General features: G+C 36.8%; 1 protein-coding gene and 1 pseudogene across 3 annotated transcripts; both read left to right on the top strand.

The window, feature by feature from the left end:
• The first annotated feature begins 15,053 nt into the window (after window positions 1-15,053).
• LOC132341520 (DNA excision repair protein ERCC-6-like 2) lies at window positions 15,054-65,412 on the top strand. 3 transcript variants are annotated; one of them, XM_059873132.1, is made up of 18 exons: window positions 15,058-15,327; window positions 17,861-18,282; window positions 23,034-23,153; window positions 24,597-24,790; window positions 27,354-27,515; window positions 28,681-28,888; window positions 30,291-30,431; window positions 31,964-32,077; window positions 33,497-33,616; window positions 39,683-39,754; window positions 40,897-41,042; window positions 45,820-45,915; window positions 47,322-47,421; window positions 48,385-48,537; window positions 49,200-49,280; window positions 50,610-51,756; window positions 52,458-52,612; window positions 65,250-65,412. In XM_059873132.1, exons 1-18 carry the CDS (start codon window positions 15,306-15,308, stop codon window positions 65,298-65,300), a joined length of 3,504 nt encoding a protein of 1,167 aa, XP_059729115.1. In that variant the 5' UTR covers window positions 15,058-15,305; the 3' UTR covers window positions 65,301-65,412. The 3 variants fall into 3 exon arrangements, with proteins under 3 accessions (XP_059729117.1, XP_059729115.1, XP_059729116.1); XM_059873133.1 differs by lacking the exon at window positions 65,250-65,412 and adding an exon at window positions 55,429-55,570; XM_059873134.1 differs by lacking the exons at window positions 49,200-49,280; window positions 50,610-51,756; window positions 52,458-52,612; window positions 65,250-65,412 and having other exon boundaries at window positions 15,054-15,327; window positions 48,385-48,543.
• Window positions 55,439-68,719, top strand: LOC132341521 (DNA excision repair protein ERCC-6-like 2; annotated as a pseudogene).
• The last annotated feature ends 3,370 nt before the right edge of the window (window positions 68,720-72,089 follow it).

Raw genomic sequence — 72,089 nt, 5'->3', positions numbered from 1 at the left:
TGGAGGTCTACCTCACCAGACAAGGAGCACTGTCATTCTTTGAAGGGTGCCAGATGAATAGATATGGGTCACAAATAGATCATATTTTTCAGCAAGACAAACATTAACCATAAAACAAAATACAGGTGTGGGAGGAGACCATAGGGACAATGAGGTGGAGATGCCTTGGGAGGGCACTCCCCCATAGGTGTCAGTCAACTATGGCTCCCTCCTAAAGATCCAGAAAGTTCTGTGGTTCCCCCTTCCCCATTGGCTTGTATGTTGTCGCCACCCTCTTCCCCTCATTTCATTTGTACATCCCCAATCACTCCAATCCTGCTCCTCCCCTGGTCCCCTATCCCATTGGTTCCTTGTGCCCTAGCCCCTCCTACCCGCTACAATGTTATAAACCCTGTTCCCGCCCAGCTTCTTGCTTTTTGCCACCTGCTTCCCTTCACCTCGGTTGTGTCCCTGCTTCTCTCCTGCCTACCCTGCCTGCGATCCTTCACCGCTCCTTCAATAAACCCAGTTGGACCCTCAGCAGAGTGTGCAGAGTCCTCCTTCCTCAACTGGTTGGATCTCTTTAAACCATCTGGGATTGTGTACGCGTGAGGACAATCGAGGAGACAGCTCTCCTGGGAGTTGGACCACCTGCCCAGGATCCCCTTCAGCGGGAGAAGCCGCTGTGGAGGGTCTTCCCTCTCTCCTCTTCCCCTCCACGAGCGAAGAGCACCATCCCGCATATAGGGACTGCAGCCTAACACTACCATGACTATGGGCCCTAAATTCCAGCATAAATTATTCTCCCTGTTATTCTGGAGGCCCCTTGCCTTGGACTCCCAGGGCCTCTGGCAGAGGATTTTTCTGCTTATATTTTGCATATAATGAATAAATGGAAAAAAGGCTTCTTGCTAATAAAAGCCAACAGTAAGTAAAAGGAGGCTATATGCCAAACTTTTTGGCATATCTTTTGGCATGCCTACCTTCTTAGGCATGCCAAAAGGTATGCCAAAAGGTTTGGCATATAGCACTGTGTCAGGATGCAGTGCTTTTTTTTGAGGCCTGAGGAACACCTCATCTCAACCTAGTCTTGAGAATCCACTTGCTACATCTTCAGGTGTGGCTGATGTAGGACTGTACAAGACCAAGAAGTCCCAGTGTATCATCAAGGAGCTTGGAGCTATAAATGTGTGACAACCTCTTTAACATTAAAAAAAAGACAAGAATAATTTTAGGACACACACACCACGCAACCACCTCATTCTCATTCTTCTGATTAGTCAGAATGGCTAATCAGAATGCAGTGCTGAAATTCCAGAAGCTATGTTTGAAGTAAAATATCCTCTGCAGACAGAAAATATCTTCCATCTTCAATCTATTTCTCATGATGAAAATATAAACAGAAGCCCCCACATGCCACAGTTCTAGTGGCTGGATTGTGCTCCTGTAGGGCTAGAGCTTGTATTTTAGATACAGGCAAAGGAAAACACTGCAGGGAGCAAACATGTATTTTGGAGGGCAAAAGACTACTACTAAAGAGCAGCTTGTCAGTGTATGCTGTAAGATTAGACCATTGATTCATCATGGCCTTTGCTATTACTCTCAGACTATATGGAATGGAATACAACTGTCAAATCTTTCAGCCTCCAGTCAGTCCAAACTCCCTCAAACTGCAGATATTTCAGAGAAAAGGTATTGTTGGTTCTGTCCAGTTTTGAGTGAAGAATTATCCTCACTCAAAATCTGCTAATGCAATTAATTCTGTTAACCTTATTAAATATTTTAGATATTTTAGTTCTACACATGACAAAGATTTGTCAGGAATATACTGTCCACTACTCCAGCCATTTCATAGGGGGCCTCTGTCCATGGTGCCAGACAAGGCCGTTTCTTCCTCTCTATTTGCTACTTAAGTGGCACAATGGAAGATCCGAAAACAAGAATACTTAGGGAGAAAGTGCCTGAAGAGTCTGAAATACACAGTTTAAGATGTCTCTCTAATTCCCAGGATGACCCCATGAAAAATCAAATCGCAGAAATTCATCCTTTTTCCGAAACAAAGGCTGAAGAATGTTAGTCATGTAATCCCACGTATAGAGGAAGAAGCTTTGGTTCCAAAAGTCTACATTACAGTAGATAACAGCAAAGGCAAAATGGCAAAAAGCATGCAACGAGAGTAGAATGATACAGCAAGAAAACATTGTTTTCTTTAAATATACTCTTCATGATTTTTCTCTTCTATATTAACTGCCATGTTGAAGAAAGGATTTAAAGAAGGAATAAGCTAAATCTATTAGAATTAAATAGTTAGAAAATGAATCTTTAATCTCAGAAGCTTGGGGGTTTTTGTATAAAACTCATCCTAGCAGATCAGTACCTTTAAAATTACCCTTTTCTGAAAAATACTCCAGAAAAGACAAGTAAACTGGAAACACAATGTAACGTGTCTAAACAAGAAGCCCATTTGTGAAGATGCCATCCCTTTCCTTTCTGTAAAAGTAATCAGGCGCTTACAAACTGCATTATAGCTCCATCTGTAGGATGTTTGGACGTAAATAATTTTATGAGTAATTAAATATAAATAAGGTATACACTCATCAGCCTTGTGGTTTCCAGTACCAGAAAGTGATTTCTTGTATTTCTTGTTTCAGAAGGAAAACAAGTGAAAGGGAAGATAAGGTAAAAAGCCCCAAACAAACCCCAAAGTAAGATCATAACCTCTATCTTCATACAAATTCACTGAAATGCTTTATATTACTCAAAGGTTAGAAAAAACTTCTTGTAAGATAGAGGTTTGCAATGTGATTGGAAAACACTTTTCAAAGTTTAGTTCCTGCACCTTAAGCATTTGGATTTTTTTTGAAGTTAGCCCAACTACAAGAAGTGTTGGGAGAAGCACTCAGGGCACTGCATGCCTGTCAGCTTGATCTTGCTGCTGGGGAAGGTCATGGAGCAGATTTTGTGGAGTCCCATCACATGGCACATGCAGTACAGCAAGGGTACCAGGCCTAGCCAGCAAGGGTTTATGAGAGGCAGGTCCTGCTTGACCAACATGATCTCCTTCTAAGACAAGGTGGCCCACTTGGTGGATGAGAAGGACTTTGGGTGCTGTCTGCTTGGACTTCAGTAAAGAGTGTGAAGTCAAGCATGGAGCAACGTAGCATTTTCTGGCTACCCTGAGATAATGGCCTCACCCACTTTAGTTGATGTACAAGAATTACTTCTGTGTTTATGTAAGATTGTTTTCTTGGCATGAACAATGCTGTTACACTGCAGATTTGTATATTTTGTATTTTTGCAGCTAAATCTGGAGGTGACTTTACTACTTTTTTAAAGTAGAAAACAACATACTACCAGTTAAAGTTGACCTCAGAATTTGAGTTTAGCAGTGCAGATCAATAGCGTAGTAAAGAGGAACTAAAAATCAAAGGGCACTTTTTCCCTGAATACTGTAAGAATACTTTTTTGCTTTGTGGCAAGTCTTTCACTCAACCTCCTCATATTTGATTGCTTATCTATTAAATACTTTGCTGTCCTCTGTATATGCCACAATATGTTACTGATTAGGTAGCAGAGGTGCCGTGACAGAAGGCATTGTTACTGTTAAGTAAAATATTTGAAGAAAATTAATTAGCAACAACTTCACACAGTTTATGGTATATCCGTTCTTCAGATGCAGGTTTATCCTGTCACCTGTTTTCCACTAGTATGTTATCACACAGTTGTTTCTATAACACACTGTAGTTTGTTTTGCAATTGCAAGCTACAGTGTCTGACAACAATTTGAAAATGCTTCTAGCCTTTTCCCCAGTGGCTTGGTTTGTTTCTAGTGAGCAACTCAAAGGCATAAGATCTGTTTGCTTTCTGACAGCAATCTGAATAGCACATTAATATCTATCCTGATCCCTGAGAATACACTAATCTACATTTATCCTGCAGAAAACTCCATCCAGTGAACAAGATGAAAGCAATTCATTTCTCAGATATAATAAATTCTCACAATCTCTGAAGTGTGATCAGATTGTCAAATGTGATGTTATTTAACAAATTGTAAACCAGGAGATGTTGACAGTCTTCTACAGAATGTATAATTTAAAGAATTCTGATAACAATGAATTCTGAAATATCCAATGAGAGCTGCATGGTGGTTCACAGGATGAATTGTTATTATTCAGCTATGTGTACTCTGTACTTTGGATCTTTTATTGGATATTGGAACATACATATTGCAATCTTCCAAGTAATTTGGCAAACCAGATGTGATTATATTATCTATGAGTCTCCTCTTGTAATTCTTACATTTTTGAGCCAATTTCAATGAAAAGGAGGAGAATCTTTGACAAGTCTTGTCAGAAGAAGTTTTGGGTGATTATACATTCACCGCCTTGCTAAAAACAGGACTAATTTCACATTAGAATTTCAACTGAGAAGCTTGAAGAATTTCAAGCTCAAAATCTTATTTCAAGCTTGAAACCCAATTTCCAGCTAGAAGCCTAATTTCAGGTTAGAAGCTTGGCATTTTGTTCAGTAAAGTTTTAAAAATATATTTAAAGAATTATTATTAATTTCCTCAAAAAATCTCTTGTTATATTACATTTCTATAATTTCATAAAACCTGTCTTCTGGGTAGAGAAAGTCAATAAAAGTGTCATTGTCAAAGAAAAGGCACATAGAAGGCAATACACATTTTGCTTGACTTTCTCTAATTAGGTTCTTAGCCCATGGCTGAAGTTTTTATGGCACACAGAGAAACTATCAAGAAGCAAACTAGAGAACACATCGAGGATAAAAAAATAAACTTTGTTAACTCTCCTGTTTCCAGAATATATTGGAAAATTAATAAACGCATGATGGTAAGCAGAATTTTCATTTTTCAACTATTTTTGTCACCTATGTAATGTAGTTCCACTTCCTGAACAGCTTTTTACATTAGAGCTTTAAAAAGCAAATATACAGAACTAGCCCAGATTAAGAAATCCTATTTGCAGAACTGTTTCAAATAAATGTAAACCACTTAGATGCATTTAAAGCAGTATTCAGTTTGTTTTAGAAGGCTGAAAGAATTGAAAGAATTGGCTGAAAGACTGGCAGGTCTGCCATGTACTGTCTAATCCTGAGTTTCTGTCACAAGACCAAGAATGTACTTTGATGTAACATAGGATTTTTAGAAATGCATAAGAGTAAAAAAGCATCAAACATTACTGAATGAATATCAATGTCTCAAATAAGGTTGTAACATTCGTAATTCTGCACATTCCTACAGATGGGGACTAGAAACATACAGTCAACACAGATGTACTCAGACTTCAATATTCAAAACCTCAATTTATGAATCAGTATAATGGAAGATGAATGGCAAAAATGGCTATTTGTACTGTTTATGGTTCTCATCTGAACTAAAAACATTCTAAATATAATATATTATAATAACTGAGTGATTTTAGACTTCTGGACCTTTTAATGACCCAGTGTAGTAAGAAAATATGTATTTTATTGTGTGGGTGGCTGTTATGTCAGTTGTCTAGCAATGGAAGACAAAAGCCTTTTTTATGCAGTTTTACTTGAACATTTTATTGCACTTCATCAGACATACCAATAAAATCCTTCCCAATTTTACATAATTTTGTACATTACATAAGAGGCAGCAACAAAGTTGAAAATGTCTGCAAAGCAAACAGCTTAGGCAAAATTTGTTTTCCAGACTGATTTTGTCATTGTTTAAATTGGTATCTAGCCTCTAAGTATTAAAGAAAAATAGCTTAAAATTATAGAAATAAATCTCATTTTAGATTCAAAGGTTTACATTAAAATCACCCTGAGAAATTGGTTATAAATAACCATGGCAACTGTGTTTTCTGCATACGAGCACTGCATGCAGCTATACTTAGCAATCCAGCACTATATATTCTTGAAAGGGAGAGTGACATCAAAACCACTAAGCATTTCAGAGATCCAGTAATACAGACTGATTATTTCTTATTTCAGATGTGGAGGTTTGTTTAAGTGACAAATTGAATTGTATTTCCTAGTCAACTGTATCTTTCAATGACCAATCATCATCCAACCCTGAAATAAATGTTACCTGATTAAAGTAGTAAAGGTTAAAACATTTAAAACACATGCTGTAGACCTCAGAAATCAAGTCAAGATGTGTAAGGGTATGAATTATTAGAGGACTTATGAAATCCGCCCTGAACAAATTAATTCATCAGTTTAGCCAAAGGCCTGTCAATGAATACAAGAGCTTTTCAAAAAATGAAACATCTGTTGCATATTTAAAGGTTCTGTGTATATGTAAATGTGTAAATGTTGTAGATTATTCTTTCCAAGGTGGGATATGCAGTTTAAATAAATGTGTTTGGAAGTAACTTTGTAATTGCTGTAATGTCCTTGAGGATAAGTGGCAATTCATGAGGGGTTCCAGCAGCCTTTGAATTCTGAAGCCTTGGGAGTTATTGAGGCAAATTAGACCTTGAGTGAAGCTGAAAGATACATCCATAAATCTGCATAATGACATCATTGTCAAAACAACCTATTACCCTACAAGAGTTAATAGTAGCTTGCCTCCTTTTTTTTTTTTTTCAATGGCTTCTTAGAAACAAGGTGAAATTCTTTCTGGATTCTGTTTTCTTTCTGAGATGACATAATAACCGACGGTCTCATTTGTTCTACAACTAAGTACTGACTATTCTCCTTCTGTTTAGAAAATAATTGGAGCTTCAGCTAAAAGAATCTGATGTTCCGTCTTTGTTGTGAAAGGACAGTAGTGATACAAAAATTTGTATTAAGCAAAAGTTGGAACATTTTTTTTCTTCGGTATATTTATACAAATTTGGTGCTGTAAATGAACACCCCAAACTCTGTAGAAAACTTACTTTATTGTGATAGTTTGTACTAGTTACATAAACCTTATATGCACACAAGTGTAATGAACATAGCGACATACTAATTGAGATATTTTAATCTTCCTACAGTTTACCTAAAGTATTCTAAGAAAACATTCACATGAATGCAGCTGAATTCAAATATTATTTTTGTATCATGTAGATGAAATGTAACCTCAACTATCTGGCTTAGAAGGTGACTTCTTTGCGGCAGTATGTATGGTGACAACTTCTACTCAATTTATTTTTATGCCTCCATAGTTGTAGTAGTTAGATGATAAATACCAAAGAAGCCATAATTACAACAAATTTGTCTTGAACCAGAATTATTCCCTCACACCTACACATACAAAGCTAGGTTAATATCTTTAAGAAAAGGAAGAAAAAAGACATGTTATGAGTGACTGGTTCTTGGGAACATTTTGTTCTGCTGTTTTTTTTCCAGTTCATTAAACCTATGACCGCAGGTCTGGAGTTTTACCACATCCTTTTTTGGTCAAAGTCAATGGACCTCCTTTCACATTTAGCCTAGTCTGTTACTAGTTCATTCTACCCAAAGACCCACATGGAGAGAACCAGCCCCCAAGTTCAACCACAACAGACAGCCGAATTTGAAGAAAGGCTGGTAAGGTCTGGACTGGCAATAATCTTGAATGTTGTGAGAAGTCCCTGGTGGGACTGTGCAGAAAGCAGAAGCAAAAACACACTGTATATTTTAGTCTTTTTTTTCTGGCTACATTTCTTTGGTTTGGACATTATGACTTAGCTATTATGGCATAGGGGTAAAGTTTGCTGTTTTGTGGTTTTATTACGTTTTAATTACTGATACAGATCATTTGAATAGCCTTAATTTCAAACTAGGAAAGGGTTTCAGTCTGGTTTTGGGCCAGGAACACACAATCTGCATATGCATGTATCCGCACAGGCCAACAGATTGCTTTGAATAGTCCCAACAGAGATATTACCTATTAGAGTGATCAGATACCTAGCAACAATTTTAAGATACATGTATACATTAAAAGGTATGCATGGCAACTTAATTTTTACTATAGAATGTATTTTTCTTTATTCATTTCAGTTAAAGTAACTTTTTAGGTAGCTGTCTTGGTAAGTCCTTTGATGCTTTAGAAATCATATAATGGTACTTCTATTTTATCTTGCATTTTATTTCTAAGCAAAAACTTGAAAAAAATCGACAGCAGTTTTACTCGTATTATAATCTTTTGCCAGTGTCACAAAAGGTTTCATACTTTTGTAACACATTTACTTTTGTAAATCATTGAACAGAGGCTGAAAATTTGTCTAAATCAAAGATATACTCTCCAGTGTAGTTACCATTGTATTATAAAATGTGCTTAGATTACTGACAATACATTTGTTATATTGAGAGCTGATTCAGCAGAAATAATCTCTGACATACTGGTCCCAGACGTTTGTGGTTTCTGGCACCACCAGCAGTCTGATTCCCCTACTAAAAGAGGTTAAATGACTTCAGAGTTAGAGAAAAATACCCTCAGGGATACAGTAAAAATATCCCTGCCTTCCACACAAACCCCCAGCATTCTTACATGCTTTAGGGGAGCTGACTGGTGAATTGTTTGACAAGACCCCAGTTTAGCCTGTCTCTAGTTTACATCTCTAGCATATTTGTACACAGCTATAATATTCCCCTAAAAACTGCCACTTCATCAAGCTACCCTACTTTGCTAGACATATAGACAGCACAAAGAAGAAACACAGGAAATAACTTGTAAAAAGCACTGGATTTTACTCACAGTATTGGAATATAATTTTTTGTGTTTAAATGGGAGTCCTATACTTAATGGAGATCCAGAGTTGCTTCCTAATATGCTTCTTTGCCTGTATTGCACGTATGTCTCTGCTTGTTTCCTCAAAAGTATAACACATCAGGTTATGGTTCACAAAATTAATGATATCAACTACATAAAACAGGTCAGAAAAGAAAACAAGTTTTATCTTTAAGAAAATCACTATACAGTTTTTCTTTGTTTCTGGGTCCTCAAATCAGCCTAGCAATTTACAGGGGGCATTCACATTTCCTACACTTTCATTAGAGATATTTTGGCTACATTTGACCTTATGATTGAGTCAAATAGCTGCTTACAAGGGCTGTGTATTACAGGTTTTATGATTTTAGTTATGAAAGATGTACGTTCAAATGTCCCACACCAGGCCACATTTTCATCTCATCTTTTTAGGAGGTTTAAAAGAAGATTTTCTTATCTCTTGAGAATAATTTACCATGTCACCCTACCTGACCCCTACCATTTAGTAGGGGCCTTTTTTGCTTTCTTTCTGTGTGCATTGCTTTTAAATCATTCTTTTCATGCTTTGCTGTCAATCAGACCGCAAACCCCCCTGAAATTAAGCCTGAGGAAGCAAGTACTTTTTATTTTTTCCTCAAGGAAAAAAGAAATTACAGGAACCAAACTCAATTGTAATTAAGCATAAAGTATTTCTGTAACTACTAGTCCTAATGGAAAGATATGTTCCCTTTCTAAAAGAACTTTTTATTTGTAAAGTGAAATGTGTAACACGTAATAAAAGATTCTCTGCAGAACAATTATGCTGATTTTATTTAACCATACCCAGAGCATAACTGAGACTGGTCCACGAGCCTTTCAAATATTCACAGATTTTTCTGAAACATTCAAAGCTGCTCTATACAAATACCTGCTACAAATCCAGTGGAGCTGACAAGTCTCATTATACGGTACCCACTCCAGGCAATCATGAAATCGGAGTGTTGCTGACATGATCCATTTATATACAATATTTATTTAAGAACAAAACTTGACGTTTTCCTCAAGTCACCCTTTAGCCAGACACTCAAAGGAAATGAATCAATACTTCATAACACTTGTGGAAGCAGTCTCTCAGGTTTATTCCAGCTGAGTAACACATCATCTGGCAGACTAACTTTAAAGGACAACTTTGCAGCAGTTATAAGAATTATACTACCCTGGCTTCTAAGAGTTAGTAAGATTTAGGACTAGCCAGAGTATAATTTGAGGGAAAATGAGTTAACAATACAAGGAATATCTGACTCACTAAGCTAAACTCTCAAGGTGTTATCTATTTTATGGATTGTGCCCATGTTTAAGTGTGCAGCATTTCCAAACATCCTTAGTTAGCATTTTCAGGTTTTTATTTTGCAATTGAGGGTACAAAAGATAGGAATGACTTGAATATCTTGAAGTTATTAAGAATAACCAGAAGATAAGATGAGAAATATACAAAGAAGCAGATTAAAAATGGTGCCATATCTTATAGCACTGGGCAACAGGACAAGCTGGATTTTGTCTAAGCAATCTGCCTGGTATCTACAGCTCTTAATTTTTAAATAATAGCACAAGCAGTTAGCCAGAACTCAGTTTAACTTACACAACCCCTCACTCACAGAATGACCAAGGATGGAAGGCCCTAGAGAACATCTAGCCCAACTATGCCTACTCCAAGTAGGGTGACCTCAAGCAGGTCGCTCAGGCTTGTGGCCAGATGAGTTTTGACTCTCTTCAAGGATGCAGATTCCACCTCTCTCAGCAAACTGTGGCAGGGTTTGGCCACTCCCACAGCTGAAAAGCTTTTCCTTATCTTTAAATGGAATTTCCTGTTTCAGTTGGCACCTGCTGCCTCTTGCTGTGGGGACCATTGAGCAAAGTATTCTTTTACTACCCTTTCATCAAGTGTTTGTGCACAGACAAGATCTCCCAAAACTTTTCTCAAGGCTACACAATTCCAACTACAATCTCTTAAACTTCACGGCCTTGGATTTTCTCCACTATCTTCATTTCTTTCTTGTTTGGGGAGCTATGAACTGTACACAGCACTTCAGATGTGGTCTAACCTGGGCTGAACAGAGCAGAAGGCTCACTCCCCTTGAGCTGCTGAGCAGCACCCTTCCTGACATAGCCCAAGACACTGTTGGCCTTCCATGCTGTTGGATGCACTGCTGGTTCATGGACAATTTGATGTCCACCAGGACCCTTAAGCCCTCTCCTGCAAAGCTGCTTTCCAACCAGTGGACCTCCAGTCTATAGTGCAGCACAGGGTTATTTGACTGCTGGTGTGCAACTTTGTTGAACTTCATGAGATTACAACCGACCCATTTTCCAGCATGTCACTGCCCTCCTTGCGTGGGACCACAAGTATTTGCTTTGCTAACCACGCTTCCCGACTGAGTGTCATCTGTTAGCTTGCTGAGGATGCACTCCGTCCCACCATCCAAGTCATTAATGGCCAGTACTATCCTCAGTATCATACTCCAAAATAATCCACTAGTAACAGGACTGCAGCTGGACTTTGTGCTGCTGATGACACTCGTTCAAGTCCACAAGATCAGCCTGCTTTCAATCACCTCACTGCTCATTTACATAGTCCATTTTTCATCAGCCTGTATATTGAAGATGCTACAGGAGAAAACAGTGAAGACATTGCTGAAATCAAGATAAACAACATATACTGCTTTCCCCTAATCCCTAAGTCAGCAAACTCCTGAAGTTCAGGGCCATGATCCTACTACTAGATTTGCCTTGTTCCCTTCTCTCAAGATCCTGGACTCCAACATCTCGTGGTCTCTACACACCAGGCAGAGCTTGACATATCCCTGCTGCTGTCTGAGATAAAAGGCCAAATCTGCTCCCTACTGTCCTGACCTGTCCTTTCTAAATCCTGCCACATCTGCCCACTGTGACATTCAGCTCCTTCCACATCTCTGTGATCCCAAGGAGGAACTGTGGCCCTGCAGCTGCACACTGGGGCTCTAATGCCTTCTCTTTGTTCTGAATGGATGTGATTCAGAGTACCCAGTCAGGCCCATTTTCGTGAAGAACTCTGAGAGTTTATTGAATACTGTTCATGGGTAATGTTTAAAACACTGTGGCAAATAAACTGTTGATACAAAAGATACAAAAGGCTTTCCAACATGTTAATTTGGTGAATATCACATTGTGAAGTTCCTCTCTGTGGCACTTTTAATGCCGTCATGCTTAATAAATACCAATTAATTGAACCACCTCTTTTTTCTCCTAACACAGAATAAAACAACTGACATTTAAAAGAATTTTAGGTGCCTGTACTTTCTGTGGATTTTGGTTAGGCTTTCAAATGCTGAGTGTATCTGAGAATCAGTCTTGCTTTGTTTTCAGCCATACTGATGTGGAGGATGCCATAAACATAACTAAGCTGCCCTTTTTAGATGTACATCAGTTAATTTGTCTCCTCTCTCTGTCAAAGAAGAGTGAACAGGAAGGCCACAATGTTACATGTGAAATGCTTTCAGGGATATAGCACATATTTAAAAAGTGCTTATCCCCATTATGGCATTTGCTTTGGATGTTATCTAAGCCTAACACTTCTCTTATGAAATTTAAGTCAGCTATGAAGAGAGTTCAAATTTTAATATGGAGTTTTGATATATTCAACTTTTCAGTAACTGCAACAGCTTTTCAAGATGAAATCTTTTACAAATCTTTTCCTAAGGAAACACAATGTGAGATATTTTTGACATCCCAGAAAATAACTTCTAACTTGTGCTAGAAAGATTCCTGAAAGGACTTAACATTTTTCAAAAACTTTTAAAGATACGTGACAGAGCTAAATATTCTCTGGCCTTGGGAAACATTTTCTTTATGGGTCCACTCCAAACACGGTATTGCATGAAAGTCCCAATCTCAGTGGGACAGCTTGATTTCTAGCTTCTTCTTCAAAGTTAAGTAAAGGTACAGAAACTGCTTGTAGCTAGCAAGAGAAACATTAAAGGTCAAAAGAAAACCACCTGATCCCACACAGTCACCCAACTGTTCCTGTTAAGGGTGCTTTCCTCCCCTTGTTGTCCCTCTTGAATGGAAAAGTTTCAAGAGTGCCTCTAAATTTAAGGGAGACTCATCCTAATAACTTCATCAGGATTTTCAGGTTTCTGTTTCCAGCTAAACAGAAACCTGAAAATCTGAGGTCTCATCACTGACACAGAAGCACAGTGGATCCTTGAACTGTATGCAGAGTTTTTCTGCCTTTTTTTATCAGAGAAACTGAAGTACTTAAGAAATGATTTAATGTTTCTTATTTTTTATATTGTGAAGTCAGAAGATCAAATTTGTCATTGTAAAACAGCAGCTCAAGTCTGCATCAGAGTCCTTATTAAGCACAGTTTTACAAGAATCAAGTGCAACCTTATAGAATAAAAACACATTTATCTTCAAACATGATACATTTTAAAAGCTTCCTTAAAATAAGAACCTATATTCTTGCTCCTTTTTTGAAGATGCTCTCAAGATCAAGGTCTGTTAGGTACCTGAGGTCTTGTACAGTTAAAATGTGTTTCTTCAGTGAGAATTTTAAAATCTGGCATGTCACTCCTTTCAGTTTTGGGATATTTTTGTGGTTGGCATAGTTCCTTTCATCATCCTTTGGAATTAATTCTTGACTAAACACTTTTAAAAAACAATGTAACATTGGTACTATCTTATTTTCTATTGCTGAGCAACCTCCTGCAATGTATGTGGGGCTCAATCCTCACGTAGTTCACAGCTGAACTTTCTATCATAGCACTAACATAGTGCTTTCATGCTTCCTATTTTCCTATTAGTCTAGTCTAGTTTAACTGGCTGAGCAACCACCACCCACCTTTCATTAACCTCTTTAAGAACAAAATTCTGGCTAGTAGCAGACAAAGAAGCAACTTAATGCTGCTCTAGGCTGCACAAGTCTATTTTACTCTTAGAGCAAACAAGGCAAGGCAGCCTTTTGCATGTTTGCTGCAAGCAGAAACAGCATGGAGACCTGTATCTACTGCCTTGCCTTGCTTCTGAAAATACTGTAGGATGCAGAATTTTGATTAGGTAGTCTAATTATCCATCTTCACTGTATAGAATTTTGTGGCATATGCTGACAGAATACAGGTATTTTACTGCTAATGTTCAATCCCTTCTAAAAATCCACCAAAATTATATAAGCTGAAAGGTAATTAAAAGGAATGGAGACATCATCCCAAATTTGTTGTCTTCTGCACTAAAAATCAAAGCTGATTTAAAAACAGATCTTACATGCTCCTTACACATACGTGTTTAGCTTTCAGAAGTGAAATTAGTATAGCACAATTAAATGTATGGGAAGGCATTATGTCAAAGTAATAGCAAGGATCTGGGAAGCCATACCTGTCATGTAATACTCCATTGCATTGCTACTGAGATATGAGTCAATCTGAATAGATTTCTTGGGGCCCAATTTTTTTTTTCAGAAAGAACAGGGTAATTGCTACTGACTGTCTTCACAATCTTCAAAATGTAATTGCGTACAGTTCAGCTCTCCTGAAAGCAGAGCAGTTTTCATGGATGGAGGTGCAATGGCTGTAAACAAGTGGGTTTCTTGATTATTCCTCTTCCCAAAAGTCAGATCCTTGTCTCTCAGCACCCATCATCTCCGTGCAGCTCTGTACCGTGCCAGCTGTGCCTTCAATTGCATCAGCTCTTTGCCCTGCTTCCTCACCTATCCAATTTTTTTCGCAGAGTAACTTTAGATCTCTTTGCCCCTACTGCCCAGAGTCACAGAACAGGTAAAGTTAGATGGGACCACAGGGGGTCATCTAGTCTAACTTCCCTGTTCAAGCAGGGTTATTCTTGAGCACGTTCCACAGAATGGTGTCAGGTCAGTTCTTGATTATCTCCAGTGAAGGACACCGCACAACTTCTCTGGACAACGTGTTCCAGAGCATGGTGACCCGCCCACGGTAAAGAAGTTCTTCCTCATGTTAAGGTGGAACCTCTGTGCATCAGTTTGTGCCCATTGCCTCTTGTCCTATTGCTCGCTACCACTGAGAAGAGCCTGGTTCCACCCCCTCGGACACCTGCCTTTCATGGTGCCCTCTCAGTCATCTCTTCCCGGCATTGAACAGGCCCAGCTCCCTCAGCCCGTCCTCACAAAAGAAATGCTCCCAAGGCGCCTAATCAGCCCTCCAGCCCTGTGCTGGGCCCACTCCAAGAGCCCCAGGCCTCTCTTTCCCTGAGGAGAAAACAAGGAGACACGGCAATGCCGAGCAGCACGGTCCCGCGCGCCCCTCCGCCAGGCCATCTCGCGATACCTCCCGCAGGCCGGCCGGCGCCGTTGAGCACGGAGCACCGCGGTAACACACTTCTCGCGATACCCGCGCGGCGCTGCCTCGGCCAAGGCGGGGCGGGGCGAGGCCGACGTGCGGCCCCGGCCGCGGGCTCGGCTCTCCGGGGGTGCCGCTCTCCGGGACTGCCCGCGGTGCGCAGAGCGGGGACAGCCACGGCGCCTGAGGCGCCCCGGGGGCTCCCTCGGCGCCCGCACCACCTTGACCCGCCCGGCGGAGGGGCAGCGGTGGGTCCCCAGCGCGCCGGCGCCCGTCCGCCCTGGTGCCTCCGCCCGCGGGCACCGTCGGGCTTTGCTCGGCCAAAAGTTAAAATGTGTGGTGATGGTGTCCCAGGTAAGCGTCTTCCATGTGTCTTACTCTGCAATATCCTCGAATTCTGTTTTTACAGTCATTTGTTAGAGTGTTAAAAAAAAAAAAAAACAAGAAAAAACCCGAAAGAAAAATGGAACCTTGCACTTTAAATTAAGCGGTCAACCCTCACTTAGTTAGAGGCATTCTACATAATTTCATAGAGGAGTAGTGGTTGAAAGGAACTAGTGCGTGACGGGAGGACATTACCACCATGATTTAGTACAGTTAATGTTGACAGTGGCACATTTTTTCCACCTGTAATAAAAGGCATAAGTACAGATAAACATCTTAAATACCAGCTTTCATCATTGGTGGCAAGTGTACTATACCCATACCAGGAAGATAATTTTCTTTGTTTTAAAGACTGTTCCACATGAATTATGGTTCTAATTCAAAAGCCAAGTACTTGGTGAATCAGGCTAGTTAAACTGAGCAGTTCATACTTTGGCTTTAACAGCATTATTTTCTGGTCTTTTGCAGCAATGGTGTCCTTAATACCATTTTGTGTCTCAGCCTTTTTCTCATTCTTTTCCCTACTTCTCACTAAGTTTGGAGTTTAGTAACACTAGTACTATTGCCCAGTGTAATCTATTCCACTTTGTACCTGAACTGTAGTTGTGAGGGCCCAACTTCTTATCTTCAATTAAAAGCTTCATTAAAAACAAAAATCCTGTTGTTTTAAATAATGATTTTAACTTGAGAGTTTCTGAACATGTTGCATCTCCCTTCACTACTATAAATAAAAAGGAATTACAGAAGTGCTCTGCTATTTTAACTTTGATTTGCATATATAACAGTGTGCTGTACACAACTGGTTTCAGTTTTTCAGTTTTGGTTCCTGTTCTCATGAAGTTGCAGAAAGAATTAAATGCTACTGGAAGACGTTAATGTACTCATCTTCTTGCATTGGGATGAGAAATGTGTACAAATACCATGAACTTTACGGATTAGTTATGTATAATTTGTTGAGTATACAGCCTGTACTTCACTCTTTGCCTCAGAAAGTTGCATTTGAGCTTCAAGTCTTTGAGAAGATCTGAAAGAATGGCTGAGGGTCTTGGAGCAGCTTATGTAGCAGGTCACAAGGTGTGGGGCTGAACTCCAAACAAGGATGATGGGGCCGTTATTAAAGAGATCTGCAGAATAGTGAATCAAATGGGGAGAGTTTGGTTTATGAGCTCATTAGTGTAAGAACTAGTGGGCCAACAGTTTAGGTCTTTGGATCAAATTTCATATCAGGCAAAAGTGTGACATGTATCCAGAGCAGACCCACAATATTTTTAGTCAGAAGTCACCAAATTCTAGGAATCTGTATGTGTTGAAAGGGGAGTGGAGCTACTTGAAAGAGAGCAGTTTGCTGTTATTTGCTAACCAGACAAACCACCTGTGGCCCATGAAATCTCTGTGACTAAAATAATACTTTAGGGGCCAAAGAATTTTGGAATAAGGGTGTTCTGTAGGCTTGTAGTATTTTTATTATTACCTGCATGTCAGCTTAGGGCCAATGCTGGGTGCAGAATAGTGGGCTTGGCTACATGGATGCTTTTGTTTTCTTGAAGGGTATGTAATTAAACCAATTAAGTAAATCAATTATGGTTATCATTGATATAACTAATACATTGTTGACATTAGTCCTCTAAGTGTATGCTTCTAGATGCTCAGAACTCGGTAAGGAGAACCAGTCTCCTTGCAGTTTTTACACAGAGACATTAAAATAGGCTAAGGTGGAGTTTCTTGCCTTCAGAACTTTTTTCCTTACCTCTGAAAAGTGTCTGAGTTGATGTGTCCAGGAATATATATCACCACTGGTCATAGAATGATGAATACTTGCTCTGGTGGAAGATTCTCTTTGGCTCACTCCTTCCTATAAAAAAAGTGCATCTCACAGTAATTGATAATGCCTTTCTTGTAAGTATCAAAACTTATTCCAGCAAATAGGTAAGAAACAATAAAGATTCTGAAATGAATCATGTATCCCTTTGTTTTGGGATGACTGAGCAGGGGAAGATGAGAAATTTCCGAGTTTCTGCAAACTCAGAAGAGCACCCCTTTTTCTTTCTGTTGAGATTTGGAAAACTTTGTGTGCAGCCATTATTTGTGAGGTCTTTTTGCTGTGAAGACCTTGTGTTTTTGTTTTTTTTTAGTAGATGTATCTTGTATTATTTTTCATTGCCAGTGTGATGTGGGGTCTTTGCACTTTGATACATACTGCTATGTTTGCATGTGTGAAGCTACTGTGCTAACTTAAAGCATTGGAATCTGGATTTTGCTTTTTTTTTTTCCTATACACCTTCTGTTATTTCTAAAATAGTGATGTTAGAGCAAACTATAATTTTATGTCTAGCTGTAAATAGTAACTGCTATTTTGATTCTAGTGCTACCTTCAATAAAGTGTTTGTATGAAGTTGTATGCGTTTTGTAAACTAAATTTATATCCATTGTTTTGATAGTGAAGAAATTAAATCCTTTGTACATCAGACCAGTTTATCACTGTGTGTGTTTGGTTTTTTTATAGACCGTTGGCGTATTGGGGAGAAATGCCTTGCCCCTTGTTTTGAAAATGGAGAACTTCATGAAGGAACAATAACTTCTCTTGAAAAGGACAAGAATGGAAAATCATTTGCTGTTGTATCATTCTTGGAGTCTGAAGAAAGGAAAATACTAATAACAAAACTTTGTAAAGTCAACAGTAGAGGACCCTGGAAAAGCTTAATATTTGATGAAGGTGATCTGGAAAAACCATATTTTCCTGACCAAAATCTTCCATCTCCTGGAGTTGCTTTTAAATTATCTGACAATGGCGATTTTATCCCGTATACAATTAATAGATACCTGCGTGATTATCAAAGGGAAGGAGCCCACTTTCTGTATAGACACTATGCTAATAAAAGAGGATGTATTCTTGGAGATGATATGGGCCTTGGAAAGACAATACAGGTATTCTTTTTGTTTGTTACAATGGGAGAATGTAGTATTTTCTGGGATCTGTAAATCTTTTTTTAAAAGTGTTGTATTTATGAAGTTTAAACCTCCCTCGTTGTTGCAGAGATGGATGAGGCAGGACATGATGCCCAGGAAGCCAGGAGTGCATTGCTGATTTAAGACTCACTCTTTACAGGCCATAAAACTCCTTTTAGTATAAGCATGAGTAATTGTGATAGTTAAAGTGCTAGTGTGTTTAATTTACTTTGAGGATTGCTACCTGTCTGTCATGAAAGCAATTTGCACTGGAGTACACTAAAAGAACTTGGAGACCCTTATCTGACTCTTGCTTTTAAAATACCTTTTTCCTTTTTTCCTGAAAACAAATAGTTTCACTGTTCTGGGAATGCAAAAGAACTGGCACTTTCACTTCCATCTCTGGAAATAATGCTTCCATCACTTTTTTGATAATGCACCTTGATTGATGGGAGGATAAAGTGCAGCTGGATTTTTGTCATTATGCATTAAATCTGTGTTACCTAAATTGCTCACTCTTTGCTATAATTAAGGTGATTTTATGAGTGGAAATTCTCTATAGTATATCTGATTTAAAGTGAGTGGTTTGAGTTCTGAGGGAGATAATCTTTGTCCCACTCTCTTTTGTCTTGCTCCATGTGTCCAGTGCAAGCTCATTCCTTCTCTGACAGGTATTGGCTGTGGTATCTATTGTCTTTCCATTTAGGAGAATGTTAACAGATGCCTTTCAGCACAAAAAAAGTGTTGTCCTGTAGTAAACTTAACAAGAGGAGTGGGTAAACTAAACTTTCAAAACTTTGTATAGAGCATTTAGAGGTGTGTCATGGATTGGTATAAATAGCTGATGATGATCTGTTAACAGATGTTTCATCTTAAGTATGGCCATGTTTCTTGTCCGTGGTAGTTGAAGAGTTCAGTAGATACGGAAGACTGTTTCTACTCAGAGCTGCAAATAATCTGATTTCATGTAGTAAGAAATATCTATATATTTATATATTTATCTATCTCTCTATATATATATATGTTTGTGAAAGATAATAGTGAACTTTGGGGGCAAAAACTGAATTTAGTTGTCTTGATTGCATCTTGCATTTTTGAATCTCAGAGCTGATTCTCTAGGCACATTTATCACAGTGACAGTGTGTTCCTATGTGGAATTCGCATCTGATGGCTATTTCTTTTAATCTGTGTCAAGTTTTCAGAAGAAAGGTAGAGATTTCAAAGAATATCTTATGTGAAGAGTATCCTATGTGAAGAATAACAGGAAGGCATTCTGTAGGTACATAGGTCGGAAAAGAAAGGTTGAGGTGACTGATCTGAGGCAGTGCCAAACTTGTTCCTGACCGGTCTGGTGACCTTATATGATGAAATTATGGTAATGATCAATATGGGAAGATGGACAGATGCCTCTGCTTCTTGTAGGGCCTTTGATATGGTTCCATATGACATCCTTAACTCCAGACTGGAGATGGGTGAATTTGATGGATGGACAGTTCAATTGATAAAAGAGCTGGCTGGCTGGATGCAGCCAGAGAGTTGTGGTCAGTGTCTCTGTATTGAGGTGGAGGCTGGTGATGAGTGATGACTTCAGGCTCTGTTTTGAGACCACTGCTCTGCAATGTTTACGTCAATGACACAGACAGTGGGATTGAGTGCAATCTCAACAAGTATGCAAATGACACAAATCTGAGCAGTGCAGTTGACACAGTGGAAGGATGGGATGCCATCCGAAGGGACCTGGACAAGCTTGAGAGTTGGGCCCATGAGAACCTTATGAAGTTCAACAATTCCAAATGCAACGTGCTGCACCTGTTCTAGGACACTCCCAGACATGAGCACAAACTGGGAGAAGTTGTAGAGAGCAGTCCTGAGAAGAGGGACTGGGGGATTCTTGTGGGTGATGAGCTGGATATGAGCCAGCAATGTGTGCTTGCAGCCTAGGGGAGCATCTGAAGCAGTGTGTCCAGCAGGTCAAGGGAGGTGGTTCTTCCCCTCTGCTCCGCTCTTCTGAGACCCCACCTGGAACACTGCATCCAGCTCTGGGGTCCCCAGCACAGGAGTGATGTGGACCTGTTGGAGTAGGACCAGAGGAAGCCACTAGGTGTTCCAAGGGATTGAGCACCTCTCCTATGAAGAGAGGTGGAAAGATTTAGGGCAGTTCTGCCTGGAGAAGAGAAGGCTCTTGGAGGACCTCACTGCAGCCTTCCAGTAACCTTTATGTTCAGGTTTGATGGGGGCCTGAGCAATCTGGTCTAGTGAATGGCATCCTTGCCCATGGCAGGGATTGGAACTAGGTGATCTTTAGTGTTCCTTCCAACCTGTTGCGGTGTGAAGTCGTGGTTTGCCTCAGATACCCTGGGTTCCTCCCTGATAATTCCCTGTCAGGTGTGTCAATCCCCTCTCCTTTCCACACCCTGACCCCTGCTGAGTGCTGTCTGTCAATCCTGACATTCCAGAAGGGCATTGAGTGATTGAGCAGATTCAAAAGATGCCCCCTACCCCTGGGGGGTCATTGGGCCGTCCAGGTGTCCTTTGTCCCTTAAGATGTACCTGGTTGGTGGGCTTCCTACCCTTTCCCTCCCCCTCTCCCCGGGGTTAAAATGAACAGCAGCCACATGGTTTGGGACTTCTGTTAGAGCTGTTACTGGATTCAGAGGCCTGTGGGCCAGAATAAAGCTCTGGATCGAAACCCTCTGTCAGAACCAGTTCCTTTCCTTCAACACCGCCTTAAAGCTTCTCCGCCAGAGGTAAACCTGAGGACCACCAGAGCTTCTGCATGCCTGGACTTGCATCCAAGCACCCAGCTGCAGCATCCAGCTAGCTGAAACGTGTCTCTGGAGTGAAAATACCACAGTGCTGCTATTTGGTTCAGCAGCAAGGGCCAGACAAGCTCAGGCATGCCCTGTCCGGCTATATCGGTAATTATTCCAATACCAAACCTTACCATTTTGTGATTCTGTAATCCTGTGTATTTTTTATTAAACACAGTGTTTGTTCGAAGTTCAGCATGGGAAAGGCAGTTCAGTGGATATGAAGTAAAATGGTAGAATTAGCTTGTTTAGAAAAGGTTAGTACATGTGAAAAAATAAATTTAAACTTAATTTAATAACTGATACAATCTCAGAAAAAAGTTGTCTTATGATTGTCAGTTGGCCGAAGCTTGCTCCTTTTGAATTACAGGATGGTTCATGAGATAAACTTTTCTAGAAATCCTTTGAATTTTAATGTTCTTTGTATTTCTGAACTGATTTTTGCTTTAAATGTCCTGGCCATATGGTTCATTCATATTAAGCTGAAGTTTAGGTGAAGGCAAATAGAATAATGTTGTTTCTTAGTGTGATTACAGTAAACTAGTTTGCTATCAAGGCCTTTAGGTTGCTTCTTGCTTTATCTAGAAGAGCCAAAGATTTTTGATAATGAGTCGCTGTTTCACTGTGTTTACTATGCTTAGAAATCTGTAGTGCAAATTCTACCAAATATGGAGAATGTGGAAAAGACATGGAGATTTATTGTTCAGTTGAATTTGATTCTAATTCTCAGAGGATTTAAAAGTAAAAGTCATTAGTTAAGCAATATGTGCAAACTGGCAGTTCATCTCAACCTCAGTTTGTGAGATATTATGCATAAAAATGTTCGGGTTACTTCTATTCTACACACCTTTCTTTTACTCTGTGGCTATACCTATGATGGATTTCTTCTCTCTTCTGTCCATCCAGCTACTCTTATCATGGAGGTATTTTTTCTGCACACTGCTCTCCTGAATAGCTCTTTCTCTTCATCATTTGGGGGAGAAAGTTCTTTTTTTGGGCATGAACAGTTGGTAGCTTTACCTCTAGCCTGCTATGACCAGCTGTGTAGCAGCCACAAAAAGGAAGCAGCTGGAGCTGGCTGCTCTGAATGAAAGGGGCCTGTTGAGATTTAAAAAGAAGGGCACCTCTCTGATGATACACCTGGTCCTTGCTGCTGCTTCTGTCCATGGATGGCATTTATCCCAAGTGAATTTTGAATTTGTATGTTCTGGCCAGATCTTCCTCTGCCTTCTTCCTGTTTTGGATTATGATAGGAGTAGTTTGGAATAGCCTGTGCTGGGATGTTGTCCTTGCTGTAGTGTATTGTAATAAAAGTGTTCTCATAATCACCTTGACTGGTTTGAGGAAGATGGGAGAATATGACACAAAAGAAAAAAATTGGTTTTGATGTCAACAACAGGAGTCTGGGGGAATGAAACATACAGAAAAAGGCATATTAGTGAAAAGCAAACCTGTAGGATAAGCCTCTTCTTCATTTTGCAGAAGTAACGTTGAGAGGATAGTTAGAGGATATCTGTTCCTTCTGTTTTCTCATCTGAAATTCAAGTACCCTGAAAAGGACGAGAGTTGCAAGACAAGCCTCATCTCTATTTTTTCCTTTCATTCATGCTCTGCCTCTTGTGTATTTTTGTGACGTTTCCTCTTAAAGAATAAAGAATGATGTAGAGTCATTGCTCTTATCATTAGTTCAAGGAGTACTTGGGAATCCAAAGGAGGGAGGGGTCCCATTTATAAACTAGATTTATTTAAAGCAAATAAACACCCCCTGCCTGCATCCCCCAGAAAAAATCTTCCCCCCCCCACCAAACCAAACCACCTTCCAGAGTCCTGTCCAAGATTTTGTCCTAAATGTTTGTTTTTTGTGGAATGCCTTCAATTTCTTATTATACATAGTTACTGAGAATTGTTTTCTTTCTCAAGGTCATTTCATTTTTGGCTGCAGTGTTGCACAAAAAGGGAACACGTGAAGATATTGAAAATAATATGCCGGAGTTTTTACTGCGGACAATGAAAAAGGGCTCAGATTGTAACCCCAAGAAGGTACAACTTTTGGTGATACTAGCTTAAGGATTTAATGAAAGTCAATACTTGGATTTGTTTGTTTGTTTGTTGTAGGAATTTATGTACATTAATTTTTAAAATTCAGCTGCTGAAGTAGGATTTGCCTCGTAGTGTTTGAGAAGCCTTCCTAGTAGTGTTTGAGAAGCCTTCGGTTTTCTAGACTGTCATAGTGCCCTCTCTCTCTAGTTGTTACTGTCTAATTTGTTACTACTGTTCATTTGCACGAATGGAAAACACTTGGAGGTGTCTGGGTTAGATTTGTGGCTAGAGTACATTGAAAAGTTCATGTCAGTGAGTAGAAAATTAGTGTTATGTGATGAGATTTTTAAAGTAAAAAAAGCATATTTATCTAGAATAACAGGTTATTTAATTAACACAGATCGATATATTTGGAAAGTGTATTGCTAATAGCCTTGTGATATCCTGTGTTTTCTTGATTGGCTGTCGTAATATTGGAAATAAGTCTGGCTGATAATCTAGGTAATGAAATACAGCGACAGCAAATAAAAAATAGATGTAAAAGTTCTGTGTGAATAAGATAAATCTGAAGATCATTTTAATTTTACCCATTACAGAAACCATGTGATTTCTATTTTCCATTGTTATTTTTATTTTGCTACAATACTTAGAGAATTTGACTGGCATAATGGGTCATGTGGCTGTAGCTCTGTGAATAATGGATACATGCTCCTCAGGAAATATAGGCTGAGAGGAATGGGTAAAGGGAGAGCACTTCATGTGCAAAGAAACAGGAATGGCTCTGACTCTGACTATACATGAGGGAAGAATGTCACATTGAGGACATTTAATGTTGAAAGAGGTCACAGATTATAAACCTCATCCATCCTTATGGGGTTTTGAAAACCTCACTTGGCTAAGCCTGGGTTTGAAGTCAGTGTTGCCACTGCTTTGACTATAGTTGGACTGAAAATGTCCCAAGGTCACTTCCTACCTCTTTGATTTTATTATACTAAGTGAATTGTGTGAGCTGTCCTAATTTTTTTAACTCTTTCTGGGCTATCTGTTTTCAAGTCACATTTTGGCTAGACTTATAGATTTGAGGAAGCTGCTTTTATTTTCTCCATTTGTAAAACATTTTATTTTATATGGATGCTATGACAATGCAAAATGATAGTGTTTCACATCTTACTGCATTTGTTAAGAGTATAATTTAAGTAAGTAGTGCTTTTTAGTATTTAATTTTGGTATGACAGTATTTTTCTGCTGTGTTATATACATACTCAGGGTAAACTGATTACTTTTGAATTTATATTAACTTTAGATATTTTCCATACATCCTTTGAAATGGCAGAATTGAACAGACTGCTCAGAGCAGTAAAATAGTCAAGAGCTTGACTCCCTTATTGAGAAATGCTATGTTGTAGTTTTTCTAGTGATACTGTAATTTATATTTGTTTTCAGACTTTCCTCATAGTGGCCCCTCTTTCAGTGCTGTACAACTGGAAGGATGAGTTAGACACATGGGGATACTTTAAAGTCTCTGTCTTACATGGCAGTAAAAAAGATGATGACATGAGTCGTATCAAGCAAGGGAAATTTGAAGTTGTTCTTACTACGTATGAGATACTTCGCCTGTATTTGGATGAATTTAACAGGTAATAGTTTTTATATTTTTGTACACACTGAATTTTAACTGTCTAATTGTGCATTGTTCTTTTCAAGAACTTTTTTCCGTACAACATATTTGCTGTTAAATCCATTGACTCACTGTGTGGCAGAGAAAAATCCCTGTACTATTGTATTTAACCTGTACAGTTCTGGTGGGTTGACCTTGGCTGGACACCAGGTGCTCACCAAGCCACTCTATCAGTCCCTCCCCAGCTGGACAGGGAAGAGAAATTAAGATAAAAACCAGCTCTTTAGGTGAGATAAGGCAGTTTAAAGCAAAAGCAAAAGTTTAGGCATGCACAAACAAAGAGGTGGAAGAAAAGGTTTATTTTCTGCTTCCCATGAGCTAGCAGTATTGAGCCACTTCCCAAGAAATGGTGCTTCCACACACGTAGCAGTTGCTCTGAAAGGCAAACATCATAAATAACAAATGCCCCATTCCTCCTCCTTTCCTTAGCTTTTATATCTGAGCTGATACCATATGGGATGAGTTATGCCTTTGGTCATTTGGGTCAGCTGGCCAAGTTTTGTCCCCTCCCAGGATCTTACCCATTCCAGGTCTACTGATGTGGGGGGAATGTTGAGAGACAGTGCTGATGCTCTGCCAGCCCTGCTCAGCAGTAGCCAAACCGCTGGTGTGTTAACAACACCTTTCCAACTACCCAAAGACCAGTGAGAGCTGCTGTGGGAAAATTAACTCCATCTCAGCCAGACTCAATACAACTGTCACTTGGTAGCAGCAAGTGTTTGAATAATTCCCATAAAACCAGTTTTTGCTGGTAACACAGGTATGAAATGTTCTCTGAAAGATGCAGGAATTGCCTGCCTGAAACCTGATGACTGCAAAAAGATACATAGAAGGTATTTCTCTCTGTCTGTATAAGGAGAGCAATCACCTGGAATTTTTAGCAAATGCTCCAAAAGGTATTTTCCTTGTTATTTGCTCTTTTCACCAGCTTGACGAGATCATTGAACCCTAAAAGCTTTGAGGTTTAAACCCACACATATCTCATCCAATCCTAAAGGTCCTTTTCCCCTGTGTCATCTTGGAAGTAGGGTACAAATTGTGTCAATGGCTGGTGGTAGCAGCCTGCTCTCAGCAGCTGATATAAGTGGATCTGCAGATCTTGGCATTTCAGGTGTTGGGAAAGGTCCTTGGCCCCAGAGAGTACCTTAGTTGTCTGGAGATCTGTCAGCAAAACTGTCAGATCGTCATTTCTGTGCTGAGGTCTGAAGTACAGAGAGTAGAGAAGTACAGATAGAAGAGTAAAGTAGTTTTGTTTTCGACTATATGTGTTCTTTCTGAGGAGCTCTTCATGCTTGATCATGGAATAGACTGTGGTCAGGAAATAGGTGCATATGTGGAGCAGATCTATTGTGTGACTGCCTGCAAATACATTTCTTCAGCATGCAGATTATCAAACTGTTTCTGTAGAGGATGTAACTGGATGGGCCTGTGGTCTCGACACCAGGAGAAGCTTTGTGTCTTGCTTCACTTCAGTGATGGATTAGCCTCAAAAGCTGCTCTTAAGTAATTAGCTGTCAGGAATAAGAATGCATATGCTCAGTTATGCATGTAAATCAGTATGAGAGATTGAAGTGGAAGGAGCTAGGATATGAATATCCATTAGACTTTTCAGGAACTCCAATTTTTAGCATATTTTGGGAATGTAGGAACTTGAATATGAATGCATGTATTTAGTGATTAGCAAAAATGCCACAAGATCAGCCTTCATTAGTGAACTTAATGCAGTTTGCTCAGGAGACACACTTTCTACTAAACATCTCTAAACGCGTCTATTTCAGCTTTTTGCAACATATCAGTCTAGATATGGTTATGTTCCGAAATATTCATCTGTATAAATGAACTCATAAAGTTAGTAAATCTCTTCCTAGGGACTCGAAGACTTTATTATTATCTCAGTGTACAGGTCATTTGACTCCTAAGTTTTATTCTTGAACTGGGTGCAGAATATCTTTTGGTCACTGCTTATAGCTATGTTCCTTGTCATTCCAATCCCAAAATATTAAAATTCCTCTGCTATATTGGTGTTTGGTATGTATTCTTGAGTGGTACTTTATCGTAGAAAACCATGCAGATTGATATATTTGCAGTTCACTGATACTTGCCTTGGATAATTTTTGTTGGTAAAATGAAGCATGCCTACATTAAGCGTATTTCAGTAGTTTACCTTTAGAGACTCAGTTATTTTTTGTAAATCTTAATTATGAGTGGAGTTAATTTTAGTGAGATGTGCTGTATTCATTGGTCCACAGATTGAAAGCTTATTTGTTCACAGAAAGCTTTTGATACAGGTAACAGTAGCTTATTTATTTGACAATGTAGTTTAGCTATTGCATTCAGCTATGTTAATTGAATTTACTAGACAAACAATATAAGGAAATGAAGTGATATAACAAAACAGGGAAATCAAAAAGTAATAATGTGTTATAATCACAGCTATTTATGTGGCTGATTTCACTTTTTGTGTGTATGTGGGATGATGGGACAGGTAATGTCAATTAATGAAATATTTTTTTGATCTGCAGTATAGAGTGGTCTGCTGTGATAGTGGATGAAGCACATAGAATCAAGAATCCAAAGGCTCAAATAACTCAAGCCATGAAGTCATTAAAATGCCATGTTCGTATAGGTCTTACTGGAACCATTCTTCAAAACAATATGAAGGAACTTTGGTGTGTTATGGACTGGTAAATTAAATATTTTCTTTTATGTTTAAACATCTCTGTGTGTTGACTGTGCAGTGGGGTTGGGGTGGGACTGGATGATATGGACCCATCTGTGTTATAAACAAACAGCAAAACACAACTTTCAATTTCAAAACACCTGCTTTTTTTTTGGGAATATAACTTACTGGGAAAGGGGGGGGGTAAGTTCCTGGTATTTTACAGTTACTTAATGCATTTGGAGTTCATCCCAGCTGGCTTTTTTGGGAATTTGGGAAGTAGTTAAAATTATTCTTCCTCCACCTCCCGTATTACTCTTTACTATTTCTTCCTTTTTTTCCCTAGGGGCACTCTTTTTTTCTTCTGTCCTTTGTCCAGTAGACAGGGAATCATTACACAACCTTAACCCACATAGTGCCTTTGCTCTGTCCAGTATGTGCAGGTCATTCTGACCTACTTGGAGGATGAAAATAATAATATTTTGCTTTTTTTTCTTGAAATGCACAAGTGCACATATTTGAAAAGTTACAGCCTTGTCCAGAAGAACTTTTAATGGTCAAGGAGAGGTACAACTGACCATAGATACAAATCTAAATCTCTTGGGAAAGCTTTGCAGAGGAAGAACAAAGCAAATATACTTTAAAAACAGGACAGAAATAGCAGGAAGAATATTCTAAGCTTAGTGTTGCATCTAGTTCATTAAAACTATGCTGATGTTGTTAGTAAGTTGTTCCAATATGTAATGCTGCCAGCAGTTACTAAATTCTTTCTACTACTGGGTTTCTCTAGATTTTATTTAGTTAATTGTAATGTGTGCATATTCTAATTTCCTAAAACCAGTAAAAATTGAAAACTTGACTGTTTAGCTTCCAGTTTAGGCTCCTCAACACTAGCACCTTGTCGTTTAGAGCTTCTATGTAATTGTGATTTCTGTTGTTCTGCTAAACTTTTTCTTTTCTTGAGATTAAGACCCTTTTCCTGAGGGGTATGTCTTAGCATTTGAGAATCACAGAAAACAAAGGAAAAATGGCGTGTGTTAAAATAGTATATGTTTCTATTTGTACTTAACATTTTTAGTAGTTTATCTAGTTCCTACTTTAAGATACCTTGTTGTTAGTCAGAAAAAAAAAAATTATGGTATGCTTTAAAACAGTGAATCAATCCCCCATCCCCTTTTGTTTTTTAATAGGGCTGTACCAGGACTTTTAGGTAGCGGAGTACATTTCAAGAAGAAATTTTCTGATCCAGTGGAGCATGGCCAGAGGCACACTGCAACTAAAAGAGAGCTAGCAACAGGTCGTAAGGCCATGGTGAAGCTAGCAAGAATAATGTCTGGCTGGTTTCTGAGACGTACCAAAGCGCTTATCAGTGATCAGCTGCCAAAGAAGGAAGACAGAGTAAGAGTGCCTTCACATTTCAAATACAATGCTAATTAATGTAGCTCTTCTTTTTTGTTTTCTTGTTATTTTTTCTCTCTTGCTTCATGTCTGTTGTTTATGGTTCTTTCTTCATCTTTTTAACTTAAGAAGAATCCATAGCCTTGGAAAAAGTGCACTTGAAGTAGTGTGCTTTGTTCATGTAATTACTATGATTGCACATTGAAATGGAGTTAATCAAGCATGAAAATGCTCAGACAGTCTTCTGGCTAGTGATTTACACATCTGTTTTATGTATGGTTTTTGTCCTTATCTCTGCAAGCCCAAAGCAATGTCTTGAAATTCTATGCAGAACTTCTGAATTTGCATCTTGAAACTTTGTGTATGGAACAGTATGCTTTCAACTCCTTTGTTTTCATCCAGAAATAAAGGAAAAGTCTCAGACAAACTGATTCTGTGATAGGCCTGTAATCCTGTTCATTTGATGCAATTGTAAATATTCCATGAAGTGATAATACTTTATTGATATAGCTAAGAGTTCTGCTAAATCTTTTCTTCTGAGTTCACAAATATGTAAGTTTGCATCCGGTTTTATTTTCAAAATTTGTTGTTTTTTCTTCATCCTTAGTTTATAATAATGTCATCTAGGTAGTCTTCTGAAGGAAAGATTAGCACAAACATCAGTCAGTCTCCTTTCTGAATCTAGCAGGTTTTATTCTTTTCATTATCTTGTTAATGTGAGTATATGTTCAAGTTACTGCTGTATTATTATAGCTCAGCATGGTGCTGCTGCTATGTGGATAGCATAGGTTAAGGAATGATCTTGGGATTTCTGTCTCCTGCTGCTTAAGACTAAAGATGTCATGGAGATGCCACCCATGGTCTTTCAGAAGAGGGATCAGAGTTTTCGCCATAGCACTTTGTAGATCCTTGCTTTCTCATTGTTTATTATGCTTGTCCTGCTTGCGGTAGTGCCCTACAACAGCTCATGCCTAAAAAGGGGAAAGAAAGAGAAAATTAAGCACCTTGCAAAACAGAGAGAAATCTGTAATTAACATTATGTATTTACTTCTCTCACTTTTCTTTCCTCCTCCTATTCCTTCACAAGAGCCATGTTTAAAGGTTTTGAGCAAAATAACAACAGGTTCTTATAGAATGATATTGATATTCTTTCTAGAATTTTGGGGTGGAATACAATAAGTATGCATGCATTTTTGCTACAGTTTCATGCTCTTTTGGTGTCAAGATCCACATTTTTTTTTAATTTGTTGGTAGAATAATTTCCTGTAACTATTTGAGCAACTGTAGAATTTATTTCTACTTTATTTTCAGTGATCTGTGATTTGTGTTTTTTGATGCAGTGGTTTGTTGCCTTTTGTTGTATGATGCACATGATTGTGTTTCTTGTGTTTTCCTTTGGCAGATGGTGTTTTGTTCCCTCACTGAATTCCAGAGAGCTGTGTACCAGGCTGTGCTAGAGACAGATGATGTAACTTTGGTGTTAAGAGCAGGAGAGCCCTGTAGCTGCAACAGTGGCCGGAAGAGGAAGAACTGTTGTTACAAAGTAAGAACTTGTCACTGTTCGGATTTTAGCGCATAGTCTTCTGAATTTCTCAGGAGACTCTGCTGATGAAGAGCTGATTGAAATGTTTGCCTAGTTGTAGCTCATCTGTTTGGGACATTCCAGCTGGAAACATGGGGAGCTGCATCATCAGCGTGATAGAGTTAAGCACTTCGGGGTTACTGCAAAGCTGCTTTGCATGCCCTGAACTGGTGGTTGTTCCCTATGCAGTAAATTCTGGATATTTTGTATTAACAAATGCACCTGTGATTTAGTTGATACTGGCAAGGGCACTGCATTGAGATGTTCAGTATGTGTCAGGCATGCTGCTCCCAGGTGCCTCAGGCAGTTTGTGCAGGAGCTGTGAATGGGAGGCATGCTGAGCTCAGCAGGTTGCCTGGATAGTACCTTGTGTTCTAACTGCAGTCGTGCCTTTCTGTGCCGTTAAACATTCACTTTACCTTGCTTCATGAGGGGAGAACTGTTAGCAGCAGCAGAGCCCAAGTCTCGTCCATGAGTAACAGCTTTGCAGATTTCTTTAATCTTCTCTGGACTTCTTTAAACCTTTATCAGTCTACATAATTTAATTTGTTTTTGTTTTGCTTACGTCACTCAGTAGGCTCAGATTAAGCACATCTTTTAAACATTTAGAAGCATATGTCACATGCTTGTTTCTCCTTTTTATCTCTCTGGCCTGCTCTGATTCTTGTGTAGTGTTTTGAGGTTTTTTTCCCAAATGATGTAGCTTCTTCAGTTTCCAGCATCATTCTTTTTGAGCAATCCCCTTATCAGTTTTGTTTAATATTCCATGGATACTAGCCCTCTGTGCAGGCTTTTGTTTCTAGTGATGTTTTGTAGAAAAAAAGAAATGCTGGTGGGCTGAATTCACAAAAGGGCAGTAGGCAGGCCTGCATATAGTTGAGTGGTCTTATGAACTGTTTTATTCCAAAGTTAACTCTGAAATTTAGTAACTTGAGAAGGCAAAGGAAAACAAATATTGATCAAGCCAGCCAGGTCATAACTAGGAATATAGCTGCTGTTGTTGCACAGTTGGCGTTGCACTGTAGAATGTCTGAAGCTTGAATTATGCTATTTGAGATATTTGTAAAGCTTTATCGGTTTTTGCTGGAGAGAAAAGTAAAGTTAGCAGTTGAAAGGTAAGAAGTCATTCAAACTGCTCTTGCTTGATTTAATTAGTTATAAAGTTACCATTTTCTTGTTTACTGAAGAATTCTTGGTTATCTCCAGGGGATGTCTGTGGAAGTTATTATCAGAAATGTTTAGCAAGCAATGAACATAACTGTAGGGTTTTTTCTTACTGAGAAGATGTTTCTATTACTAGGGTGACAAAGCTGAAGGAAAAATGAAACTTGGTTAATTTTTATCAGAAATACAGTATACATCTCTTGGGGATCAGTTATAGTATTAAGTTATAGTATTGTTAATGCATTAAACCTAGTAGGAATAGCATTTATTTGAGATTATTATTTATTTTCAGTAGTATTTGTTTGCATAAACTGTTTTTTTTTTTGTAGGTAAATGCGCATGGTGAAACGATTAAGTCATTGCGCTTCAGTTACCTAATGATCCTGCAGAAGGTTGCAAATCATGCTGCACTGCTGCAGACAGACAACACTAGCAAACTGCAGGTTAGTTTCAGAAGTATCTAAAAAGTGGACTTTTGGAAAATGAATGGGATGAAAACTCTTGAATGAAAATTGCTGCTGGCCTCCTTATAAGTCTTAACTAACTGCAATTAAGATATTTTGTGAAATTTCCTTTTCCATTGAGTCATACAGAATGCATACCTTATAAAGGTGTTATACAAAGCAACATGTTCATTTAGTTGATTCATTTTGGAAAGTAAGGGTTATAAAACATAGAAGAGGTTAGGAGGGAGAGTAATTTTTAATGATTTCTAAAAGTGCCATTTTTGTTACATTTATGAAGAATGCCTATAAGAGGAATGTCTTTGTGCAAATAAATAATAGATAATTAGAATGGGTTTTTTCTCTAGTGCTTTATGTTAAGAACTAAGTTTGTTTAAATAATGAGAAACATGTTTTAAAAGAAATTGGTCAATGAAAGATCAGTATCAGCTTATCTTGTTATTATGGCAAGCAACAAGACCTACAGATGGCAGTTTCAGAAATGCTTTTTTGTGAGCCTTAAGATCCAGGAATGAGGAAAGGGATTTAGGGACATTACAACTTTTTCTTAGAATCAAGGAAGAGAAATCAGAATGTCCTAGTTAATCTTTGCGAGTTTGTTCCATCAAAGCAGTTTTGATTTTTCATAAATGTTACTTTTAGGGTCCAGTGCATTACACAAAGCGTATACCCAGATGTTTTTAGTGGACTTTTTTGTGTGTTGCATATGTAGTTTTTGTTGTAATAACATCTGATATTTAAGTAACCTCTGAAATAACAGAATACAAGTATTTTGGGACTTACAGTCTTCTGCATCATGCATAATTATTAATTTTACCAACATCTACTAAAGAAACTAATACTTCATAGTGTTTCTTACCTTGAGTATTGAATGCCCTTATGTGTGTTATTCTTAGGTGAGAGATGTGATCTTTTCTTTCTCTCTGGAAAAGTGGACCTAAAGTGAGAGGTCGTGTTTAAGTTCAGAGCTAAATTTAGCAATGGAGCTTTATGTGGCTTTTGAACACCTTAAGTCCATTTCCTGTACAGTTTTTGTTGTGGAACAATATGTAATTCCCATACTGGCTTGTTACCTGAGAGAGTAGAGAAATGTTGGTGCATAACCCTTGGGTAATGCAAATGTCAAAGCAAGAGAATTTTTTGAAACTGACAATTCTGGCCAGGAAAAGAAATTCTGAACATGATTCTTAATTTCAGATTAAGAATCTCTTTTGGTTTTAAATAAAACAAAGCAAAACACACAGGATATCCAGCAGTTTTGTAGTGAACTAAATTAAAAACCACATAACTCTGCTTGAGGTACTTCAGCAGATCATGTTGCAACTTGTTGAACTCCTTGGATGGCTTAATATAGCTCTGATTTTTAACACCTGTTCAATCTGTCTGCTTTTCTTCCAGGAAGCGCATATCAAACGAGTTTGCAGCCAGGTATTTTCCAGTTTTCCAGATTTTGTGCAGTTAAGCAAAGATGCAGCCTTTGAAACTATTTCAGATCCAAAATATAGTGGAAAAATGAAGGTAAACCCCTTCCTTAGAAATAAAATAAATTTTATTAGTAGTAATAGATTTGGCCTATATTATATGGATATAAGAAAATACACACATAATAGTTTTGGGGGTTTTAATTATTCTTTTTATTGTTCATCATACAACAACAGGAATCTCCTGTCATGAATCAGTATTTGTCTGGGCAAAGACTGGATGAGAGTAATCTGCGATGCTAAAATTTTTTATGATTTTAGCTTCACATGTTTGGTGGTGGGTATGGAAATGACCCTTGTAGTGAGCAGAACTATTGTTGCATGAAACCATGGATTCTGGTGACGGGGCAAAGAAAAGGAAGCAAAACAAAATCAATATGGGCTTAATGATTTGTGCACAGCTTCAATTTTGTGTGTAGCTCCAATCTCTCTTCTCATAAGGCAGATGTTAGACTTTGAAAAGGTTCAGAGGACAGTTCAGAGAAGGGCCACAAGTGTGATTAGTAACTCTGTCAGAAGCAGCCAAGTAGGCTGGGACCCTCCAGACTGTAAAGAATGTCTTAGGGTAAATGTTAGTGGGACCTACATAATCGTGAATAGCATGGAACTGGTGAAAATGTACTGAGTGCTTATTGATTTCTTGAACCCTTTGGACATTAAATGAAAATAATAGTAGTCCTGCTGAAGATCACCAAAATAAATGTGTCTAGTATGAAACTGTGAAACCCTTCATATCAGAAACTGTCTTTCTCTCGTTTCAGAGAGGAGCAAAAGATGATGTAATGACATACAGTGTAGATTATTATGATGTTGTTTAATGTAGATGAAAAATGTGTCTAATATAACTAATTAAAAAGAAAACCGTACTAGTTTTAGTAGTTCTCTGGAGCTGCGAGTGTCTGGGAGGGTTAGAAGCTATGCAGAATTTTGGCTGTCTGTAAACCTGGATATTAACATTTTCTTCTTGGTACTGGTGGTAGTGGGAAGACTATGTTGCTGTAGCAGGAATGGCTGTTATCACTTTACTGATTTGTTACTATGCAACAACATCTTTCTTTATTGTTAATACGTATGTATGAAATGCCTGCATATTAACTTTGTTGTCTACACTTGATTATTTTGAGAAGGTGAGTTTAGCTGTTAAATTAACACATAGCTTTAAAAACCAAATCCATCATCTTCAGGAGTTGAAGAATTACTTATGAAGCAGTTCTGTTACTGATTATTTTACCATGACTTTATTCATGTTCCTATTTTACATTTTTCTTATTATTTTATTTTATATATATATATATATGATTTTTTTCTATTGCATTCTCCTGCAAAAGCTCGCAGGCCATGGCTTGGACTTTTGTACACCCTTTGCCAGATTAAAAACTGGCTGGGTAGCTGAACCTAGAGAGTGGTGATGGGTGATGCCTCATCCAGTTGACATCCAGTCATTTGTGGTGTCTCCCAGGGTTCAGTTTTGAGGCCAGTCCTGTTCAACATCTTTACTGATGATTTGGAGGAGGGGATCAAGTGCACTTTCAGTAGGTTTGTAAACTTAAGATGGGTGGGATTGTTGGTCTGCTGGAGGTTAAGAAGGCTCTGCAGAGGGATAAGTGGGCTGAGTTCAATGGTGTGAGGTTCATCAAGACCCATACCAGGTCCTGCATTCTGCCACAACAACCCCCTACAGTACTACTGCAGACTGGGACAGAGTGGCTGGAAAACTGCCTGGTGAGGAAGGACATGGAGGTGCTGCTGGTCAGCAGTGGCTGGACATGAGACAGCAGTTTGCCCAGGTGGCCAGGAAGACCATTGGCATCTTGGCTTGTATCAAATTCCGTGTCCAGCAGGATCAGGGAGGTGATTCTTCCCCTGTGCTTGGCATTAGTGAGGCCACACCTTGAGCACTGCCAGTTCTGGGCCCCTCTGGGCAAGAAGGACACTGAGATGCTGCTGGAGAAAGTTCAGAGAAGGGCAAAGGAGCTGGTGAAGGATTTGGAGTGTCAGGTTTATGAGGAGCAGCTAAGAGAGCTGGGATTTGTTTAGCCTGGAAAAAAGGTCTCCCCTGAGCCTCCTTACTACTCTGTACAACTACCTGAAATGAGGTTGTGGTAAGATGCCATCCTGATTCTGGCCAGAGTTAATCTTGTGCAGTAGCTGTGAGGGGGTGGTGCCTGAAGTGGTGCAGATGTGGCCAATGGGTTATTCTGTACAGCCCAGAAAGCCAAAGGTGTCCTGGAATGCATCAAAGGAGGTGTGGCTAGCAGGGCAGGAGAGGTGATTTTCCTCTTCTGCTCCACTCATGCAGTGTACTGTATTCAGCTTTCTCAGCACAAAAAGTATATGTTGGAACAAGTCCAGAGGGGCCATGAAGATTATTAGATGGGTGGAACACCTCTTCTGTGAGGAAAGGCTGAGGGAATTGAGGTTGCTGAGTTTGGAGAAGAGAAGGCTCTTGAGGAATCTTATTGCTGCCTTTCACCAGTGAGGGAAATCTAAAGAAATCTAAAATGGGAGGGGAACTTTTTAGGATGATAACAGTGAAAAGGGATAATGGCTTCAAAATGAAAGAGAGTAAGTTTAGATTGGATAGGAAGAAATTCTTCACTGTGGGGGTAGTGAGGCACTGGAGCAGGTTGCCTGTGGAAGCTATGTATGCCCTGTCCCTGGAAGTGTTCAAGGCCAGTTAGGACAGGACTATGAATCTACTAGGTGCCATCCCTGCCCATGGTGGCATGGTTTGAAATGAAATAATCTTTTACCCATACTCTCATGATTCAGTGATCTTTGTGCCTGGAAGGAAGATAATGGGTTATATTATTGAAAATAAGCTGGGTTTTGGGTCCATTAATTTTAACTTCATGCTGCCAAAAACTGGTTCATGCTTTTTTGGTGTGGGTGACTTGCTTTATTTTTTTTCTAAATTATAGAATGGAATCATATTTGTGATGATTCTGCATTTTATACTGTGAAAGCAGAATCATTCAGGAAGTATGTAATTTAGAAAGTTGTCGTACTATAAGAAAGTAGTCACAGAAGGGTCAACTGGTACTAGAGCTTGGAAATGGCTTTATAAATTTTTAACATGTTTATTTGGAAATAACTGATACAAATGATAGTAAAATGTTTTTAATAACCTTTTGCACTGTAGTAGTTTGCATTTCCTAAATAAATAAATTGGTGATTAATTTAATAAATAAATTCTAGAAACTAAGTGACATTCTTTTGTTACTTTCATCTGGTAGTGTAGACTGAATAAGCATTACTGTATGTTTTAACTTAAAATTCATAGATTACACAGAAATTTTGGTTTGGGCGATTATTCTTTTGTAGATAAGCGTAGTTGCAAAGGAATAGTTTGGAGCATTTTTAAAAAATGCATTCAGGGAAGGGGGAAAGGCTGTGATTTTCTTTTTTTTAATGAAGTATATTAGCTAAGCAGCTGTAACTGTTTTGCAGAGTTGAAAAGGTTCCATCTGTTCAGCCTATCTATTCTCTGACCAAACAGAGATGAAACACACAGGGAAACATTCTGTTATGGGATATGAATTACCTCTACCAATAAAACTAGATTTGCTTGTAGGCTAGGATTAAAGAGTGGCCTGTATATAGTGTTTGTGTCCTACCTGTTGTTGTGAGTTATCTCTATGTGTTTTGCAATCTGTAGCATTAACACACCACCCCAGGTTTTCTGTTCTGAATTTTGGATTACAACAAGAGCCTGGAAAAACCAATCCCTAGAATCCAAACGTACAACATCTATAATCATTGTGTACCTAATATGTTATAACAAGGACACTAATATATCTGTGTTACGGTGGGAGGTGGGTTATATGGAGTGGTTAAAAGCTTCAGCTTTTTTATGTGAAATTATCTCCTTTTCACTTCAGAAATGTACATTCACTGCAGAATGTACAGTTTGCAAACTTTGCTGACATGTTTTATTACAAAGTAAATTTCATGCTTAGATCTTTAAATAGAAGTAGTTGAATCTATGAGAACTGAGTGAAAGGAGTGTCCTGCTTTGTTTGGAAACCACTGTTTTTCTGTCATGATGTTGTAAAATAGTGAGGACCTGCAAAGTTTAAGGACAAATAGTTCATTGCTTTTGAAACACAGTGATTTCAGATTGTCCACATGGAAGTATTGGAGACTGCTTGAAAAAGAAGATGAGTGAGGGTAACTTTACAATCCTGCAGTAATTTTCATTCAGACTACCTTGTTTGATTATTTCTACAGTTTTGTTAAAATTGTGTCTCAGAGATACTATAAGCTTTCTAGGTGTAAAGGGTTTTTAAATGTCTGGGCAGTTGAAATATTTTTTAAGATTAATTTTTTTTTAACTGCTTACATTTCCACAGAGAGACATTTGTGGGGTTTTGAAATACTGTTCTTAATACAAATCTCTTGATTTAATTATTTTTGCTTGCTATATCATAATTCAGTAGGAAAATTGAAGTCTATTATAGCACTTTGCAAGAAATGGTCACCTCTACCATGAAACATAACCCTGACCCAGGCAGGGCTGGCTTTGAAGGTTTAAAAAATACTGTAGAAAAAAGTTCTCAAAAGCAAGAGGTAAAATTTCATCACATACAAATGACTCACAATGTGTAGCAGTGGGGAGATATATGTTAAAATCCATGTGGACTCTTACAAAGAACATGTGACTTCTGCTTGAGTATAATCAAGTGTTTCTGTTTTGGGCTAAAAACATACAGGATAATATTCTGGTGAGCACGTGTAGAATTTACTTTTCTTTGATTCAAAAACGTCATTACTTTTCCCTGTTAGAGTTCTTACTCCAGAATACCTAAATTCCCAAAGGGGTTGAAATGGATCCATTTCATTTAAGTGAATTGAATGGATTTGTTTTTGTATTCTCCTATAGGAAATTCACTATTTGACCTGTACTTTAATAATAACAACAATAACACAGATGCCAATTCCTTCTAGTTTAAAAAAATGTCACTTCTTTTCTTAATGTAGCTAAATAAAATGCAAATGTGAGTAGTATAGCTCCTGCTAAATGGCCTGTTGTGTGTTTTTTTCCCCAGTAAAATAAATCCTAGTTTATATGTTCATGTACAATGAAATGAGGCCAAAAATATCTGTCATTTGTACCTTGTTTTCACTTGTAACAAGCTGGCTAACATTTACTAAGGAGCTCATAAGTGAAATATAATTACAATTTTATGTTATCTAGATATTGTCCAAAATTGAAACATTAATACAAACATTCATCATTATTTGATTGTCAAAGATTTGTTAGGCTTTGTAAAATAATTAGTGAAATAATTCCTGATTAACAGTTTACCTGTTTATCAGTGAATAAATACAATTTCAAAAATATTTATTGCGCAGCGGAAAAAAGCTACAGTCATGGTACCGAAAATTCCTCCTTTCCCATTGTGTATGGCTTCAGCACAGTGCTCTGGAGCTGCCATTGCCAGATGTGGACATGGTTCTTTTGAAAATAACAGTGTCACTATTATACACAAGGCTCTGGATTATTTGCTTCCCCACCAGAAGAACATTGTGTGTGGGCGGATTATTGGCATTTCAAGGTCTGTGCAGAGTCTGGGAAGCTGGATCCTACTGTAAACAGAGCAACAGATGAGAGTGGGAGCAGGGAGGGGCATACATCTCACTGATTATTTTAAGAAGACAAGTTCCAAGAAGCTCTGAACTCAGATGTAGGACAGAAAGTTTAAACAGACCTTGGAGTTTTCAGGATAAATGTATGCATTATTTAAATGAAAAAACTCAGAATCTGAGCTAGTGTGTGACATAAGTAGCTTTTTGTTGCAGTCTATGCACTGACACAAGTAGCTTCCTACTTGTGGTCTGATTACCTTTTCACAGTAGGATTTCCATGTACATCATTGAAAAATGCAAAGTTCCAGCATCTCCATTACCTTTGGCCCATTTATTATGTTAGTAATGATTTTTGTTTTGGCTCTGCTTGGCTTTGCAAATTAAGTGCGGTGTAGCCTGTTTCAAGGTTGAAAACATGAGTTAAGTGTGTGTAAGATAACCTGATAAAAAATTATATAAAAATTTAGATTTTAGATAAAAATGTCTTCTTTTTTCTGCTGTGTTTCATTTACAGGTCCTTCAGCAGCTTTTAAATCACTTCCAAAAAAATAAGGCTAAAGTTCTTCTTTTCTCCTTTTCCACAAGGGTGAGCTCCATGTGATTTTTATCAATTAACTGCAGAAGTTCTGAAGCGTGAATCTGAAAGTTGACACCTTGTCAACCACATTTCCTTACTGCTTCTACTGTTAGGAGTAATTACAAGGACAGTGTACCATACAAGCATATTAAAACCTTGTGTCACCTCATGCTAAAAATGGTGATAACAAAACAAGTGTAACACTCTTCTGCTGTCCCTAGAGCTTTTTGAAATAGTTGTATTACTTCAGGTGCACATAGCTAAGTTCAGCTGGTATGTCTTGAGTTAGAGCACTGTCATAGCTGAGTATGACTGCCATATCATAAAACCTATGTGTTAGCACTGAAAGTTGTTTCCTCATTCTGCTGACTTTTTATCATCAGCAGCAATGATACTTCAGTTCTTGCTACACTAGATGATTTGAAGTTAAAACTCTCTAATTTGAGGGAGACTTATATGTACATTTTTACTTTTACTTGCTCCTTGGTTTCCTTATTAGGGAATAATGTGTTTCCTGAAATAGCTCACTCTGTTGTACTGCGGCTTTTATTTTAATATTTGTAATGATAGCACTAAAAAGTATTTTAAAACATAGTAATTTGAATGGTAGTTCAGGGGTCTTACATACCTTTTTTTTTTTTTTAAAGTTTAATGTTTAGGTGCAGTAGTAGAGTACTCATGTGTCTTAGGTTATGTTGTATGGTGTCCAGTACCAGACTGACTGCTGGTTACTGCAGTGTCTTTCACTCCATACCCCTGAACTCTGACTGTGCACTCTGTGCTGGCTGTAATGCTCATTTACTGTATTTCAAGTAATTGCAGCTTGCTAAGATGGGAGGAAGCTGCTTAAATGAACTGCCTGCTGATTGGTTTGGATTGAGTGACAGGTACTGATGAAACAGGCAGCCAGGGTGGGATGATGGAGTCAGACCACAGCACACCAATATTAATCACCTTGAGTACTGCAGAATCATGGCTAAAGGGAATCAGCAATGTTGATACCAAAGTGGCAAAGATATTCTATAATTAGCAAAGTGTGGTGTACTAAAAATATATTTAATAAACATCGTCCCCGTGATCATGTTTAATTTAAAAGATACTATTAAGTACTTAACTTTTTATATTTCTTTTTCCTTTGTTTTTCCATTCAGTTGCTAGATGTGCTGGAACAGTACTGCATGGCATCTGGGCTGGATTACCGAAGACTTGATGGAAATACAAAATCAGAAGACAGGATCAGAATTGTAAGAGAGTTCAACAGCCTTCAGGAAATTAACTTATGTCTTGTATCTACAATGTAAGAAAATTTAACTTGTAGTTTGTTTCAATATGTCTGTCTAGTGTTAGTAAATTGATTACTCTGCATTTTTCTTGCTGAACTTGTGAGGGATTACTTTTTGAGAAGGTGAGAGTTAATATAGACTTAGTGCTTTGGTCTGAAGCTTCTTAGAATAGACACCTTGTCCCTCCCCCCTCCCAGCTTCATGATGATTTCTAAGATCAGAAAGAAGTGGGTCTTCTGGATCCTAGTTTAAAGTTGTTGTGAGATTGAAGAAGCAGTTTTAAACACTGTTATTAAAAAAATTATTATTACGTCATTATCTACAAAAGGCTTTTAATTTTATTGTAGACAGACTAATTTTCTTGTGTTGCACTAGTAAAACTAGCAAGTGAGTATGAACATGAAATGCCATATTGAACTGGAAAATTCTCTCCCTATTGCTGCAATTTATTAATCACATTAATTAGCTAGCATGTCTACTTAAAATATTTCAACAAGATCTTTTATTGTCTTTTTAAAATGTACTTACCTATCAGATTTGCTTATCAATTTATGATTGATAGCAAATTGTTTTGAAATAGCATATTTTGTTTAACTGAAGTTATTGTTACTACAATGACTGTTTATTTGTTTTATTCAGGTTACTTCCTTGCTTCATCTTGGATGAAATTTTTTAGGAAGGCAGAAAAGGAGCAAAGAGAAGCTTTACTCCTTTTGCCTCCTACCCAGAGGGCAAAACTCAGTGAAACTTAATGAAATATAAGTATACAGTCACTGTAGTATTTACTGGAAAGTGGGTATGTTGGAGTTAGGAGGATCCAAACCACCTCTATATAACTAGAGCAGACATCATTTTAAGGGCTGTTGCAGTGAATGTCAGAACCGTCTTCAGATACTCTGGTGTTTATGTATAGGGTTGTGAAGAGATTTGTGATACTGGTCATTGAAGAGATTTGTGATACTGGTCATGTACATTGGCTTGTAATCTCTGTCAACTGTGAAATATGCCATCTGCTTCTCTAAGACCTTCATGAGTCCATAACCCTTGTCCCTGAAGACGAGAGAGAAATTTCAAAATCTGTAGCATTATGAAGGACTAATTTTTGCTGCAACAGTACTATAATCATAGACCTGTTAGGTCTCTTTCATTAATTTAAATCTAAATAAAAAATTAAGGTTAACTAAACAGAGATAGACTTTCTCCTCTGTTTTGAGTGCTTGTTTATAGAGACTAGTGAGCTTTCTCTGCCTGCTGATGGTTCTGGAGAAAAGGCTTGATTCTGTTATCTGTAGTTTTACTTATCTTATGAAACAATTGAAAGGAACAAACTGTAATGGAATTACAGTTATACAGTCAGTATAACTACTGTGTTTTAAGCAAAACAGAGGGTGCAATTATTTGCCTATTTTGTCACAGGTAACAGGAAGTGATCTTTTTCCTTGCTTGATGTGCAGTAATGGAAGCATCATTTAAATTTGTAATCCTTTGGAAATTAAAAAGTGATTTATCCTATTTCAGCTGTACGAGAGATTGATCTTTCCTCTCAGATTTCAGGCATATAAAATAATAAATTGCTTGAGAGTATATTCTGTATTTTTCATTGCAGAGCACGTTGACAGAATTGTTCATACTCTTCTGTTGGAACTTTCTTGCAAAGTTTCTAGCTGACTGCTCTATGTAGTCAATTTATGTGTATTCTGAAGGTCTCATTGCTCAGAGAACCAAATGTTGATTTTCACTGAAAATAGTGTCATGGTCTTTTGGATGTGTAAGTGCATTCTGCAAAGGATGAATTCTCTACATAGTAATCTTGAGACTGGCACAGTTAATATGCAACTTATAAAACATAAAACACCAGAGAATTATAGTGCAGCACTATTAAATTTGCAATGTTTGTATTTTGTATTCATTTTTTTTCAAAAGGCTGTTTCTGCCTGAAATCACGTATATGTAGCCCATAGAGATTTGAAAATCCTGGTTTTAATTGATCAGGGAAATTTTTGAGAAATGGGAACTTAAAAAAGAAAATTAAATAATAAAGAATAAAAAATAAAAGTTTGTCTATCTGTAGATTTGACCTCACGTCTTGAAGTTAATATTGGTAGCAAGCATAGTCACATGACTGTCCCTGTTGACAGCTTTGACTAATACGGCTTTATGGATAAATGTATTTTTTAGGTGTTGAGAGGAAATGTATTTGATTTCTTCAGAGCGTGTACATTTCATCAAACCATTTCATAATGAATTTCAGGTGGAGCACTAGGGAAAAGTAGGTATATACCTGTTGGAACTTTAAGTCTCATGAAGTAATACCTGTTTGAGAATACGTCAGTATTGCACTGGTGTTGCTGGGAAAATATGTGATTATTTAGAAAAAGAGGAGAGGATTTTTAGGCATGCTTAGAAACATTAAAATAATTGATGGAGTTGCTGTAATTTGATAGGAGAATGTCAGAGTTTTCAGTTCCAGTTGTGCTGCTTAGCCAAAAAAAGGGAAACTATGTACAGTACCAAAGTCAGCACAGTTCTGTTCCATCCTAGTTTTCTGGAATAAATAAAAGCAGCAAGTATGCCTGCATTTAAATCACTGTTTCTGGATTTTTTTAATACTAGTCTTTCTCTAGGTTGGTTCTTCAGAATTAATTGTTAATGAAAATCCATTTCTGCTTCTTATCTTTCTTTTTATGTAAAGAGAAGTGTCTAGAGAAATTTGTAGATATTTTTTACCATGTAAGGTTACATATCCACTTCCATTCTACCTGCAGCATTCTCTATTACTGTCCATTACTGGACTGCTGTTAGTTACTTTTTACTTTTACAGGGCTTCATTTAGCTTTAATTCTTTCACAGCAATGTTTTGAACAACTTGTAGTGTGCATATGATAACATCCAAAGAACTTTCAGCCACAAAAATCTCTCTGAAACAGAGAGCATAGAAACTATAGAAAACATAGCTTGGGGAACAGAATTACATAATCAAAACTTTCATAGAACCTTTCCTAATGTAGTATTGTTCTGTACCTTTTAAGGTACTATGTTGTGCATTTTAAGTAAGATGGTCTCCTGAAAACTGTTCTTTTTAACAAAATTCTTTATTTAAGCCATATGATATGATTTGCATGGACCAAATCATAGTAATGACTAGCTGCTAGTTAAAATGAATGATAAAACGGAGTATGTAGCTCACAATGCACAAACTTCTGCATTTGTTCTGTCTATAAAGGGATATAGGAGCCATTCTTTTCTGTTTTGGACTAACTAAATTTTTGGGTCATACCTAAAGCCACTGAAAGGTAAAATTATTATAAAGATAGATATCCTGATTTGTTAATTTTTATGGACAGTTGGTTTTACATCTTGTCTTATGTTTCAGTCCAGCTGCATGGCTGGTTTGGAAATAGGAGAGGCTGAGCTCTTACTGAAAAGAGTTTTTTTCATTAAAAAGAAACACACTAAATTTGAAAAATACCATATAATGTATTCTGAAAGAAAAACCCAACCCAGATATTGTTATTCAGTAGTTGACAGTTTGAGAATGCGAGTTCTCTGGAAACATCCATTACTATTGGCAAGTTTCTATATCCCCTCCCTTTCCAGGTATAGCTAACCCAAAGCTACACCATACTTTGAAGGGAAAGGCCACAGCTGCATTTACATTGACATGGATTCCGTGAAAACCAAAAAGTGATGGGGCTCCATAAGTGTTTCTGTCTCCATTCACTCTTATACTTGAAAACTTTTACCTTTCTTGTATTTCTTATCTGCTTCAAACAAGCAAAATTTAAAGTAATCTGTTAAACCAGGTGCTTGATAATTTAAATGGGATTTACTTTTTCAATTTTGCAGTACTTCTTTCAGAAAAGTAGCACACTTGGAATTCGTGATACCTATGCTAATGTGAAGAATTGTTTTAATAGTTTATTTAATAATAGTATTTAGCTTATGCTTGTGTAGGAACTTGTGTCTTTTGTATGATGGCTGGTTGAGCCAGTCAAAAAAAAATTCAGTATTTGCTTGCTTTGCAGCTGGATGAGAAGTGGTATTTTTGTCACTTTTGCTCCTCTCAAATCATTCATTTATGCACATGCCAAACTCCAAGTAACTGAGCAGTTTTGCAGGATTCAGCAGTGAGCTGCATCAGGCTAGATGTATGCTCCATTTCTTCTCTGGCTTGCAGCTTTACCTGAAAATACTCTACAGCTGTTGAGTGTTTCTAAGATGATGCAGGTGGTACCCCTGTGACTCCTAACCTGCAGACCAGACAAATTTCTGACTGACTTTTTTTCCTTTTAATGACTGGTACAAATGTTGCTCTTTCGCAGCTGTGTGGCCAACTGTTTTTTTAACAGCTGGATAACTTACTGTACAAATACACTTGTGTTAGATGTTAATGCTTGCAGGTGAGGCTTACCTGAGATCGTGACCACTTTAGTGAAAGTTGCTTAGCATTATTGTCAAAAACTATGTACTGGGATTAGATGAAGTAGAATTTCACCTGTAATTTTCCTGCTTTCATTATGTTAACTGGCATATAACTGGTTATGAATTTCATAATTGTATTTGGTGGTGTTGCCCTGTATAGGACTTAATGGAAAATTAATGGCAGTGGTTATTTGAGTACTTGGTGGTTACAGTAACACAAAGTTGTACTGCACTGTTTTCGGTATTTTTCATGTGTTCTTTTTTTTTTTTAAGTTTGGGAAGGGTAGGCAAGTATGGACCTAATGTAATCTAGTTGCAGGTTTTTTCTTACTATCGTATAGTTTTGGTTTTTCATTTTTATGTTTTCAGGGCTGGTGGACTGGGTCTTAATTTTGTTGGTGCCAATGTTGTTATACTGTTTGATCCTACATGGAATCCAGCAAATGATCTTCAAGCGATTGACAGGTATGCTTTCAAAATACAGAACTAGATCCATGTTACACTCTTCCATTGATTCTGTAATCTGATTGTCCAACTAAATTTTTTCATCAAGTAAGAAATTTTTTACATTGTCTGAATAACCTACAAGACAATAGAAAAAGTTCAACTAAATTAGTTTTTTAGCTTTGATGTGATTATTTTAACCTAAATTTTACAATATATTTTCCTTTATTTCTTTTTTTTTTTGCAGCAGCAGTGGGCCAAACAAAAACTCAACAAAAAACTCCTTGTGGTTACTATAACTTTTTGTGATCTCTAGAATATGTATGTGTAGATGACATTTTTCTTGTGTTCTTCATGAAGAATACATTGTAGTTGACAGTGTAGTTCAAATGCTGTTTTGGATTCCCAAACCCTAAAAGACAGGGGTTCTTTATGTTCTCTTCTGCTTCACCATTGTGGTGAATCTCCATTGTGGAGATTAGTGTCTTTTTAGCACTCGCATCTATCTCTGATATTATGGTGTTGGAGTATTTCCAGTAATGCAGATTTTTCTTCAAAGGCTTTTTGACTGTAGGATATTTCCCTAGGAATCCAAGGCAGATCTTTTATAACTGATGTAAAGAATATTAAAAATCTATAAAGAATACTTAAAACCTATAAAAGAATATTAAAAATTCAGTAGGTTTATGTATTTTCATGAGCAGAAATACACTTGTTTCTGTTATCTCATGCAATTATGTAATCCTGTTTTAAGGTTCTTTCTGATTTCTAGGATGTGTTTATGTGCACCTGTTCTAGAGAAATATATCAGAAACATGTGTTGGGGACTATCTTTAAAGAATCTCTGTAATATCACATTACTGTGAATTGCTTTAGCCTCCTCTGAATTTTGTGGAATGATAGTCTATTAGAAGTCTCAGAATTTACCATTTGAATAGAAAACTGCCATTTCATTAGCTGTTTTTATGCTGTTGTATCTTGTGAAGTAATTTATGAAATTAAGAAAGAACTGACTGCTCCAAGTAATCCATGAGTTAATTCATGTAATGGAAATAGGAGAATACTTTGAGCAAAAGTAAGTGGAGACCCAAAAGAAAAGAAAAAAAAAAATCCAACAAACCTGAGATGAACGGAATGGATATGTTTTGTGGAGAGGTGGGAGACAGTTCTTGTAATATAAAATGAGAAGGCTTTTTAAACTGGATAGGCCTGGGGAGAAATATGAAATATTAAAGGTAAAGGAAAAGGAAATCAATAACTGAGGAAAATTTGGAAAAGTAAGGAAAACAACCCAGTCAACACTTGCATGATTTCGAACAGTCCTGTTTTATTAGAATGCTCTTATATATTTAGTTTGTTTACTGTTTATTACTACCCCTAAGAGCTCTAATTTCTTCAAATGTTTTTAATGTGCCATGTCCTTGCAGAGCTTATAGAATTGGCCAACACAGAGCTGTTAGAGTGTTTAGATTGATATCCTTGGGAACTGTGGAAGAGATGATGTACTTGCGACAAGTTTATAAACAGGTAAAGCTCACAAACTGTTTAAATGGCGAGCTCTTCCCATTTCAAGGACTGGAAGCTCATCTAGCCTTAATAAAATTGTAGTTTACCTTGTGTTTATGGTATACATGTTACCTTAACGTACTAAGCCAAGGTGCATCATTTAGCAGCTGTTAAAGAATGGAACAGAATTATATTTCTATTCAAGTGTTTTTCTGTAACTGTTGAGAGTTTAATTATGCAATGTACACTATTCAGGTTATACAGAGAACTGTTTTTATTTGAAGGCTTATGAAGTACAACTGTGATAGTTACAGCGAGTATCTGCAGCAATCTGATTCACACAGCTTTTTCTCATGAAAGTGTGGAGAAAAGAAAGGAGAAATCTTGCTGATGATATAGAAAAAAAGTTGATGATCTCATAGACAAAGAAGACCTGGATATTGTTTGTTTGGATTTCCAAAAAGCATGTATAAGTCTTGAAGAGATGTATAAATTTTTTTCTTTTTTTCTTTTTTTTTCAAATTGGCTTGTATTTTTCAAGTTGAATAAGCAGTAATAAACGAGAGTAATTACAAATCTGAGGTTGGGTTTTTTTCAGCTGTACTTGGATTGCTTACCCTTAGCAAGTAAATATATAGTGCAAAGGAAGGTGAAAAAAATGCTAATAATTTAGTATAATGGAAGATGAACTGTCATGATACAGAAGAGTGCCAGTAACATGTATACTAGGTGTCTGATAATAGGCAACAATGCAGTAAAAGTCTTTGAATGTTGAATTTTTTTAAATTCAATAAAGCCAAGCAGGTTCATATTATACCACAATCTATTATACCAACATCTGCCGGGGAAATTAAAACAAAATATCCTTGCTTAGGAATTTCTACTTGTTCCAGCTAAAGCTGTGTATATAATGTGGGTGCCAGGAAATTCTGACGTGTTGTTGTAGCAAACACTTCTGAAATCTCTTGTGTTGTTCTGTTTTAGCAACTTCACTGTGCAGTGATTGGAACTGAAAATGCCAGGCGGTATTTCGAGGCAGTGCAAGGATCAAAGGAACATCAAGGAGAGCTTTTTGGGATTCATAACCTTTTCAAACTTAGGACTCATGGGTCCTGTCTTACCAAAGACATACTGGAGGTATGAAGTACTACCCTTTTACTTTTGGATATTAGTTTTACATTTTTCCTTTCTTCGTGAGACTTTTTGGTCGTTGTTTTGAATGGAAACACTGTAAAACAGAATGATGAAACTTAACCAGTACTTGTCTGTGCAGTGACCTAAATGAAACAGGCATGCTAATTTCTCATTCTGATATAGACCAGATAAATTTCTCTAAATCCAAGAATTAAAAGCTTGGTTTATAATTTTCATAAATTTCCTAGTATATATATTTTTTGTATAAAAACTTCATAGCTTATTTTTTGATCCTTTCATCCAGCTTTCTGCACAGATGCCTTTTATTCATCAGTAGCTCATACTGACCTTTTAAGCCAGAATTCTTATAATAAAAATATTTTTTATGATCACATTGACCTCTTTAGAGTACTTTTTGGGACATCAGTAACTGTTAAAAAAAGTTTGCTGCAGCTGGCTTACATCTTCAGCTTCATTCCAGGTTTCTTTCCATCCTTCCCTTTATTTACTTGTTTTTCTTCTGCTAAGAATTTAGTTAGGACCTTACTGATTCTACTTCTGGTGCTTACACTTCTGAAAAAAAGAAGGGAGCTTCTTTTTCTTGTGCTTGTCTTTGTGTGTAATATAAATTGTATCTGTTTATGTTAACTATTTGATTGTCTTAGAGGGAAGGACAGGTAGAAGCAGGAGTCATGACAGCAACTACATGGCTGAAGGAAGAGAACCGTTCATGCAGCTCAGAAAAGGTGAGATGTCTTTTTGGTCTGTACACCATTGCATGACAGGCCTCTAGTTCCCAGTATTGCAGTCGCAAATGTGGGCAATATTTCATTAGGTTGATGATGCTTTTACTGTGTTGTTAAGATTTTGTTTAGGGAATTGTGGGAAGGCGTACATGGGGGTTTAGGTGATTGAAAGCTTCAGGTTTTGTGGAACTCTAGAAGATCTGGGCTATTTAGGGCTATTTAGTTATTGTAGTCAGACAATTGGAGTGATTCCCACCAGACCAGTGGTCTGTTCAATACTGTCTTTTTTATTTTTAATGTATGTAACTATCTAATGGTTTCCCTCTGGAATAAGATTTTTTAAAAATTTTTTTCCAATGAAGGCCAGTTTTAATAGGAGCATTGCGTTTGTAGGAATGTTTTGACTGAGTGCCATGTTCAGGTACTTTGAGTAAAGTTATCATTAGATTAGATTGCACTGAATTATATTACAAATTAGCCACTATCTCTTATGCTTGTTGGAGATTTCTGTGAGTATCTGTCAGTATTTAATATGCCCTTACATTGATCTCAGTCTTATATTCATAACACATAACTGGATGGTCATGATCTCACATAGGACTTGCTGACAAACAGTAGATTATGTTAAATGCTTTTTGATGAGCAAAATTATATCAGGATTAATATATTAATTTTAAAATGTCTCTGATTACAGCATTTTGGTATTTACAGTTCTAGCTTCCATTTACAGGCTGTCATAATTCTTAACCTCAGTAGTATGCAGTTTCGGCGCAGTGTTCTGGACTTTTATCTTAAAAATGTTTTAAGATTGCTTGGGCCATAATTTTGTTTGATTACAGTAGGCCTCAATAAATTTTAGAGTGGAATGTTAGCACTCATATACAAGGAAGTAAACCACTGCACTGAGATTTATTTTCGTTATAATTGTTGTTACACAGAATATTAAGGTTTGAATCATGAAGTCACCTTCCAAAGCACCTTTGAAAGATGAAAAGTAGCAATGAGATAAGTATAAACTTTAAAAATATGGATGTGGATTGGGAAGGCATAAGTAGTTTTAGCAGTGTACAGCATATATTGCTTCAAGTACATAATACTATTGGTTATTTTCAGTGCTTTTCTGCCTAAAATATTCTGCCAGAGACTTCAGTAATTTCTCATTATGAATTGTTTTGCATTTTGTAATACTATTTTGTGTGGGTTTTGCTTGAGTAACAGTGAAAATCCACCTTTTTTACACTGCTTTGGAATTAGGCATGTTGTGTATACTATCAGTGTTAAATAACTTCGCAATTTTTTTTTTTTTTTTTTTTTTTTTTTTTTTTTTAGTATGAACAACCAGACTGTCAAGAAGATGGAGATCCCCAAAGCATTCAGGCACAATTAAAAAGAGAAGAAGCTGATTTTTGGGATGATTTGAGTGATGATGATATTCTGGAGAGTTCTGTGAAAAAATCTGACAGAAGGAAGCCATGCAATGAAAATAATTGTGTGGTAACAAAAGGACAGCTTTCCTTAATGCAGTGTGGATTCTCTAAGTTGTTGCAGAGAGAAATTGAGACTACCAAAGAAGGGGATCACAATTATGACTCTCATAATTCAATTTCTGATGACCACACTATAAGAAAAAATTTAAATAGCAAGCATGGTGATTTTCAGAAATGTCAAACCAGTGTGTCTGTTTTTCAGCATGGGAAAGCTGTTCTGTCTCCAAATGGAAGTGATAAACAAGGTACGCAGAGTACAGAGTGGCTTGGTTTATCAGGCTCTGCGGAGGAAGGCGACATAAAAAATGAGGATCAAAGCATTTTAAAGCAATGTGACATAGTCATGGAAACTGAAAGTAGTTCTGAAGCAGATGATGTCATCTTTCCTACCCAAGTTCAAGTATGCCAGCAACCAGTGCTTACTAAAGAAGTTGAAGTACATACGTCAACATCTGAAAATTGGAATGAGTTAGCAAAAGAAAAAGCTGGGTTTGTATTTAAGGGAAACAGTAGACAATTTGGATTCCACAGTACTGAGTCAAATTTCACCATGTCTTTTGAAGATGTCAAGAATGATGTAGGTTTGAAAGGAGTGAGCGACGTAAGTGATGAGTCTGATGATATTGAACTTCCCCATAATTCTGAATCAAGAAAACTAGGAACTCTGAGTTTTCCAAAGTGGAAGAAATCTCTACCACAAAGAAAGAAGCTCTATAGAAAAGGAAAGGAAAGTGGTTCTCAGAATATAGATGAATTCTCATCCTCTGACGATAACTTTCCAGTTGAGAAAGTTCATGCCAGGAAGAAAAGCTGTAGGAGTAAACAACGGAGTGGGAGAATTCAGTTTGGGTCTAAAATGCTGTGTCCTATTCAAGATACGTCTGTTGCACAAAGGAAGTCTAGCAATTATGCTATGCATAGAACTTCTGCAAGTAAAACTGTATTTGAGCATCAACAGAAAAGAATGGAATCAATGGACAAATATTTAGGTAACTATTAAGTTAATTTATTCAATTTTATTTCAACTAAAGAAATAACATATGTCTAATTTACCATTGTCAGCAGATTTTAAGTTCTTGTTGCTGTACATTTTTTTTGTTATAAGATGTAGTAAATGTTCTGCCAAGTTGTTATTCAGAAATATCTTTATGTATTTTTCTCTTTATTAGTCTTACTTTTCTGTCTTACGGGGTGACAGGCTGCTTGGTAATTCTTGGTTAAACTCTTACTGTCTCTTGAAATATGCTGAGATTGAAGATTTATTAAAAATTCACAAACTAAATATTTGAACTGTAAAATGTTATGAATCTTGACAGGGCTGTCAAATAAAATGTACAGAAAGAAAAGTGGTGTGGGAGTTTTAAACACCATGTGGAAGACTTGATTCCTAAAGACTTAATTTTAACCACTGATGTTGCAGCCATAGATGATTTGAAACATCTTTGTCCATCTGAAAATAACCACACTGCAATTGAAGTAGTATTAAAGTCTCTGGATAAATCCAGATAAGTCTAATGATTGTTGTTAATTTCACAGAACTGAGTAACTTGGTGCTGAGTGAAATCATAACAAATTTTACAATTTCAGTGTAGTTTTTTTTTTTTTTAATTACAGTATCCTTCAGTGCAAATGTGTACCTTCAGAGTTTTGGAATAACCAATATCCTTGTATTTTTCTCATAATGTATCAGATGGCGTTCAAGAAGTGGCATATATTCATTCAAATCAGAATGTGGTTGGATCCAGCAAGGCTGAAAATCACTTGAGCCGATGGGCAGTGCATGATGTATTTGAGTTGAAGCAGTTTTCTCAGCTCCCTGCTAATGTAGCCGTCTGTAGTGCCAAGGTAAAGAGATATTTTTGGAAATGTCATTTTAACTTTTCTTTATCCTCATTTTTCATCTTAAAAAGCTCTAAAAAACTTGTTTTTCTGTTACTGACCACCATGAGTGATCAAAGTCACTGAGGATGGGAGGAAGAGAATGCTCAGTTGGATGTCTAATAAATTACTTTGTTTTTTTGGGGTGGCTTTTACATTAGCCAGCTTTGAAAGAGCTGGGAATTAAACAGCACAGCACCCTCTGTGGGAGTTTTCTGTGGGAGAAATGTTAAGATTAAAGATAGGGTTTTTGAAATCAAATTCTGTGCCATGTTTTTCTGATTTGAGCCTTGAAAAATCTTCAGTTTGTCCTGGATCCAGTTTGCAAAAATCCAGTTTCCGCAGTACATTCTGGACACCCTGTAGCATAGGAATTTGAACATACATCAGTTTGCAGACTCTCTTGGGGAGGTGAGCGTATGCAGTTGCTGTAGTTAAGTCAAACTGTCTATGTTTAATGTTTTAAACATAGAAGTAGAGTTTACTGGGAGTTCTTATTTGCAGCAATGGACATGTTTAATTTTTTTGTTGGTTCTGTAGCTTGTTTAATTGCATTTAGAATACACACAAATCTGGAATAAATTCAGGTACATCTTTAATATTTTTTATTCTTACTACACAATATTTTTAATCTGCTCTGATTGTCCGGGTATTTGGTTGCTTGCTTTGTAATAAATACTTGCAATTTCCTAGACTGATTTTTAAGATAAGCACAGAATAAGACATTGATGAATGTGCAGCTTAGTCTTTACAGACATGTTAGCTCTCCGTACAGAAATTGTAGACATACGACTGTGTTGTGAACATCCGCAGTGGCTAGAGGAGTATCTTCCAGTGCCATTGTTGTACTGTATTTAATTAAGCCATTAGCAGGGTTGCCAAGAAATTTTATACTGGGAAGATCAAACCAGGCAAACCAGTAGAAATAAGGCCTTTTCAATTCTAACACATTTGCATTAGAATGTTCCTTATTAGCAGAAAAGTTGGTCAGAAATACTCAAGAGTACGGTAGGAAGGTACTTACTAATTGTCAATGGCTGACAACACTATTAAAACCAAATAAAAATGAAAGAAAACTTTGAAGAGAGTATTTTGACTAAATGTGTTGATCCACCTCTGTTCAAAACTAGTTTGTGGTGTTCATGTAACTTAGAGCTTATTATGTAGAGTTGTGTGATGGCTAGTATTGCAAATTAACTTACCTTTATTAACTTACCCGTTTTTTTAAAGTATGTACTTTTCACTCAGAAACAACAGTAGTATCACTTCTCTTGGAGATCTAAGTAGGAAGAACATCAAAAATTATGGAGAAGGCTGCCTCTTTTTTCACTTCCTGTTATTCATTTATGTAAAGGCACTAATGTAGAAATAAAATATAGATGACTGCCTTTTCTTAGATGTGGCATTTTGAGCTTTTTGTGGTCTGCTTAAAAGAGAGCTTTGTAGACAACTTTGAAAGGTTCTCTATTTAGAATTTTTCTGCAACTGTTTTTGTTTCTCCATTACTTTGTATTTCCTTAGAAGACATTTTGTGAAAAAACATGGTCACTGTTGTGCTTCAGGCCATCAGGCTTTGCTGGTTGTTTTTCACTTATTTGCCATCAAATGAAGTTAGGATATTCACTGTCTGAGCATCTACCTGTTTTATTATAAATAATGCTACTTAATAAAAATGTTTTTCAGTAGATTAAAGTAGCATTATGTGTAATATTAAAAATACAGCAGAGTCATTTAAATTTCCGTAGTTGTTTTAAGTAAATGAAATTACAGTTTTAAATGTTGGAATGTTAATTGGAAACTGATAGTTTTGTCAGAAATTTTGAAATTCCTTATTAATGTAGATTTCAAGTGCCCTTGGTTAATAATTTCTCAGAAACTGTTGTGTAGCTCTTTCTGTTGGCTGTGGTTATCAATTTTATTAGATTCTTAATTAGAAGCTTTTTTTACAGTGTTTAGGCTGAATCTTTATGTGATAGCATCATAAAGGCATCCAAATAATATTTATGCTCTGATAATATTTACATCCCTTCTTACCACAGCTAATCATATTGTTTTATTTCTAAGTAGAAGCAAACAAGAAAGGTTATTTTCATTTCACAGGCAGTCTGCTCAAGACCAAGAAGTATAATGTCCTTGGTGCTCATTTGTGTCCCATGTGTTCATTTTACCTATGCCAACTCTGTCTTCCTGCTTTACAGTTTCACTCAGTGGGCAGTCTGTAATAATACTTTTCTATTTTCTTTTATATTTTCTAATAAGATGTAATAAATTTCAAATAAATTTTCCAAGCAACGATTTATATCTCTGTGAAAGGGGTTCAAGAAGTTTGAAAAACTATAAGTATTCTGTTGAATTGGATGAGTTGTAGATTGGGAAATACAAAATCCTACAAATCTTGGTGGAAGAGTGACATTCTATGCTTACATAGAAATCTGGAATTATAGGGATAATAAGCAATATTATAATAAGCTAAAGCAGTTAATAAAGAAAACCCCTTGCAAGAACATTGACATGTTGACTTCTTGCTATTGACTAGCCACCTAATCATATTTTGGATTCACTACTTCTTTTGAACTTTTAGAACCTAGGTTAAGGTCTTTAGTTTCAGTAGCCAATTTATGGAAATTATGTGAATATGAGTTACAGAAAAAATAAGTTGTTAGAAAGCAGTATAAAACAATGTCTTCTTCTTGGTTGTCTACCTGTAGTACCTAAAAGTATAAATTAGGTTTACTGGTGCTTCATTTATTGTTGAGTCATGGAGACTAATGTGGTTGCTTAAGTTGTAGTAACTGCTTAAAGCTGGAGCAGGCTGCACAACCTGTGAGGTCTCTTTGAAAGTGAGAGAGGTTGCATGGGAAGAAGATCCTTGAGAGCCAAGTTAGAAGGTATGGGAGACAGCAAGTCTTGTTCCTCAAAAAATAACTGAAGGTATGTAGAACATCCTAAGAGCATAAGTAACTAACAAACTTGTTTTTAAATTGGTTATAAAAAAAGTGAAAGACTTGAACACCTTTTCTTACCTCCCATCTTGGTGATATTTTCTTTCCTTGAGTTTAGAAGGCCAGTATTAAATTTGCACAGTTGGCACTAGTTTAGTTCTCAGTCATGTCTCTCTTAACCTTTTAAACTGTAGGCTTCAATTGAGCTTATTTTTTTATCCAGTAATATGTCTGTTATCAGTCTGTTCTTAATTTTACCTGGCCTAGTATTTGTACATCCTAGCTACCTTTTCTCTGAACAGGTAGAACATATTATTTTAATCTGCTATTGTTCTGTACCTCTGAAGGCTTAAGGAGACAAAACTTTGATTCTTTTTATGAGAAATAGATCTTGCTCCTATTTTTTTTTTCTTGCTTTCCTTGTTCTCCAGGTACCGTAACAATCCTGGATTCAAGGCTGCAGAGCCTTTTACTCTTCTTTCCCCAGAGCTGATGGGGAGGGGAGTTATAATGTCTATATATGGTTTTTAAAGGAATTTTGCTAAGTGACTAGTTTAGCTAGAATGTTCACATTTGTAGTACTGAGTGCTTGTTTGGTCTGTATTTCCATAAGTACTGTGTGACTCCGAAAAACACAGTTTGGTAGCGGCAACCAGAATATAAAGTTTGCCATCAAGAAACAAAAACAGGACCTCATGATACCTCTCTCACAACTTAGCAGCTGTGAAAGGTGAGATAAAATCCAGAACTAATAAATGTAACAGTGTAAACTATGCATTAATTGTACAAACAAGAGAATAAACCATAATCTGATTGAATATCATTAGTCAAAATAAATCGTGTCTAGCACCTGAATAAGGGAAAGTCTGTGTATGATACTAGTAGCAGCAAACATATGTGGAAAAGTATTTTATCACGTGATGGGTTGTAGAACGTGTTCACTGTATCACAGAAGTCCATGGGATTGCATAAAAACAGAAGAAGATGCTCTAGGCGTTAGGAGAGTTGAAGCAGCGTTCTCCGTGAAGAAAGACATTGTCCAGATGTTACAGAATGGATTTTCATAAATAGTCATCTGCAGCAGTGGAGGTTAATTTATAGTTTATTTTGTAAGTTTGATGAGTGAAGTACTTTAAAGACTAAGATTAACTGGAGTTTTTTTGACAGACGTAGCATGATATGTCTTAAATGCAAAATGCTTAGAATTAGAATTATAATGAAAATACTGTCATACTAATAGTTCCTGTATTAAATGTAATTATCCTTTGTTTGAAGATTATCTGTATTTGACCATGGCTTGCCACTGTCAGTGTTGCTGTAGATTTTGAGAAGAAAATACGTAAGACCTGTAGAGTATGACCCTTAAAGTTCATCTACTTCAGACTCCCTCCAGTCAGCAGGGACATCTTCAATTAGATCAGGTTGCTTAGAGCCATATCCAACCTGACCAGCTGCAGTATTTTACAATCTTCACTGTCATAAAGCTTTCTTCCTTATGTCTTATCTAGATCAAAACCAGGCCCTGCTAAAAACTCTTTTTCCATCTTTCTTACAGACCCCTGTTAAGTACTGAAGGGTCAAGTAAGTTCTCTTCAGAGTCTTCTCTTCTTCAGGCTAAATAACTCCAAGTCTCTCAGCCTTTCCTGACAGGAGAGGTGTTCCATCCCTCCACTCATATTTGTCACTTTTCTCTGCACTGAGAGCAGAGGGACAGACTCACCTGCCTTGACCCCACTTCTTTTGATGAAGCTCAGAACAGTATGACAATCTTCCCTCAAAGAGTTGCTGTTTCTGATAGGTGCTGCTCATGCAGAAGGAACTGATGTGTCAATACTTGGAGGTGTTTAGAGCCTCAGTAATCAAAACAAAGCTGGGGATTTCTGTTCAATGCAAAAGTGTGGCAGACAGCTGTTTCTGAAGAAATTTTGGAGATATGGATTACACTGTATAATAGGTTAATAGTACATCTCATCTTCCTTTATAGTTGTAAACTTTGCTTGCATGTCCCAGAACCTAAGTCTCACAGAGAGTAGACAGGTGTGTCTCTGTGCAGTTTGAGATCTCATGCTACTTATAATCTTTGCTAAGAAGTTATGAGTGTTAAAAAATGAGGTTTTTTTTTCTATTTGTGTTGCCGTGATGCACAGAGAATCGCATAAGGCTACAGTAAACATCTTGAGGTAGAAAATGCATGTCATTCATTGTGGCACATGGCCAGTCCAGTAAAGATTAGTGAGAGCTATTACATGATGACAAAACACACTTGGTGCTCTGCTTCGCTGAAGATTATTCATAGGAAGGGTTTTCTAGTCTATTATATACAAATGTGGAAAATTGTATTGCAAGTTAATCTACTGGAATAAATAACTTGTTTTTTTCTGGGATTATTTTTGTTCAGTTTAGCCTGATTTGATGACATTGAGCACTCTGTTCTACACTTGAGTTGAAATTCAGGTCTTGTGCTAATAAACATTTTAAACATTGTGTTTTCATTAAACAAATTGAAGATTGCTATTATCACATCACTGTGTTAAGAACATAGATGAAAACCAGGAATAACTATTTTGTGTAACCACAGAAAGAATCATATGGAAAACAAAAGCTTCTTAAAGCAAAAGTGTGAAGTTAATTTGTAGATTGTACATGGTGGACTTGGAAAGGCAGACTGTAATTTTCAGAGCAGACCTACATTTACTTCAGCCTTTCAGAGAGAAAGAAAAGTCTTGAGTAATTAATGTGATACTTTGCTCAAAATTATTCTGACATTAATTTTGAGGGAAGAAAGGAAGTGTTAACAAACTCTGTAAGGCCTTAGTCATCTGCTAAGTATTTTTAGATGTTTTATTTTCTTGGTGGGGTCCAGGTTCCAAAGCAACCTGATTTCAGTGCAGAAGCTTTTTACGTCCTTGGGTTTTTGGTAACTTGCACTGAAGCTTCTATTCATGAATCTTTTTCTTAGCTACCGTAAGAAAGAGAAATCTCCTAAAGGGAAGATTTAAATATGTTCTTCTAATGTTTCTAGTCTATTCTGAAGTAAATGACTGCATTTCCTAATAAATTTTCTAATTAATTTCTGTGTTAACTGGCAAAACCAACTTACGTTAAATGTTTTGCACAGTATGGAAGTCTGGGATAAACTTTCTCTAGTTCTTATACAGCTGAATTTGTGTAGTATTTCTTCAGTAGGAGTCCAGGGTGTGGAGGGGATTTGGCTGTGTGAGCATGGGGAAGTCTTTGGAGAAAGCTTGGAGGTTTCACAAAAAAGACAGAAGATGGGAACAGGACATAGTAACTTATTTGAAAAACTAATGATGTCCCATGTTAGAGCAAGTTTGCACTTACTAATATATGGAAAAGTATTAGTCACAAGAACTTGTACTATACCTGTTGAATATGTAAAGTCTTTTTTTCTGTCAAATGCATGTTTTCAACTTAAGTTTACTTAAAGTTTTACTGAAAAGAAATGTACAAAGACAGCCATTCAATTGAGGATTAATCACTATGGCAACAGAAATGTGGTACTGAAAAGGGGGAGGATGTATTCTCCCCTCAGCTTCCTGCCAGCTGTCATATTCAACCTCTGCAGCATGAATTCAGGCCAAAATATAGACTGTGACCAGCTCTAAGAAACTTTATCTGTATTTTTATAAATTTGTACAAGAATTGCACTATAAAGGAAGACTTAATCCCCTGAATTGGATGACAGACATTTGGCACTATTGCCAGTGTTTGACAGAGAAATAACGAGATGCTTTGTAGTAAAACCTGGATTAATGGTAAACCCCTCTTTATGTTATTGCAATGTGGTGTAAATGAGAAAACTAAGCATGCTGTCAGCCTAGGAAAAAACATGCCCTTTGTATCTCCAATGCAGATTTAAGTACTGTTGAAAATACTGTAAATACAAAAGTTGTGTCATTAAGAACTCTATCTTATTTGAATTACACTGACATTTTGTAGATTATTTAAACAAAGACTTTCTATCAGTTGTAGGAACTCTGAATGCAGTGTGTTTGCACAGCTTTCAGATTCAACAAGTTTAGATAGTTGTTTACAAAGAGTAGGCTTTTGGGAGATAACATGCCTTTGGTCTTGCTCTTCTAGGATGGGGAAATACTCAGCTTTAAAGTTATTGTTCCCAAATGATTGGCCTGTAATGCTGCTTTTATTGAGTTTACTGGTTCAGTTTGCAATGGAATTAACCATTCCACTATTCCACTTTTGGTTGTGTTTTTATAATGTAGTGACTTAATATGTGGCATTCTTTGAAGCTTGTGTAGGGTTTTCATTATGATGTATGTGCATGGCCTTTTTTTTGCTACTCTTTGACGGAAGGATGCAAGGGTGGAGGAAGATGGCTGCAAGTCCACAACTTCTGCTGGAATAAACAATTACCTTAAGCTTTGAATTCTGAGACAGGCTGAGTATCTCCTCTCATTCTCAACAGTAATAAGTATATTGATTGAAGGTCAGCTTTTTGGTGAAAGACAGTAGTATGTCTTACAGGAGTTACTTTAAGATTCAAAAACTTAAGATTGGTCCTAATGAGAAATTCTTGCTTTGTTACCTGATTGTAGAAGAAACAGACACAAGTAAATGTGAAATAGAGAGGATGCAATCTGTTCTCAATTGATATAGTAGTCAATTCTCCAAGCAAAAGATTAGAGTTTATTGAATGTCCTTGTCTCATTTTGTTTATGCAGTAAAGCTACATGTGACATGCATGGGGATATGACTCCATATTACTCTAAAATTTGTGTAATTTTATCAGATTTAATTCTGCTGGGGTCTTGGTGCTGGCAAAATATTTTGGAGGTGTAATTTGGATATATGACAAATCTTAAAAGTTTTTATAACTTGAAAAATATTTCTGCTGTTAGTCTGCTGGGATGCATTCAAATATTAGATACCCTTGTAATCATAGCCAGCATACTTTGTTTAACTCAGAAAGCTTGATATAAATATAGTTACCCTGAAATATTCTAAAAGGTTAATGTAGATTAGCTTCATTTTCTAAGACAATTAAGGTATTGACTGTTGACTATACATTTTTTGTAATTCTCATTCTTCAGCTTTATTTTTTTTAAACAGCAGATGCATTTATTGAGAGACTGCTTTTCCATTAAAAAGGCCAAATTCAAAGGAAAAACTAATGTCCACATCAAAAATTATTCTGAAATATTGTAAGATTTAGGCTCATTTCAAACTGGAAATTATAACTCACCATAAGTCTCTGAAGTACAGTTTGTTCAGTAGTGTGTTCCTTGCAAGTAGAAAAGTAATTCTAGTTTATTTAAAATTCAGGTGAAAGTAGATACTTTTTTTTTTTTGCTAATTGTATTTTTTGTCTTAACTCTGTGGACCTCATTTTTAAAGAAGCTGCATGAAATTTATTACAATTTACTATTACAATTTATCTTCCTTGACCTACAGAATAATGTAGGAAGAAATTCTTGTGTGACATGTATATGTACTAGATGGACTTTAAAAGGTCCCTTCCAACTCAAACTACCCTATCAGTCTCTGTAGAAGAGAGAAGGAAACGAGACCAAGAATGGACCGTCAGGTATCAAACATTTCTTGGTACTTTGTGTATGTCTTGACAGCTGAGAAACATTGGTAAAATAAAAATAATATGTAGCAATAGCATATGTTCAAGAAAAGCATATAGAAGGGTCATAATAATTAATATATATGATCAGAAAAATTGCCAGGGAGAAAAGACCCAATCCAACAAAAACCTCCAAAGCAGACCAAAAAACCACAAGGAAAAGCTGCAAAGGGGAAAAAGATTAGTTGAAATAAATTAGAATTGTAGTGTGTGTAGATAAAGGCAGTGGAATAGCAAATTAATAGCAGTCATCCAAAACCAAATTCAACTCTCAATGTATTGGAAAAGTCATGTGTTTTCTCAAGGTTTGTAGGAAGTGGGAAAATATAAATTAAGATATGGCATAATGGTTTGTTATTTGTTGTAAGATGTATTTCAAGAGATTAGACATACTGAATTTACTGTTTCTTTCTTTTCTGTTTTTTGGGTGACTGCAAGGCAACCAGGCATTTTAGAAGGCTATTTTTGTTGTAGAAATGTAAATAATGAAACTGTGCAACGATAAGTATCCTGGATATCTGACAGCAGTGGATTCATGCATACCTAAGGAGAAAAGTCTTATAACACTGGGGGCACGTCAGAGGGTTTATTGATGACTGGAAGTTAGTATCTGGCAAAAGAGTTACTGCAGGGATACTTTGGGTAATGAGGTACTAAAAAAGAGGAAGATGCTTGAACATGGTGCAACTGTGGCTGAAGAATAATTATGCAAAGATTTTCAGCTTCTGCCTCAGGCATCTGAAGGATGTTAATTAACCTCTAAGTCTGGTTTCTTAACAAATTGCCACGGACATTACACAGTTCTGCTTAATCTTACTCCCAGCTTCTGCCCACTTACTCTCCCATGCTTTTTCATCTTGCTGTATTTAAAAAAATGAAACATTGATTGTATTTTTGAAAATACATTCTTTGCCTTGCTTGAAGGGACTAAAGAAAAGGAATTTAGTGTCTTTAAAGTGTCCAATCATCTCAGTCATGTCAGATGATGCATATACGTGGAGTAGAATTCATTGCTCCAGAGTATAGAGCTGCCTCTTTATGTGTGTTACAAGAAGGACAGATACTGAAGTTTAGTACTATCGAAGATAGACCAAAATTTTATTTGGTATGTGTATACTAGTTTTAAATAACTGCTGTAATTAGGCATCAGGAGACAGATTGCCATACAGAGCTAACAGGTCCAAGAGTTGTAGATTCAAGATGGAAAGTTGAAGTAGGTATTACTGCTGCGTTGTAGCACTTAAATTTTTGCTTGATGCCTGTGTTCATTCTTCTTGAAGAGTGCTTCCCTTAAATTTAATCTGTGACACTTAGTGTGCAGATAGTCTAGCATTTTTGCTACACTCTTGATCGCTGCATTAGGTAATATATAATTCAAAGAGATCAAAACTCATTATAGGTATGCAAAACTCAATATATACTTTCAAGAGTAAGAGAATTATATAACAAAAGAAGAAGGGATCGAAACCATCATAGACTAAATGGAACATGAAAGGGGCTTTCTTTGAAGTATTTTTCCATTGTAGTAAGAATCTCTGAGTTTTCTGAATACTTCAGAAACCATTTTCCGAACAAATACTTAATCTTCTTTCCCATTGCAATATATAAAAAGTGTCTTAAGTGTAGTAGATCAAGGGGGAATAGGGGAAGAGAACAAGGGTAAGGCAGGAAGGACTGACTACAGTTTTGTGGGTTTTTCCATAGTTCACAGTAGCACTTCATAATTTCTCTTAATTGTACTTTTATTAACTTTACTTTTGCATTTAGTTAGATATTTCTGGAGTGTAACTTTTTCTCATTTCATTTTTTCAATTAAAAAACACTGCCTTCTGCTAAACCACTTGCATGGTCTTTGTCTTGCATGTCTTTGAAAGTAAATAAAGTGTGCATTTCTTTTGGACTTGTTGTGAAGGCTTTCTTGGCATAATGGAAGTAGACAAAGTTTAATAAAGTAGTAAAAATACTGCATTCAGTAATTCAATCAAAATTTTTTATCTTTGATGTCAATGTAATTATTTTGCTGCATCTCATGCCCCTCCCCCTTACGTTTGTGAAAACAGGAATGTATAATGGTGTTACAGGTAATTCAATATAGACAAATATAATTTGTCAGATGACAAAAAAGTATTGGTCAAGTTTAAGTGAAATTTTCCACTTTGATCCTTAGAAATTTTATAACATGCACTTCAAAGGCATATTGTGTTTAATGCATTTAAATATTTAGTAAAGATTTCCCCTATTGCTGTCATTTCTCTGTCAATATTCTTTTAACATACAGCATACAGAAGGATTTTTGTTTCTTTTATTATTCCATTGTACAGTATCCTAATATGACATGTTGAATGTCATACAGAGTGTGACATTCAATAGTAGAAGCAGATTAAATGTGCTAGTGTCTGTAGCTGAACAAGAGTCAGAGGCTTCTAGCTGAATCAAGTTGTCTTGATTTCAGTCTTGCTTTGAAGAGAGATTATGAGATTGGCTTATGCATGTGATAAGTGTGATAATTTGTGTGAATATGACCAGCACTATACACATGGCATTCCATGTAGAAGCAAGGAGTGTGGACACAGTAATTTGTCAGTGAAAGGGCTTGAGGAGCAGAAAAATACAGAAAGCTGTTGAAAAGAAATTTTCATTATGAGATCAGTGATTCAGAGGGCAAATATTGAAAGATAATTGAAAAGAAACTGGCCGTGAGATGAATTAATTTAGGAGGGCCATACAGGAATTCAAATTCAAAAGAAAGCAAAATAGTGTAGAATATTGACACTACTGGAATATTGTCTGAAGTTTTCACTTTTTGATAGTAATGCTAATAGAAAGATAGAATATTTTCATTTCATTTTTCAAATCTTACTTATACACAGACCCTCTCACATTGTGTCATTCGGAGTAATAAACATCAGATTTGACCTTTAACAAACATGGAGACATCTAAAAAAACTAAGTGTTTTTGTTTTATTAAAAAAATGTTTTGGTTTTTTTTTTAAATAAGTTCTTGGATTTAGGAGCTGGATGTTGGGCTTTCTAAAATGTTTGCCGTTTCAGTCTTACTGGGTATCATGTAATCAATTGCTTTTGCTCTGGGGAGCTGGGAGGTTTTTCAAGAGTAACTCACAATGGCTGCAGACTTTCACTGGAATTCGCTCCTGCAGTTCTTGCAATAACTTTTTTACAGTAACTATTTCTGCCATGAGTTAAAAAAGCCCCACCTTTAAACAACTTATTTAAGTAGAAGAAGATATGCTCTTTGTATGTGTTTGGTGGTATTTTGATTTTCTTTTGGGTGGTGCAGTGTACCTAAATTTTTATGCTTCCAGAACTCAGTATTGCCTTTTGTGCATTTATATGCAATTAATAATACTTCCAACATTAAATGTGGTTCTTTGCAAAGACAAGTAATTTTATGACTTTCAGTGTGTTTACAACATTTGGCTTTTTTCCCAAAGATATTAAAAATCTTCTGTGTTTGAACAGATGTGTAAACCAAAGTATTACTGCCTTATATACTTCGGCCTTGTTTAATGAGAGGTAGACTGATGTACATTTATGGGAGTTTAACATAACTTTAAGACAGGCATTTACATGGTTTGCCTTGTAGTCTATGCAAGTTATGCTTTCTTGAATTAAATTATACAGCCCTGATTTCCTAATAGAGTGAAAAATAGTCTGTCTTATCATAGTGAGATCAGAATATTGTAAGTATTTTTCATGCAAAAAATCCATAAAAATAAATATTTTTGAAAATATTTTTGAAAATACATTTTCCAAGTAAAAAAGTTAACAAATGTATATGGAACCAGCAAGAGAACTGTACAATATTTATCCTGTAGATAACGTCTACTAATTCAGTCTTAATTTTGTTACTAGGATTATACTATTATTGGGAGAATAGGGTTTTTTATCTTATTTGGGGTGGGGTTTCAGTGTCGTGTAGAGCAACATAATGGTGAAGTAAAACTTTGGTCTTTGGAGCTGTACACTTATCTTAGAGTGAAAATTTATGCCTGTTGGTTCTGTAATATTAACATCTCTCTCTGTATGCTAGTTTGAGGTTACTTACCAAAGTAGTGGAGTGAGAACACATGTGAAATCCTAGAGCTCAAGAACGTTACGAACAGCCCGTGAAAATAAAGGAAATGGATCAAGTAGAAAAACAGTGAGAAAAAACAGTGTAGATATGAAAACAGATTTTGAACAGCAGATGACAAGGTGTGAATGCAATTTGTTATTTAATCTCTAAAGTAGTGTTTGTGGGGAGACTGTGGATATCACTAAGCAGCCATGTTTTGGCAAAGAGGAAATTTTGGTGAGAATTAGTGAGAATTTCAGAAAAATAACTCACGTTTAAATAGGTTCATATTTTTGTGCAAGATGTCAGAGAACCAGGACTTCCCTTCAATGTCCCTGGAATTTTGCGACTGAGCAGGGAGTCTGCATTTCAGCTCTAAATCCCAATCCTAGTGTTCAGTCTAGTAATGCTAGTTACAAAGGACAGAATTTGGTGTAATTGGGTGCATTGTTACATCAGAGGCACAGTTGTTCTAATGACTTCAATGTCTCCTTTTTCTTAAGAAAAATTACAAAGTTCCAGAAGACAATACTTCAGAGAACAGAGTTGTTATGGAAAGGCAAGAAGTGTTGAAGAACAGTAAGCAACATCATCTGTATGTTACACATCCTGTGACCCAGAGAAGCAAAAAAGTACACAGAGTAGGTTCAAGCACCTTCTTGATTGGAAGGACACCCAAAGGAATACGCAGGTGAGACTATTTTGGTGAGGTGGAAGTAAAATTCTAAGGTTGAAACAAACTTTCTTTTGAGTAGTTGCATTTGTCTTTGTTTCAGCCCTGCTCAGGCAATACTGTTATTTTCTATGGCAAGAGAGGAATTAGTGGGAAACTTCGACTCACACTACTCTATAGTACTGTAATTGATAAAATTAATTGAATCCACAAGTTATTTGAACGTGTTGATTCAATGGTCATATATTACATAACTCTGTAGATGTCATCACTATGAGCGTTCGTATTACGTGCGTCATGGGCTACTACAAAACAGTGTTTAAACTGTATAGAAAGGAGCCATTTTATAACATTAGCTTCTGACTGCCTACTGATTTTGCCCAAATCTCATCACTTGAATTGAATGGCTGTTAAAAAAAATGGGCTTCATGTTTCTTTTCTAGCATGGGGCTCAGTATTTTTCAGTATCTCTTTTAATGCTTCCCCCCCCGTTATTTTTGAAGGGAAAATGATTTTTTGTTTCCTTGTTTTCTGTTTTCCCAAATGATTACTGTTATTAGTTCAAATATTAATTTCCCTTGTTATGTAGATAGAAATTCAATAAAAATAGGCTGGTGGTTTGTGGAAATAGAAAGTGGAAAGCTGTAGCTAACTAAGCAAACCTATAGAACAGGTATTTGGTAAATGTTTTCAATTTGCCTTGAGACAAGTAAATTACTATATGAAAGTTGGTATCTAGGTAATGCCCATAAACATTCAGAAGCTGTCGTATCCTCTAGCTGGTTTCAGTTATCCATACTGTTATTGTCAAAGTGACAGTAATTGTCAGGTTGTTTGACTATTATAGACACTGAAAATTATAAATATTTATTATGCAGGTAAAGGAGAACCCTTCATTCTAAAAATGCTCAAAATAGTAATTAGTTATGAAAAATCTATTGAGGTGAAATTTTCAAAGGTGGTGAAGTGACTAAGGCTGTTATTCTAAGATCCTAAAGCCATATCTGGCAAAAAGCTGAGCATTGAGCAGGTTATTTGTTAGCACCTGGCATGCACTTAGACTTTGTAGTACATGTGGATGCGCCATGGTGTGAATGAGGATAATTACATGCCTCAGTTTGTTGTAATTGTAGGGCAGAGTGGGAAGCTGTCTGCAGTCACCACACTCAAGTGATTGGAGCTACCCAGTCAAGTGGTATTTGAGGCAGACAGGGTTAAATCTTACTGCCTTTTGGAGCCCTCATAACAGGAAAGGTGACATTTCATATCTTTTCTCCAAAATGGGATTGCTAATCACTCAACTAGAGTGATCTGTTTTAATTAGAGGTTGGCTTTTTAGCAGAAACAAATATTCCATAATTCACTGGGTAGGATGATGTGGACAATGTCTCCTTGCATGCATTTATCCAATTTTTGTTTAACCAGTCTTTTTTAAAAGGACTTGGAACAACTATTTCCTCCCTGTTTCCCCCACCCCCTTGTTAAGGGTGTCAGCATAACTCATTTTTCTTTCTTGATAATTACAGGAGACAATTTGAGGAAATGGTATCTCACTTTAATATGGGATCAGTGAAGGACCTTGCAGAACACATTGCAAAAGCTACATCAGAAACCAGGCAGAAAATGTTGAAGGAATTCTATGTTTCCAAGCATCCAGAGATGGAGTCTTTCTTCTCACATCAAATATCAGCAGAAGCTTCACATAATTGTGAGAAAAGTGAACTGGGTACAATACACTCCAGAAAAAGAAAATCCACAGTTAATTTTGGAAGATCTGAGTCTAAACCTTCATCAGCTAAAGGACTACTTCTGAGTGGAACTACAGAAACACAGACCTGGGAGGGCCATAAAGGAGAAGCAGAACAGCTTCACAAGGACTCCTACTTGCAAGATATGTTTGCTGATGCAAAATATAAACAATCGCCCACTATTGCTACTCAACATATCCAAAGAAGAAACAGTCAGGCATTCAAGGATTTTATGGCATCTGACTCATTAAGCAGTAAATCAGAAATAATTGAGGTGCTGCCTGTAAAAAGTTGTGGAGGACAGCAAGACTCAGAAGAAACACAGCTGCCAAAGGAAAGATCCGTGTCTCGGTCAGAAAATGGAGAGAGAAAAGCTCAGATTTGCAAGAAAAATTCTTTTGTGGACTTACTTGGAGATACCTCTATTCTCGATGAAATCTTCAGAAATGATGAAAATGGGTCTACAGGATCACCAAGGACATTCTCTTCAGGACAAGCAGAAAAATCAAAGGGTAGACCAAAAGATTTCTGGGATATGCTGAATGAACAGAATGAGGACAGCCTCAGAAAGCTCACAGATATAGCAGTCATAGAGAAGCTTTGTGAAAGAGCCCCTCATTCTGTAATGACAGAAGAGAGAGAAGTGTGTGAAAGTTCTCTTTGGAAAAGAAATGAAACTTTTTTGTGGAAAAAATACAGTGCAGATGATTGAGATGAGCCATCCACTGCTAAATCTTGTAGTGTAGTAAAATGAAAGTTTTCTAAATAAGTTACACTATAACTTTTATTTGAACTTTGACTGCATTATGCCACAAAATACGGTAATTCCATGAAATTAAAGGTAAAGTGATGAATTCATATTTATAGTAATACAGAATTACATTTTACAAGTAATTATTTACAAGTGAATATGTATGCAATTACATATGCCATGTATAGTACATATATGCGTAGTCGTGCATAGGTACTGTATGTTATAACCTATGATATATATTGGTTTTATATTAAAATTTTTTAGAATTTTCTGAGTGTACTCTACTTTCTTTGATTCTGATTATATTCCTCGACTCAACAGAAGTACCAAGTAATTTTTTCCCTTTACTTAAATTTGGACATCAGCAGTCATCTCAACACAATTTTAGAGATAACAGGATTTGACAATGATACTGTATATATTTTGTAAGGTGCACTTCCTGAGACAGGGATGATGTCTTTGTGTCTAGTAGCTTTTGATGGATTCCCATCCTCCATGATTTTGCTCAGTGTCTGAAGCTGTGGACTTTTGAAATCTTCACAGTATCCTATAAAAGTGAGTTTCTCAGCTTGGTTGATGTGAACTACCAGGTTTTTTTATTTTATCTTTCTCATTAAATTACTTTAGGCGTCAAATTTCATCTCATTACACTTTCATCTCCCTTTTTCTATAGACTTCTGTCATGTCTTTGTCAGAGAATATGCAGCACAGTATGTGTTAGAAATATGCAGTACAGTGTATATGTGAAAAGGAATTTCAACATCTTGACAGGTTATCATCTTACATGTATAATGCTGGATGTAATAAAACTTCCAGATGAAAACTATACTTCCCAGATTGGAAGGGTGTAAGATACTCAATGTCATATCTCATTTGCCAAGTAGTCTGTCACATTTTTCAGTGCTACGGCACCATGTGAAGAGTACCTTGTAACGCATTAACTAGAAGAGACCAGGGCTTCATGTTGCTCTGGAAGCCTTAACCCTAATTTTTGATTTTTGTAAGCATTAGTATACAGGTTTTCATTCAGTATACTGTATAAATTGTTTTATGTGAAGGGTAAATGTTACAAAACTTTAAAACCCTGGACATTGAACCTGCACAGCAGCAGTCTGTGAATGGTGGTAGTTTTTGTGGTCTGGAAGACTGCCCACTGGAAAATAAGCTTAAATTTGGTCTGGTGCAGCTTCTACTTTAGGTCATGGGAAGCTGTTGTAGACTATACTCTGTCTCTGTGGTAACCATTGTGCACATATTATAAGTGGAAACCATCTCAAGTCCTGATTGTGAAATCTGACTTAACTACCTGAAACAGGGAGCTGAGTATTTAACATAAATGTAAAGTAATAAAAGCTTTGGGTTTTACAGGTAGCTAACATAAGGAAGATTAATGTTTTCCCTAACTTTTTCTTACTCTGAGTCTATGCTGTTACCACTTTATTATACCAAATGGTATATTGGTCAGTTGGAACGGCTTTTCAAGAAGGAGTATGAACTATGAAAGTAAAAGAGGAAGCTGTAAACTCTTACTCATTGGTACATTGGAATTAAGTACAGCTAAAGGAAGTCAGCCTAAGCTAGGTAATACCTACACCCTCATTGATGTTAATAAATATGAGATAAATTAAGGCCTTTTGTTTGTGGCATCAGTATTGATTTTTTTACAGGTTAATGTTCTTATGCTTAGAGAGGCAAACTGCTTCTTAGGTAAGAAAGAGAAAGTTTGGTGGAATAAAAACTGTGGTCATCAAATACATTAAGAAAGAGGAAAGGAATAACCCCTTTATGTCTACAGCAAAAAGAAGGGTTAAGTGGCTTAAATTGCACCAAAGATAATTGAAGTTAGATAATAGAGAGAGAAACCCTGTAAGGATTTAATAGGTTGTGTAATGCCGGTATTTGACATAATCAAAAATAGGAGAGAAAAGTACCTGCTAAAAGTTGCATGGATGAAACGGTCCTTGTTTTAGGCCAGAAGGAGGGACTGATAACCTCCACTTAAGGGCCAGAAGGGGCTAGATAACCTTGTTTCATTTCAGCTGATATTGGTGTACTGAAGGAAGGTTTCACCTTAGCACCATGTTTGTCAGCCATAGTGTGAATCAGTAGGTGCTAGACAGAGTGAAATCTGATTGGGGTAGGTGAGATTTTTTTTGATGACCAAGTACGAAGCTGTCATCATTTTCCTGAAATAATCAGGAAGTTATGTTTCTCTTACAAGGTAATGGTATGCATAAATCAAAACTTTCATAAATGTGCATGTTTTATTCACATGTATGTCCAATACTGATGGTATATTTGAGGAAATCTATTTGTTATATGCAATTGAATTGAGCTATGGGAACATGTCTTGAAGTAAGATTTATGTCACTCTATAGCTTCCTGCAAATTTAATGTATTTTACAAAGAAATATCACCTAAGCCATAAATATTGCAACTTAGTGCCCTAGGGATCTGTGCATAAAATATTTTGGTTGTCAAGACATCTGTATAATTTTAAAAAATGAATCTACACAAATTAAAAAAATAATTTTACCTGTGTTTGAGAACATAGTCTTCAAATATTAGAACTGAAGAGATCAATTCTGTCTTCTTAGAAATCTGTGGTTATAATTTTGTTTGGCTTTAAAATCAAAAATTATAGTGTGGAATTCATACTTCCATGTACAGGTTCCATGCAGGAAGGCAGGAACTACAGGAAAACTCTAACAACCTCCTGGCATAAGGAAATAGCTTCACGATAGTTGTCACCTGATCTGAATAGAAATCATTCAGGAGATGAAGTATCATTGCTTTCATGTGGAAATGATTTGGTAGGTTTTACTATTCTTGATGGCAGACTATTGTTTTTTACTCTTTTTTTTTTTTTACTCATTGGTGTTCCTAGGGGTGTGGCTGTGGGTCCCTGAACTTGCAGGTGGTATCAGCTCTTCCAGTATTGCCTTCAATAGAAATTCTTTGACTGGAAAAAAAAAGGTTGCCAGTGAAATAGTAAAAAAATTGGCCCTGTCTGTGCTCACAAATACAGCTATCCCAGCAACAATCTTACACGACCTAGTTAAAGAAACTGTGTGTTCTGAGTCTGATTTGCAGTGTAGTTTGGATTGTAAATTCTTTTGCAAACTGGGGCTATATTTAGAACTGCATTTGGCAGTAGCTGTGTGGTACACAGATTCCATTTGATCTGGGGGAGGGAGACTGAATAAATTCAGGTAATGAATATGTTTGAGAAAGTCAGGGTGTGGATGCAAACATTTGTCAACACATTATGACAGTTTGAAAGGATACATTTGCTTTGCTTTAGCAGGTCATGACTTTGAGCACCAGAAGGCAGACTGATGCCAGTGCCACATCTTCAGTACAGGGAGTGAAAACCAGCATTATGAAGAGGAAAGGGTGATTGGTATTAATATAATCAGAGTATCTCAGGATAATTCAAAGGTCATAATACAGTTCCTATGTAAGAAAAAGATTACTTAAGTTTCTTCCTTAGATATCTTAACTGCAGAAGGAGGAGAGGATTTTGTTCTTCCAAGGAAACATTTCCTGCTACATATTTTTCCAATCCTGCAGTGTCCTGCATATCTTATTCACTGCATACCTTCCAGCTCTTGCAGCAAATGATGTAATACTGTTACAAA

This window comes from Haemorhous mexicanus, chromosome Z, assembly GCF_027477595.1.
Source record: "Haemorhous mexicanus isolate bHaeMex1 chromosome Z, bHaeMex1.pri, whole genome shotgun sequence".
Lineage (NCBI taxonomy): Eukaryota > Metazoa > Chordata > Aves > Passeriformes > Fringillidae > Haemorhous > Haemorhous mexicanus.
The sequence above is the reverse complement of the archived record's forward strand: the minus strand, read 5'-3'. Positions and strand labels throughout refer to the sequence as shown.

Bases quoted from the DNA above. Each gene is read 5' to 3' on its own strand.
- LOC132341520 (XM_059873132.1), top strand. From the start codon at position 15,306: ATGTGTGGTGATGGTGTCCCAG. The intron at 23,154-24,596 runs GTACAACTTTTG...ATTTGTTTTCAG, and splicing joins CAGATTGTAACCCCAAGAAG to ACTTTCCTCATAGTGGCCCC. The intron at 28,889-30,290 runs GTAAGAGTGCCT...TTCCTTTGGCAG, and splicing joins TGCCAAAGAAGGAAGACAGA to ATGGTGTTTTGTTCCCTCAC.